At 39.1% G+C, this 62,150-nt stretch overlaps 1 protein-coding gene across 1 annotated transcript; it reads left to right on the top strand.

Annotated features, from left to right (window-relative positions):
* The first annotated feature begins 11,262 nt into the window (after positions 1-11,262).
* On the top strand, positions 11,263-44,294 carry SLC1A2 (solute carrier family 1 member 2). The gene is made up of 10 exons (XM_080344642.1): positions 11,263-11,398; positions 14,520-14,672; positions 17,643-17,893; positions 21,263-21,431; positions 24,397-24,523; positions 27,333-27,566; positions 32,600-32,794; positions 34,537-34,671; positions 40,185-40,416; positions 43,807-44,294. Exons 1-10 carry the CDS (start codon positions 11,269-11,271, stop codon positions 43,879-43,881), a joined length of 1,701 nt encoding a protein of 566 aa, XP_080200768.1. The 5' UTR covers positions 11,263-11,268; the 3' UTR covers positions 43,882-44,294.
* The last annotated feature ends 17,856 nt before the right edge of the window (positions 44,295-62,150 follow it).

Consider the following 62,150-nt stretch of genomic DNA (forward strand, 5'->3'; position numbering starts at 1 on the left):
AAAGAATGACTAGAAGTTTATTAAACAGGATACATTTTGATTTAAAATATGCCATATGGTGAGAGAAAAAGGCTTAAAATCTTTTTTTGTTGTTGTTGGTTTTCAGCTTGTGAGATAACATTATACTGGTGAACAAATATAGTCTGTTATCTGAAGTCTAGTCAAACTTGGATCTATTTGTGCCCTTTGCAGGGTTTAGAGTAAAATATTGAAAATGTGAAGGGTCAGCTGTCTCAGACTTTAGCCACTGGAAGACTGAGAGGAGCTCTGCTTTTTTCTTCTTCAATCTTGAATTTTCTAGTTTTTCTGGTTGAATGTGTATAGCAAAGCTAGCGCTATCCAGTCACTTCTCAGAAAACGTTTACAAACTAAAGGTTTTCTTAGTACTTTGAGAAGCATCTCGTTGGATATACAGTTTATAGCTCATATTGGAAAAGAAAGATGAAGCTTGGGAATAGCAGGAAACTTCTGTTTGCAGGTTAAAGCAGACACAAGAGGGAAATTTTTCACTATGAGAACAGTCAGCTATTGGAATAATCTCCCCAAGGAGGTGGTAGATTCCCCAACACTGGACACTTACAAGATTCAGCTGGACAGGGTGTTGGGCCATCTTGTCTAGGCTGTGCATTTTGCCAAGAAAGGCTGGACCAGATGATCCTTGTGGTCCCTTCCAACCTGGTATTATATGATTCTATCATCTGTGGTCACTATTTTCAGTTGAAAGATACTTTGGAACTGTATTTCTTGAAATCATGTGAAAGTTTACAGCAGTTCTTTACAGCACAACATAAACAAGACTCCTAGTGCATCTGATGGGTACTTCCATGCTGCTATCAAAGCTATAGGAAACTTTCAAAGTTGATACCAAGAGCTATAGTCAGGAGAGTCAAGGAACTTTTTCCTCTTTTTGTATTTTTTTCTGCTCATTGACATGATGTATCATACTTTTGTTAGTAAATGGTTAATACAAAGATTTGGTGAGGAAAAAAAAAGCAATTAAGATTGGGTATTTTTATCCTTAATGATATCTAGATGAATGCTAATAACTGCGTTCAGATTTAAGTAAGTACTTAATTGTAGAGCTCTGATGCACCAATTCAGGCATGGGAATTTATGTGGCCACTAGAAACTTGTTCTGTGTGAGTGGTGTGGTCCAAAATCACTGTGTAGCTGCTTTCATTGACAAACCTGTGAGAATTTACCATGGGAAAAAGTGTTTTGAGAGCCATCACTCAAGAAATAAATGCATTGGAGAACACAAATTTTGCTTTCATTGTCGTGACAAAATTAATTTTTACTGTCTATCTCAATCAGGTCTCCTGGTTCAGTCTGCCGTTGTGTGAACTACTCTGAGTTATATTTCAAAACCTCCACACTTCTACTCCTTGTTGTCCGTATCCAGCATGTCTAGGAGCTGCTACTTTTCTGATCTTCTCACATTCTCACTGGCTTAATCTTTGCTCAGTGCCTTTGAAAACTACATTAATCCTCAATCATTTCATAGCCTTTTTCTTTGTGCAACCTGGCACACCCTGGGTAAAAGCAAATGCAAGATCATTATTTTACTTGTCCCTGAGTTCCTGAGCATATTATGATATTCTTTAGCACACTAATAATATTATTCCTACTTGATTCTATTGCTCTTCGTCTCAGCCTCAGTACATAATTCTGGGCTAATGAAGCATGCAAGTTCACAGGTTGTTGCACCAACGTAAAGGCCTATCAGAAATTTGTCAGTTAAAAAAGATATTCCCTGTGTACATCATTACTTTAATAAATTATCATCTTTATGGTAGGTATTATACTATAAGGTATAAAACACACTGTCTTGCTTTAGATCCTGGATGATGGATACAATACCTGTAGAAAGAAAAGCACCCTGTTTATTCCAAACAAGAAACAAACCAGAAGCCTCCTTACACAAAGAACTGATATCCCTTTAAGGTCTGAAATTTAGAGTAAAACTGAATCTTTACCATGGCGTAATAGGATTTGCTTTTTTAGGTTGATTAGGCTTGAGATTCAGTTTCAGAATAGCAGAGATAGTAAACAGAGCCAGAGGTTCACTTCAGCTGGCATGAAACAGAGAACTTGGCAAATAGGAAGAAGTTTTCTTTGCGAAAATGTGAGCTATATTACAAATCCTGCTTTCCTGCAAGCAACAGCTAATCTTTACCAAGAATTTATTATTTCACCCTGGACATGGTCGCAAGGAAACAAACATAACATTAAGCTTTGTTCACTCACTCTGCTTTGTAGACTAGTCAGTGTGTGCAGACACAAGAAGCACCTTTGGGTCTTTCCATTGTTTCTGCAAGGAGTGACTTTTCAATCACTAAAACTTTTGTCCTAGTAAAGTGCTGGTGATCTTCCTTGCCAGGGACCATAGAAGTTCACAGGACACCTGTCTTGCATGAGGTCTGGATAGCTGCCTTGACTTAGGAACTGTAACTTAATATCTTTCCACCAGGTCTTCTTGTGCCACTAAATTGGAAAGTTAGTTAACTCACTAATATGCCCACACACAGACACTCCGACACACTCTCTTTTCATATGACTAGGTAAGAAATGCCCAAAGGCACTGCTTTATTGGGTCCCACAGACAGCGGGTTCGTGGCTGCCCTCTGGAAAGATACCGGTAAATGTTCCTGTGTCTTCCTACCATCAGACTCACCACTCAGTGGGTAGGCAGTTAGCGTTACAGATCTCCTTTTTACAAATTACTGCAGAAATTTCTTTCTCTCTTCCTTTCAAACACCTAGGTGTTATTCTGATTGCTTTCTCCCCTGCCTACCTGACACTCCCAAAGCATTTCTAGGTATACAGTTACATACCTGTTTGTGTAAAATACAATTATCTTATTTCTAACAAAACTGATGTGATTCAATGTGTCTGTCTAAAGAGATTATTCAAGTCTGTGTATGTGGACATAAACAGGATGTGTGATTGTGCATAGAGAACAGTTTCTTTCTGCCTGGTATATCTATCATCTTTACTTCTCTTTCTTATTGTTCAGATGTATTGCTGCAGTCCAGATAATATATAAGGCAATACATTAGACAAGCAGACATAAAGAAACCCCAGGAAAAAAGAGAAAAAAGAAAAAAATTCTCTGTTCCATGGTGATAAGAATTCATGGAAAGACATGGATGGATATGTAAAAAAGAATGATCTGCTTGTAAAAAAGCCAAGTGAGGTTATACTTCGTTTTCCTTTGTTCCTGCTTTCAAATGGCCTCTAGACTACCCTTTCTCCACAGTACAATTAAGCTTCCTGAGCAGATTCAAAAGCTGGATAAACTGTTAAAGGAATCATTTAGTGAGCAGAAACCTCCTGCCAATCCTAATGAAGTTTTAAAGATGCAAGCCTAAGTTCAAATACGGCAAATTCAGGTGGATGTGTAGAGTTGTTTTCCTAAATGGCCTCATGAAACAATATTAAAAAAAAAAAAAATCAGTAGAAAGAGATATGTATCACTAACTAATTTGGAGATAGGAACGGGTTCATGCAGACAATTCTTCCCTGCAGGTTCAGTAAGGATGCTGCTGGCCACCTATTTACATATAGAATCATAGCACTATATAATCATTTAGGCTGGAAAAGACCCTTAAGATCATCAAGTCCAACTGCAAACCCAACACAGCCAAGTCAAACACTAAACCATGTCCCTAAGCACTATGTCTGCACGTCTATTAAACACCTACAGGGAAGGTGAGTCAACCTCTTCCCTGGACAGCCTGTTCCAATGCCTGACAACCCTTTCAGTGAAGAAATTTTTCCTAATATGCGATCTAGACCTCCCCTGGCTCAACTTGAGGCCATTTCCTCTTGTCCTACCACTTGCTACTTTGGAAGACAGACCAACACTCACCTTGCTACCACCTCCTTTCAGGTAACTGTAGGGAATGATGAGGTCTCCCCTCAGCCTTCTTTTTTCCAGACTATACCAGCCTCAGTTCTCTCAGCCACTCTTCATAAGACTTGTGCTCTAGACCTTTCACAAGTTTTGTTGTTCTTTGGATGCACTCCAGCGCCTCAGTCTCTTTCTTGTAGTGAGGGACCCAAAACTGAACACAGTATTCAAGGTGGGCCCTCACCAGTGCTGAGTATAATGGGACAATAACTTCCCTAGTCTTGCTGGCCACACTGTTTCTGATACAAGCCAAGATGCTCTTGGCCACTTGGCCACACTGCTGGCTCATATCCAGCAAGCTGTCAACTAACACTCCCAGGTCCTTTTCTGCCAGGCAGCTTTTCAGTCAGTTTTCTCCAAGCCTGTAGCTTCACACAGGATTTTTATGACCCAAGTGCAGGACCTGGCACTTGGCCTTGTGGAATGTCATACAATTGGGCTCAGCCCGTTGATCCAGCCTGTCCAGATTCCTCTGTATGGCCATCCTACCCTCCAGCAGATCAACACTCCCACCCAACTTGGTGTTGTCTGCAAATTTACTGAGGTGCACCCGATCCCCTCATCCAGATCACTGATAAAGATATTAAACAGAAGTGTCTCCCAATAGTAAGTACTGGGGAACACCACTCATGACTGGTCACCAACTGCATTTAGCACAACTCTTTGGGCCCAGCCATCCAACCAGTGTTTTACCGAGTAAAGAGTACGCCCATTGAAGCAATGAGCAGCCAGTTTCTCCAGGAGAATGCTGTAGGACATGGTGTCAAAGGCTTTACAAAAGTCCAGGTAAACAACATCCACAACCTTTTCATTCACTAAGTGGGTCACCTTGTCATAGAAGTAGATCAGGTAAATCAAGCAGGACCTGCCATTCATAAACCCATGCTGACTGGGCCTGATCACCTGGTTGTCCTGATATGATTATGATTAAACTCACTCATATGAATATATTAAACTCACAGAATGTATATTAAATGCTAAATCAGAGAAAACAGCATCGTTGTAAAGTGGTTGAGGGAGAAAAGTTCTTCTTCCACTGCAAGAAGCAAGTCATGCTTCAGGGTGTTGCTTGTAATACCAGTCCCTATGCCAAATCAGGCTCCATGGTAAATGACTAAATCTCCACTCATAATTCATTAATGTCTTACAAATAAAAAGAAAAAACCTACATAATGCAGTTAAAATTCAATAACGACTAAGTGGCAGCAAGAGGCTTAATATAAAATCCTTATTAATTGAGACTAAGGCTTGTGTTACTCTTGTAGTGTTAATAGTTTTGTGTGTTTGTTTTTGCCTTTTTTTTTCTTCCCAAAGAGGACAAGACCCGACCAAAATATTTTATTGATGTAAAATACGATGTTAAACAACTGAACATCACATAGCAGGAGTGATGCCAAAGCTAATTTGTACTTTGCACAATATAAGTATTTTAGTTCTGTCCACTTCATGGTCTATCATATTGTGGCTGTATATGATGACCTACATCAATGCTGCTGTGATTTGAAAAATATATCTAATCTACGAAAATAAAACCCCACACTGCAATACATGCTGTGTCACAGTGGAACAGCATAGTCCCAGTCTGTGTCCTAAAAGAAGCTCAGCAGCTGTTGCCTTGATATAATTAAAGCAGCAGATTACTCTATTTCAATTCAAACTAGAAGTTTCTTGGTAAGGTGATGCTTGAGCCCTAAATTCACAAGAGTTGTGGCAGATAGTATGGACTCCTCACATCCAACTAGTGAAATCCCTCTTGTCCTTTTGATGCCCATATGTTTTTCTAGTCACTCATCTTTTGTCTAACAACCAGAGTAGACTCTTTCCTGCATATGGGATAGGAGTAATCTGATCATGTCAGATAGAGCAGATCCATACTCCTTCTACCTGTCATGAACACAGCATGTGATTTTGAATCATTGGTGTTACACTGTCTCTCAAGGGAAGGGGGAAGATAGAACCCTGATCCAACCTTGCTGCTAGCAAATATCCTTCAGGTCAGATTAAGCTCACATTTGCTCCCATGCAATTCCACCAGTTACAAGGACGAGCTCTGTCAGTGAGGATTCACCAAGTTTACAGTGCACCAAACTTCATTATACCATTTTTGCCATGACTTTTCAGCTGTGATTTGAGCCACCTGCCTGAACATTAGGTCGTTGGCAGCTTATCCACTTTTTATTCTGAAGAAATCTAGCTCAGCTTTCACAGAATCACAGAATGGTCAGGGTTGGAAGGGACCTCTGGAGATCATCTAGTCCAACCCATCTACTAAAGCAGGTTAACCTAGAGCAGATTGCACAGGAATGTGTCCAGGCACGTTTCAAATGGCTCCAGAGAAGAAGACTCCACAATCTCTCTGGGGCAGCCTGTTCCAGTGCTCTGGCACTCTCAAAGTAAAGAAGTTTCTCCTCATATTCAGATAGAACCTCCTACATTTCAGTCTGTGCCCATTGCCCCTCATGCTGTTGTTGTGCATCACTGAAGAGTTTGGTCTCATCCTCTTGACACCCACCCTTGAGATATTTATAAGCATAAATAAGATCACATCTCAGCCTTCTTTTGGCTTATGCCAAGCTGGGTAAGTATGTGTGAGATGCACAATTCTTTCTCTGTAACTGACAATATAAAAGGGCATTGTCACTCAATTGAGTAAATTGCTAACCCTTAACTTTGTAAGGAATGGATTTAAATTTGTTAATCTAGGAAAAGAAGCAAACAGTTTTTCCAATCTTTTAAGACTAGAAACTTCAGTGTGAATACAAGAAAGAAAGAAGCAGCCGAAAAAATATAACAGCAGGCTTTCCCATCAGGATGTAAAATAAAACCTAAGAAAAATGCTTGGAGGAAAGAGGAACAAAAAATCCCTTGTGTTTTAATATATTATTTTCCTGCACTTTGACACGCTTGTGCATAGCAACCAGCAACAGAAACAGGTTATAGCTTAAAAATTGCAGATAAATTTATTATCTCATATAGCACTGTATATCTCACATGCAAAACTAACTGTAACTATTTAGATAATCTAAAATCAAATGCTTGCAGACAGATTTTTTTTCTTGTACCTTGTGCATATTGTGGGGATGAGGGACAATGGAATGAGCAAGTACCTAACTTCTTAATGATTCAGGTAGGAGTTAGTTTCTTTGTTTAAAATGCAGTAAAAATGAAGTTTAATTCTGATATTAATTTGTATTAATGCACTTGCATATCACCTTGGTACAGTAGACTATATTTGAAGTCAGTGAAAATACAAATTGTGTTCACTTTGAGAAACTTATGTACTATCTTAAGATTAATAAAAATCAAATCTCCTGGGGTCAAAGGAGTTCCTCTCCTTTTCTAGGGTTAAGTGCTGCCTCAAAAGGGAGTAGAATAGGTGACACTGGGCTAGGCAGAAGATCATACTTAATCATTCAAAAGGCACCACATATATCTAGCTCTTGTTGTGTGCTGTTTCATGTGACTACACATTTTCCAATGTTTGGTCCATTTTTAAATAAGTCCTGTCAGTGTTTTCAAGCACCTGTATTTGGCAGAAAATATCTGCTTTGAAGGTCTCAGTTCTTAAAGTTCTCTATGGACCTATTTTGGAGTTTAGCTGTTTGGCTGCTTGTCACTATAACATATGAAAATTATGAACAGAATTAATTTGTATTATCATGTTCTGGCTTCATTGAAGTTATACTAAAAGAAGTTTCAGTCTGCTGGGTTTCAGATGAGCATTCAGGGTGCCTCATTTGTTTGAATAGCCATAGAAGCTCAGCGCAGTGGAACAATGATTTCTTTAACTGAGGTGATCATTTGCATATTTGAAAGATCACAGCTGCTAAAATGCATTCTGCACTGTTTTGTGGTACTTACCTATGTACAGAGGTACCATTGATATAGAGATTATATTAGCAGTGTTCACTTGCATAGGAGAGGCTCATGTTGTTGGTACACTTTTGGCTTTGCATTTGAGGCCCAGGACTGCCCATGAGTTGGGGTGCAGTCAAGCACCACTCCGTTTTTTCCATCAGTAAGAAAATGTGATGCATAAGAAAGCCTTATACATATTCCCTGCATGCTTTAACATGGCACTTTGGCCTTCATGCTATGGAGAAAGCTGTGCATGTGAGCATGCACTAATATCAGTGACAGACAGCAGAGGAGTAGGACACATTCAGAGAGATCCCATCCATAAGGGCCCAGATTTTGCCCTAAAATACATCTGTATATCTTCCGTTGACTTCAGTAGAAACTTCTTGCAGCTATGTCATTATGTGACTGCAGGTTTTAGGTGCAAAAAGTTCTCTATTCTTCTGGAGCTAAATATTGTTTACAAGATGCACATAGAAGCAAAACCAGAAACAAACATAAAAACAACCAAACAGCACAAGGAGGATTACTTATTCCATAATAATCATTACCATGATTCAGAGGTCAAACAGATTTTCATCTTCTAGTAACTGGATAGAAAATTTCTGGTGTAAAATACTGATTTTGTCATGTGCTTCTTGTGTACAGGAAGCTTCTCTTATCCTTCACATAAGGTATTTATTCCATTATTGTTTCCCTACTTTTTCCCCCCACCCCCTTCCCACTCCCCACCCCTCCATACTCAAAAGCCTGGAACAACACTTCATCACTGGTCTATTCATAAAAAAATCATTGCTAAGAGCATTGCAAATTGCAAAAAAGAACAGTGCAAATGCTTAGATTATCATCCCTCGTATTATCATTTTTCATGTGATTATATTAATTTATCAAAGTTTTTTATTACAGATCTGCATGCTTAGCATATTTTAGTATTGGGTCTTTTTATTTAAAAAACCCATACCCATCAAAATTTCAGTCCATGTTGAAGTTTCACTTGAAGAGCTGGAGAGTGTAAAACACATATTTTGCACTTAAGGGAAGCACACAATACAGTAATATGTTCCTAGAAATTTAGGAATATTCTTATAGAGCTTATTTCCTTCTCTTCTCAGAGGTTATTTGGATATCTACAGTCTATATGACTGAACTTTTGAAGAAGATGGTTGCTATCATGTGAAAGCTCTGCCTTGTTTGACCACCTCAAGCAGGGCTGGCTTGCTTCACTGGGGGCATAATCCTGAAGGACTCACTACAGCTGTGGGAGTAGGTCCACCCTCCCCTCGCTTTATGAATCTTTATTTCTATGCTGACCAGACTTGGAATGGACAGAGGAATCTGGCCAGCAGACACCATGCTGTTGCTTATAAATGGATGGGAATAGAAATAAAGTGTGAACACAACAGCAGGCCTGCTTCTGCTTGGGCAGACTTATTTCAGCAATGGTGTCAGGGGAATGATATGCTCCCATTGTATGTGAATTAGACAAAAGATCCACAGTGGAAGAAGTAGATATTGTGAGGTTGCTTTCCTTTGGATGGTGTGAAGCTATAGGCATGGCATCAGGTGGAAAAGGGTCGAGGAAACCAGACTAAACCTAGCCCAAAGCAAAATCCTAGAAAGGCAAAAACATAATTAAGTGCCTCTGTTTACTGATGCATTCCTGTTCTGCCTAACTATTTCCTAATGGAAAAGCCTCTAAGGTTTTCTTTTGAATTACTTTGAGCTGTCCATATTTCAGAGTTTCAGAGGAATATATATAATCAACCTGTAGTGAATAATAGATCTAAAGAAGTCATACTTCTGTGTTCAGAGTGCAAGTGAAACTAGATGTAGTCCTCAGTTGCAACATTTGGATCCCAAGTTCCTTGATTTTGTGGCACACTTGGACCAATATTTTAATGGCTTTGTGACCCATGTGCATGAAAACTGCAGATACTGTCTCATCTTTCTCATAATTCCTCAAATAACTGCTATGCACTTTGTCCTCTAGCTAATCCTCATCTATCTCTGATACTTGCATTCATAAATCTTCAAGAAGTAGGCATGCTTCACACTTAGGCTGTCAGAATACGCACTGATATTCTTGTTTGTTATTCCACCATCAGCAGTACATTTTGTTGCAAAAACCATTGTAAAATATTTTTAAATGTACAAAATAAAAATTACACCACTTGGAGCATTTTTTCTCCCTCTAAAAAAGTATCCTCTAACACATTTTCTGTTGTGTTACTTTTTTAACAATGAAATGTATTGAAGAAACAAATGTCATTTCACTTTGAAAGGGTAAATCTTGGAACTACTTATATCAAAATTAAGGAATTCTTATTACAGTTCTAATCATAACTTTCTGTTGAGAAACTTCATAAAGACAAAAAGCTGTACTGTTTGTAACAAAACATGTTTTGATTTTCTCAAAATGGCTTAGTACTGACGACATTGAAACTTTATGTGTCTTTTCAGATCTGTTTTAGGTCTATAGACCTCAGTCTACTGTTGTAAAGATTTGGTTTCCTTTTTCTAAAGTCTTGACCGAATCTGGCATAAGACCAGATCTCAAAATACATATTTTCTTGATAATAAAAAAAAATTGTTCTTTATTTATCGTATTTAGGTAGACAGCTGTAACTTTTAGGGAAACTGTATGTTTTATTTGTAGTACTATTTTCAGTATTTTTTGAGTACATTTTAATATTTTCTATATAAAAAGGGAGTTAATTGCTAATGATTTCTCAGGCATTGAGAAAGAGACATGGCTTTCAAAGTCCTGCACTCATGTGCGTATCACTTACTCAAATATAAACCAGACTTAGTAAAAAAAATTTTTCCTCTAAACACTGCCAGTTCAATGAAAACAAAGGCTTTCTTGGGGAATGCATAGTTTTCTGACTAATTTTCAGTGGTAGTTTTTCAAGTCTCATTAGAACCAAGTTAAAAAGATTCTTTTGACCTCAGCATTCTGACTATATTACAATAAAATGTAATGTTGAAATGAAACATTTTGGGAAGATTAAGTAAAGTGTTTTGGAATGCTTTATTTTGCAAGTAAATCTTCATTTTTAAACTCTTTTCATGAATTGGAATTAAATAAGGTATTAAAATCTGCATTTTCCCACTAATAGAAACTTTATTCTTTAGCCGTCTCTCCTAGTTAAGTAGGCAGCCGCGACCTTTGGGGAAACTGAATTTTACAGCTGAAGACCAATAGTTTAGTCCGTGAAACAGTTGGGATGATGTGTCTCAGGAATTAAGTGTGTATGTTTCTCAATCATTTGAGAGATAATCACAAAAAATACCTGGAAGGCTGCAACTTCAGAAGAACAAACAATTGCCATTTCAGAAACTTCTTCAGAGCAGTAAATATACAATGTTTGTGAAATGTGGGAAATGATTGAATATGCATCAGAATCCCCAGGACTAATCCAGATTTTCCTCTCAATTTTGGCACCTTGTGCTATAACTTTTACTTGATTTTCATTTTTTATTCTAGTGCCAACAATATGCCTAAACAAGTAGAAGTGCGGATGCATGAAAGTAATTTAAATCCAGTGGAGCACAGATCCAGGAACATATGTGTGCAATTCTGCCAGTCGCTCCACAGGAATCTGCTCCTGACACTTACTGTATTCGGTAAGCTACATCTGCTGGTCTGGAAATTGTGTGTGTATCTACGTTTGCTCATGTAGTACCACAGACCTGTCTGTGGTCATCAGCTGTTCCAGATGAACAGTCAGAGAGTAAATAGAATGCCCATAGGCATCATCACTTTAGTTCACGTATGCAGTGTATTACTGACACAACACAAAGCAAATCTATACCACTGAACTACATTACAGAATCACAGAATTATTAGGGTTGGAAAGGACCTCTGGATATCATCTAGTCCAACTCATCTGGCGGGTCTTGAACGTCTCCTAAGGAGAAGACTCCACAACCTCTCTGGGCAGCCTATTCCAGTGCTCTGGCACCCTCAAAGTAAATACATTTTTCCTCATATTCAAAGGGAACCCCCTGTGCTTCAGTCTGCTGCCCATTGTCCCTCATCTCATTGTTAGGCACCACTGAAAGATGTCTGGTCCCATCCTCTTGACATCCACATTGAGATATTTATAAACATTTATGAGATCCCCTCTCAGCCTTCTTCAAGCTAAACACACCCAGCTCTCTCAGTCTTTCCTCATAAGAAAAGTGTCCTAGGCCTCTAATCATCTTCATAGCTCTCTGCTGGACTCCTTGCAGTAATTCCTTGTCTTTCTTAAACTGAGAAGCCCAGAAATGGATGCGGTACTCCAGATGCAGCCTCACCAGGGCAGAGCAGAGGGGGAAGATAACCTCCCTCGACCTGCTGGTCACACTCTTCTTAATGCACCACACAATACCATTGGCCTTCTTGGCTAAAAGAGCACATTGTTGACTCACGGTCAGCCTGTTGTCAACCAGGAGTCCAAGGTCCTTCTCTGAAAAGCTGCTTTCCAGCAGGTCCACCCCTAACCCTGGTTCCTGGGATTATTCCTGCCCAGGTGCAGGGCCCTTTGTTGAATTCTATCAGGTTCTTCTCTGCCCAGCCCTCCAGCCTGTCCAGGTCTTGCTGAATGGCAGCACAGCCTTCTGGTGTGTCGACCACTCCTCCTTTGGTATCATCAGCAAAGTTGCTGAGGGTGCACCCAGTCTCTTAATGCAGGTCATTGATGTACAGGTTGCACAGGACTGGACCTAACACTGAACCCTGGGGAACCCCACTGACTACAGGCCTCCAACCAGACTTTACACCATTGATTACAACCCTCTGAGCTCTGCCATCCATCCAGTTCATGATGCATCTCACCATGCATTCATCCAGCCAGCACTTCCTGAACTTGCCTGTGAGGATGTTGTGAGAGCCAGAAGAAGTCAAGGTAGACAACATCCACTGCTCTTCTCTTGTCTACCCAGCCAGTCATACCATCATACTATTAGGTTGGTCAAACAGGATTTCCCTTCGGTGAACCCATGCTGACTACTCCTGATAACCTTCTTTTCCTCCACATGCTTGGAGATGTTGTCCAGAATGAGCTGTTCCATCACCTTTCCAGGGACGGAGGTGAGGCTGACTGGCCTGTAGTTTCCTGGGTCATCTTTCTTGCCCCTTTTTGAAGGCTGGAGAGACATTAGCTTTCCTCCAGTCCTCGGACTTTGAATGGAGTGTGATTTAAATCCCGAGACCAGTCAGATCAACGTCATTCAGTAGAACTAAATGCAACACATATTTTTCTTTCCGTTATTTGGGGGGGAAAAAAAAAAAAAAAAAAAAAAAAAAAAAAAGAAAAGAAAAGATGAAAGCTCTTCAAAATTTCCTTTACTTAATCTTTTGCCTCTCAGGTCATGCTCTGCTGCTTTTAAGGCATGTTCCCCTCTCTGTAGCTGTAAGCCACCACTCCATGATCTCATCCTGAATATTGCCTCTGGCTTTAGCAGATTTCAAATACGGAACAGTTTGACATTTCATTGGAGTTCACTGGCTCTTTGCCTGTTTCTTTTTCACTGAAAGCCTAACAGCCAAATGCAGGAAATTCACAGAAGTTTTGTTTTGTTATTGTTTAAAAGACCAGCTGCAGCTGGTCTTGAGCTGCAAATTTCACATCCATATTTTTCAGCCTTCAAAACCCGTACTGCTGAAGTGTTCAGACAGCATTTTCTTTGAATTGTATTTAGAAGGTGCCTGATGCAGTCCCAGAAAAAGTTTTAAATATACATATATTCTCCATTGTTTCAAACTGATACTTCAGAGAGATGTATTTGCTGCAAATCACAACCTGGGCTTTGCTGTCAAGTTTCATTACACTTGGGACTTGGAATCAGGATGTAAGGCATCTTGGATGTAAACATAAAATAGCCATTCACAAGTACCATATTAGTATAGTAAGCATGGTCTTTTCTTCCCTAGGCCTCTCAGTCCTGAGAGAGGGATTTAGGTGTTATCACTGTACAAATCTAAATAAGTCAGGAAGGGATGTTTGTGGTTTGAGAACATTAGCACAAAGAGAAGATAATGATGCAGACCATCAAAGGGAAGGAATAATAAATGAGTACTAAGAATCAAGTTTTCTTCAATGATATGTGCAATATTGATCAGGCACTCTTTTCCAAAACCCTCCAAATAAAACTTGAATCTGTTTTCCTCACAAGACTGTTCTAGCTTTCATGCAGGGTTTTTCTTAGGCTGTAAATCAGCTACTCATGCTGACCTTGTTTTCAAGTGGTACCATTCTTATATTGTGAGATAGTTCCCATACTCTGAAGAGCTGGGTCCTAAACCCTGCCTCTTCTGTCAGTTCTGTATGGCCTTATATAAATAAGTTCACTTCTTGGTGCCTCAATTTTGACAGCTGTAGAACAATTATATTAATTATATTTTACTATTCCTCAATGTATTGCAAGGCCTACACAGGTAGTAAACCTCAATATGTTAGTAAACCTTAATAACATTGTAGTTTTTGGCAAATCTGTATTTGCAGAAGCAAAGTAGTACAATAGGTGTAATCTCAGCTGGCAGAAGATTCTACATCACGACCACTTCTCTTTAATAATAAAATACATAGTAAGCATGTTACAGCCTCATATTAATCAGAAGGCTAAGCTTTCTAAAATCTGTCTCTGTACCAAAAGTTAGTGGCTTCGTGTAACTGTTTTTTCTGCTAGGCTATTGTGCATAATCAATGTGCATTCAGGTATATTTATGTTACTTATATGCTCTCTTTTATTTTTCTTCCAGGTGTCATCCTGGGTGCTCTATGTGGAGGCTTTCTTCGTCTAGCAACACCTATTGACCCTGACATCATCATGTTGATAGCCTTCCCAGGAGATATACTTATGAGGATGCTAAAAATGCTGATCCTCCCTTTAATTATCTCCAGTTTAATCACAGGTAAAATCTATTAGCCGTAAATATTTTCAGATGCTTACTGCAGATATCACCTGGTTTGCTTTCTGTGATGTAGGAAGAATAATAGTGTGATCCTGTCAGGGATTTTGCAATTGCAGTGTGTATTTTAGAGTTAATTTCCAATTAAATCAGTTTGCTTTAATATGTAGATGCTCAAATGAATTTGTTTTCAAACATAGGCACACATACTACCTTCCTGAACATTAGAAATTTCTTAATATGCTGTTTCACATAAATGCTGGATTGGACCTTGCAAATAAGATGGCATGACACTAATGAGCCTAGCCTTCTTAAAGCTGAGGTGTCAACCAGACCATCACAGCATCACAGTATCACAGTATGTTTGGGAGTGGAAGGGACCTCAAAAGATCATCTAATCCAATCCCCCTGCTGGAGCAGGAACACCTAGGTGAGGTCGCACAGGAACATGTCCAGGTGGGTTTTGAATGTCTGCAACGAAGGAAACTCCACAACTCCCCCGGGCAGCCTGTTCCAGTGCTCTGTCATGCTCACTGAGAAGTTTTTTCTCAAATTTAAGTGGAACCTCTTGTGTTGCAGCTTCACCCCATTACCCCTTGTCCTATCATTGTTTGCCACTGAGAAGAGCCTGGCTCCATCCTCGTGGCACTCACCCCTTATATATTTATAAACATTAATAAGGTCACCCCTCAGTCTCCTCTTCTTCAAACTAAAGAGACCCAGCTTCCTCAGCCTTTCTTCATAAGGGAGGTGCTCCACTCCCTTAATCATCTTAGTTGCCTTATGCTGGACTCTCTCCAACAGTTCCCTTTCCTTCTTGAACTGAGGGGCCCAGAACTGGACACAATATTCCAGATGTGGTCTCACCAGGGCAGAGTAGAGGGGAAGGAGAACCTCTCTTGATCTACTAACCACCTCCCTTCTAATACACCCCAGGATGCCATTGGCATTCCTGGCCACAAGGGCACAGTTCTGGCTCATGGTCATCCTGTTGTCCACCAGGACCCCTAGGTCCCTTTCCCCTACACTGCTCTCTAATATGTAATTTCCCAACCTATGCTGAAATCTAGGGTTGCTCCTGCCCAGATGCAGGACTCTACACTTTCCCTTGTTAAATTTCATCAGGTTATTTCCCGTCCAACTCTCCAGCCTGTCCAGGTCCCGCTGGATGGCAGCACAGCCTTCTGGCGTGTCAGCCACTCCTCCCAGCTTAGTGTCATCAGCAAACTTGCTGATAGTACACTCAATTCCCTCGTCCAAATCATTAATGAATATATTGAATAATACTGGCCCCAGTACTGACCCCTGAGGCACTCCACTAGATACTGGCCTCCAACTAGACTCCGCACCATTGACTACCACTCTCTGGCTTCTCTCCTTAAGCCAGTTTGCAGCCCACCTCACTACTCTATTGTCTAGACCACACCTCCTCAACTTAGCAGCTAGGATGCTGTGGGAGACTGTGTCAAAGGCTTTACTGAAGTCAAGGTAGACCACATCCACCGCTCTGCCATCATCCATCCACCTTGTTACATTCTCATAAAAGGCTATGAGGTTGGTTAAGCATGACTTACCCTTGGTAAAGCCATGCTGACTGCCCCTAATAACCCTCTTATCCTTGATATGCCTTGAGATGGCACCAATGTAATGTTCCATTACTTTCCCAGGGACAGAGGTAAGGCTGACCGGTCTATAATTACCCAGGTCCTCCATCTTGCCCTTTTTGAAGACTGGAGTGACACTTGCTTTCCTCCAATCCTCGGGCACCTCTCCCGTTTCCCAAGACTTGGCAAAGATGATGGAGAGCGGTCTAACAATGACTTTAGCCAGCTCCCTCAGCACCCACGGATGCATCCCATCTGGACCCATGAATTTATGGATGTCCAGACTATTTAATTTCTCCCTAACCCAGTCCTCATTGACTAAAGCAGACTCCTCCATTGACCTGGCTTCATCTGGGGTCTCAGGGGTACAGGGCTCCCCAGGACAACCTCTGGCACAGTAGACAGAGACAAAGAAGGCATTCAGTAATTCTGCCTTCTCTGTATCTTCTGCCACTAGGGCACCCACCCCATTCATCAGTGAGCCTACATTGCCTCTCGTATTAGTTTTATCTGCTATGTATTTGAAAAAGTTCTTTTTGCTGTCCTTGACCCCTCTCGCCAGCTGTAATTCTAAGGAGGCCTTGGCTATCCTAGCTGCCTTCCTACATCCTCTAACAGCATCCTTATATTCCTCCCAAGTGGCCAGCCTCTGCTTCCATGACCTGTAAACTCTCCTCTTCTGCTTGAGCATACCCAATAGATCCCTATTCAACCACTCAGGCCTCCTGGCTCCCTTCCTTGACTTCCTACGTGTGGGGATGCTTTGATCCTGAGCGTGGAAGAAGCAATCTCTGAATGCCATCCAGTTATCTTGGGCCCCTTTTCCTTCAAGCAGTCTTGCCCATGGGATTTCCCCCAGCAATTGCTTGAAAAGGCCAAAGTTAGCCCTGCTAAAGTCCAGGGTTGCAATTCTACTTGCTATTCTGTTCCTGCCACACAAGATGCTGAACTCCACCATCTTGTGGTCACTGCAACCCAGGCAGCCCTCAACCTTTACTGCTTCGACCAGACCCTCCTTGTTAGTGAGGATGAGATCCAGCAGTGCACCTCTCCTGGTCAGCTCCTCCACCATCTGCATGAGGAAGTTATCATCAATGCACTGGAGGAACCATGGCCAGTTTGCAGCAGTCAAGGGCAGAGAATGGTATGATATCTCCTCAAATTAGTAGCAGCAGACATTGTTCACATAAGAACTGGAGGGAGAAGCTTCAGTAATCTATTTAGTGGTGAGAATTTCACAAGGACAAAAGCAGGTGCCTGTAGGCAGTCATTAAACTTAACGAGTTATAAAGGATTTTGTTTGATGATTATTTAGTTGGATATTGAGTCTCAATATATTTGTTTGTTTCTTAAAATAAAACATCTGCAGGACTATCTGGTTTAGATGCTAAAGCAAGTGGCCGATTGGGTACAAGAGCCATGGTTTACTACATGTCCACCACTATTATTGCTGCTGTGCTGGGCGTGATTTTGGTTTTAGCCATTCATCCAGGGAATCCAAAACTCAAGAGACAGCTTGGTCAAGGGAAGAAGAATGATGAAGTATCTAGCCTGGATGCTTTCTTGGATCTGATCCGAAACCTGTTCCCTGAAAATCTGGTCCAAGCGTGCTTTCAGCAGGTAAAACCTTCTACACCTTGTTAATATTTTTTTATATCTTTTACATACCAGGTATGTGTTAATCTAATTGTTTAGGTGAATGACAGAAATTATGATGCAAAGAGAAATAGCCATCTGAAGTCTTGAGCAGGTACATCAAAGAACTGTATTTATAGCTGTTTTGTTTTATGTTGTAGTAATTTGAATTCATAGATTTTTTTTGAGATTATTTTTGGTTTGTTGTTAAGTAAACCTACTTTTTTTTTTATTAAATTTTTATACAATATGTACAGTCATGAGTGCTGCCTTAGAGGTGAATGGTTGATGAATTATGGGGTCTTTCACCCAGGTTGAATTTGATCTTGGTTGTTAATTACAGAGCTGATGATTCTGCAATGCCCTGTTTGTAATATATGGATGATCTTGATTCCAGCTGTTTGCCAGTAGCCATGTACCACAAAGCCCAACATCTCATAAGTTCTATTGCTGTAGTAGAGTCCAGACTAGGTAGAGATAATACAATGAAGTGGCTGACCCACCTACAGGTGTCTCCATCAGGCCAGGTTTGAAGCATGCTGAGGAAGAAGGAATGCTTGCACTCTGTGCTCTGTGTTGCTTGCTCTGTAGGTAGATAATTTTTAATCAAAATTGTTTCACTTTGAGGGGTAAAATAGATAAAATTTGCGTGCTTCCTAATTTCTGCTTAAGCATATTATATTTTTTTGTGTAAGCTACTTTTCCCTACAACTAAATTGTTTGGCAATAATGCAGATTTTTTTTTTTTTTTTAATGGGCTTTTACGGGGTTTGTTGCCAAACGTGTTCTTAAATGTTCCTATGTGAAATGGCATGATAGTTGGAGCTGTGGTTATAGCCAAAGAATAACATGAAGAGGGGGGACGGAGGGAGAAGAGGCCATGTGGACTGGAAGAATGGAGGCCAACCTGAGCTGCCAAAAGGGCTTGGAACGTTCTCAACATTTCCAAATCATCATGGAAATGTCAGTCACGTGATCAAACTGTGGGTGGCTAAACATGACAAGTAATGTGAAATGTATTTTTGCAAAACTGAGTGAGGGGAGAGCAGGGTGCTTAGGATTTTTTCTTACTTTCCCTCATTTGAACTGTGGAAGAGAGAAGAATTAAATTTCTGGTCAGTTGACAGTGGTCAGATTTCTCAACAAAGGACAAAAAGTGGGAGAAAGAAGATAGTTTTCTTGAAACCTTAATATTGCTTTTTCATTGTGTGTAATATCACTGTTTATGTGTGGGGTTTTTTGTTTTTGTTTTTGTTTTTGTTTTTGTTTTTTTAATTTAGTCAAGAAAGATATTGAGCTTTTTGGCTTTCCAGTATTGACTTTTATCAGATTCCAAATTAATTGTCAGTGAAAGCCACTGCCACAAAGCCACCTTTCATTTGCAAAGTAAGTCATTCTCCTTTCCGGATGGAACTTGTGCCTTCTATTAGCCCTTAACTCCTCAGTGAGGAGTTAGACTTTACTTGCCTCTCTATTTATTTAGGTGGAAAATTAACTGCTTTTAATAGTGTCAACATATATTTTCTCTTCCTACATTTATACAGACTCTCTCCATGAGCATCTACTGTTTCCAGGTTGCCTTAGGAGGGAGCAATTTTTTTCAAAAATCCTGTGAAGAAATATTCTGAAGAGTGCACAGCAATGGTACTGTGTAGCCGTAGTCTGTGGGAGGATTTTACATGCCTTCCCTTTTGAACAGGCAGAAAGCAATGAAGGGATCCACTTGCAATGAGATAGTTCACTTGCAAACTAAAATCTGAATCATCCTGGGATTTAAGTATCATCTCTTGATTTTTTGTATGGTGCACAAGAAAGTCATAATTTATAATGAAAACTGCTATTCCAGCAGAGACTTAGGATATTATTGTGCCATGAACTATCATCATCACTAAACACAATTGTGACATTCAAATGGTTTTCTGGCCTGAACTGTTGGCAGAATCTAAACTTAATGTTAAGCTCAGCATTTTTAGTGACACTGACTCTGTGCAAAGAAGGGCTTAGGACCTTTGACTTAAGTGACTGTACTGGAATTTGTGAGTGTGAAGAGCCTTATATTTTAAGTTCAATTTCTGGGACTCTGTTCTTACATTCTGTATGTGTCACATAAAAAAATATTGTGTTGATAAAATTTAGCTATGAAAATAAGGTAAATATGCAGGAATGATGGTTTGGTTTAGGACAACCAAAGAGTTTCTTACACAAATCTCTATGGTTTTTCTGTCTACACCTCCCTCTCTAGATTTAGACAGCAGGTTTTGAAAGGAGAGACCTAAGCTTGTTTAAAACCTGTGGTTTTAAAATATATGGATTGAATCTGGATCATCATCGGTAGTAGTACAATGTCCATCTCAACAGAAACGAGGTGCAAATGTTCTCTGAAAGGCTAATGCACTGTTTCTGATGCCTTGCTCAAACAAGAAACAAAGAAGGGAGGGAGCAGATGGGAACCCATGGCAAACTGGTCATAGCTTCCCAACCATTTTTTTTTTTTCTGTCCCAGAGCCATGAAGAGGCAGGAAAGGCTCAAGGTATAAAGTGGGAGGAAAACATCCCTTCTAAAAGCAGCAAGTCACAAATCTCTTTTCCCACTCCTTCCTTATTTTCCTAGCCATAAACTCAAGCTCATTTGTCCCCCTACCACTTTTTCCAAGCTTTCCCTTGACCATACCATTCACTTGCCAGGAGAGGTCCATATCCATTCAGATGCTCATGTCTTCTCTTTTTGAGGTAGTAAAATTTTATTTAATAGGTATCTGGTAGCTTTGTTATTATTTCTGTTATCTGTCACTCACAGTATTTTGAGAGCTTAGGGGACTGTGGGTATTCCATTTTGAGCAGCCACCAAGTGAAGTGTTGGAAATGTCGTAAGTTTTTAAGTTAATTTAACTATCAACCCATGATAACATGAGCTGGACAGGCCATCCTGTATAACAAGCCTTACTGCAGAGTTGCTGCTGTGACTGGTTTTAGGGGTGCCTGCCTTTTGGTGCTGAACAAATGGTGTCAATATGTAACATGCAGTCTATAAATCACCATTTGTGAACCATCTGGACAAAGGAGCTAACTAGCTGTAAAATGTTATATAATGGTGGTAAGGAACAAGTATTTTCCATGCTTTTCATACTAAAGTCATGAGAAAGACTCACAAGACTTTGTGACTCTTTGAACTATTTGAAAAACAAACTTATTTTTAGAAGAGGGGGTAAGAGGTTGTGGAATGCATGTCTAATCCTTTAAAAATATGGTTCCCTGGAATTTCAAGTGAAGACTCTTTTTATTTTTATTTCCTGATTTCCCGTACGGATTGTATTGTCTGTTTCCATTCTCATCCTCCTTTTTTATTGCTTTCAGATCCAAACTGTCACCAAGAAGGTGCTGGTGCCACCACCCATTGAAGAACCACCTAATGTCACTGACTCTGCTTTTGCTATGATGAATGAGACAGTGCGTGAAGTACCATCAGAATCCCAGCTGGTCATTAAGAAGGGACTTGAATTTAAGGATGGCATGAATGTCCTGGGTAGGAAAAGTTTTTGCCTGTCAAACATGTACATCGTATGTATGACACAGCTTTTGACTGTGACTGGGTAGCCAGTGTTGTCTGATGTGCTCTTCAGTGCAGATTTAGTCTCCCCAAATAATCATCAAATGTTGTCACCTACTGGCTGCCCATTGGTCTCTGAGATGAAAATTTAGTGGTCTTACTCAAAATATGACTGTATCACAGAAACAACAAAGTGAATTATTCTGGATTGGCAGCTTTGTAGATATTAACAGGAATACAGTGGGGAAGCATGTAGGAACTAACCAAAATATCCTTTCATCCTAGAAGTAGCCTACCTATACTAACGCATATTGGCAAAACAGTATGGGGGAGAGCTCTAAGAGCTGGTGCACCCCCTGATGAATTGGAGCTCAGTTGTTTCCAGTAGGTGTCTCAGACATACTGAACTAAAATTTGGCTTGAGGCAGTGCCTGAAGTTAGAGGTGGGGTGTGAACTGCGCCACTCAGAACTGGGCCAGAATAATCCCAAAGAGGCTTGACACATCTCTGAGTCACAACTCCCTCCTTCTTTCATCTTGACTGCTGACCTTTACCAGCTGCAAATTATGAACAACTGCTGTCGTGCTGTTTTGTCCAGACAAGTCAGCAAGTGAGGGTGGTACAAAGGTTTTGCCTGTCTCCCACTCCTTCCTGAACCACCTGTTCAGTCAGAGGCACAGGGGAACAAAGAGCCACCACACCACTTCTATTTTCTTCTCTGTGCCTAGACTCACTGTTTTGTCAGCCCAGAGATGAATGTTCCTCCTTCACCTTCTTACTTTCTGGATGTGGGCCAAGTCAGTCACAAATTAGCCCTCAATTTGTAGCCTCATTGACAGGCCTACACTTGAAGATACACATGCTCTGTGGCAGCATGTCCACAGGGCTAAGACTGACCCCTGTGTTTATAGGTGTTGTCCTCCAAGTGGGACAGTATGTGGCAGTACCTAAACCACTGCTTTATCTCACCACTAGGCCATCACTTTTTAGTGAGAAATGGCCCCTGGCAGTCTCCTTATACCTGATGAGCTGCTCCTGCTGACACAGTGGCTGCTGTGCCTGCAGATCTTCTCCAGGTATTGGTGAGTTGGTTGGCAGAGGCTGCTTTGCTTAGATGTAGGGGAGATTGCATCAGTAAGCTGATCAGAAATTATTTGTTTCTCTGCAAGGCATCCTGCTCTACAAGAGTGAGGAGCCACTGTATTCTGCCTGCCTCTGTGGCTCCTCCTTCCATTCAACACCTGTGGGCAGAGGAGCCGCTTCCTTTCAAAGCTGCAAATTGTCATTTTGCACACCCTGTCTGAAGCAGCAGCTTATTGTTCACACCATTACCCTCACCTGATTTTTTCTCTCCTGGAGCTCTGCTTATGCATTAAAATTAAACAATATTTCTAATGTGAGAGTTGCATTAAATTTAGTGCTGGACTTGTTTTGTACAGGCTCTATCATGGATAAGAAAATAACTAGAAGGCTGAATATGATTCCTACAGAAAAGGAACACACACTTTAGGTGGGGGATTTGCTGTAATATTTTGATCAATGAGTCTCAAATGTTGCAGCTTCTTGGTTTGGTTTGATGTAGTTTGCTTTTGAAAGAAGAAGTGAAAATGTTGGGGAACTGCCATCTAGCTTGCGTAAACTGTACAAGCCAGACAAATTCCTGCAAATATGAACCAACTTGACTCTTGTGACTAATGTAGCAGCTCTTTTGTAATTAACAAAAAAAACCCACCTACTGACATTTTCTGATGCAGAGTCTGAGTTCCAGGAAGCTACTTGGTGTTTGAAAAGCTTTTAATCATTTCTCTGTGTTCTGCAGCACACTTCATACACTTAATTTCCCTATTTAAGTGACTCAACAAAGATAACTTGATGCTAAAGAATGAGTTTATGTCCAGGAGACTGCATTAAAAAAAGAAAAAAAAGCCTGTTTGCTAAACCCAGTGTGAGGGTATGGGACAGCCTATCTTCTCTCAGAGTACTGGTAGCTGAAATTCATTTATCTTGAATGCTTTTGTGTCCAGATGGGTTTTTCCTTAGGAATTTCCCAGATGAGTTCACCCATTTGTTCAAATACTGAACTCATGTAATGACTGAAAGTTTGGCCTCAAAGGGTAGCTGAAGATTCAAACCATCTATCAGTATCAGTTAATAATCCCACTCTGGACACTGAAAATTGCTGGATTGTAAAGGTTAGCATTGAAGACACAGCTCTGAAGTAGTGCATCACAGATCCACTCAGTTTTTCATGGTGATAGTTCAATACTCTGGACTTTCACACCTTAGCATTTAAATTTAGGAGCCAAATATTGTACTGAATTCTATGATTATGTATCTGCTAACAGCTGGTTTCAGTGAGGTTAATCTGTTTAATGGAAGTTCTGTGGTTTAGCTTAAAGTGAAATACCCACCTTTTCCTCGCACCCCCACCTTCTTCATTTAACTGGAATACTGATGGCCTGCAAAAGTTATGTTCTGAGGCTGCTTTTACTTTTCCTTGTACTCCAGGACTGACTAGTCTGTAGACTGAATCTGTCAAGGGACTTTTGTAAAGCTTGAGAAAAATGCTTGTGGTGCCTAGTGACTGTTTTAGCAACAAAGAGTCATGATATGGCACTGTGTTGCCTCTCCCATTTACGAGGGGCGATGAAGCTTCTAACAGTTGCATGACACTGAAAACATTACAGTATAGGTATAGAATCAATAAAGAAAAAAGACATAGTTGGTCTCTGAAATTGGGATTTAGTAAAATATTGAAGAATAAAAGGTGTTTGAATATCATCATGAAAGTTGAGAGTGAGTCCATATTAAAAAGTCCTAAGAGATGTGTAATACACTATAGTTCTGAAAACTGGATTAGCAGGTAGTATCAAGACATTGACTAGGTGCAAAAACTTCCTAAGAACTTGCTTTTTTTTTGTCTTGCCATTTTTTCTAATAGGTTTGATAGGATTCTTTATTGCTTTTGGCATTGCTATGGGGAAAATGGGAGAACAGGCCAAGATGATGGTGGATTTCTTCAACATCCTGAATGAGATTGTAATGAAGTTAGTAACTATGATCATGTGGTAAGTTTAAAGTTCTAACTTCTAGAACAAAAAAATATTTTAAAAAACCCTAGTATAGCATATAGTAACCACAATTTGTTAGTAAACAATGTAATTAAATAGTTCATTTATTAAAGCCTTGACAGGTATGTTAGAACCACAGCAGCATTATTTCTATTTGGTGAGTATTATTTAGGACCCAATGTGAAATATTTCTGAAGGTATTCTGTTTTGTTTACTGAAATCCAATACATTCAGGTACCAGCAAAGGCCTTCAAATGCCACATTGATTATGGAAGATAATTACATAGAAGGATATCTAAGCAAGCAAGAATGCCCTACATAAGAACATCCAAATCTTCCTTAGAGGTCAGCGTAATCCCAGGGTATTAGCTAGGAGGTATAATTACAAAGCAGCCTGGAGACACACTTTACTCACTGTCTTCTGTACTAAAAATACTTTACTACCAAATAAAATTCCAGTGGTTTTCAGTGATGTGTAGTCCCTCCACCCGTATTTGCTGCAGAATCTGTGTCTTACAACCTCGCTGCAATGGGGTCACTGGAAGGTATCTGTCTTGTTTTTAAAGTATAAACATTCATAAGAATGGTGCCTGGCTTGCCTTTAAGGAAGTAACTTTACCTAATTAAGACTGAGCCCTTGTTTATATTTCTGGAAGGGGATTCTCTTTTTTTTTTTTTTTTTTTTGAGATATTTTTTCTGACGGCTTCCCCAAAGCTATTTGTACACAGTGCCAAGTGCAGCCATATCACACAAAACCAGTTTTTGAGAACATAAAAATGCATGGCTCTGTTTGGCATTGTACTACTGTGGTTGATATCTCTTAGGTCATTGAGAGCAGAAATAGCCATTCCAATACATGCATATCATGCTCCGTTGCTGCCCATGATTCCCTAGTGTTCCTGGAAGTGATTTCCTGATTTACACGGCTACAGTATGCCTCTCTCTGAGGCTATAGATGGACACAATTTATAGAAAAGAGAGCAGAGTGCCTGAAGCGCACCTTCAGCATCATCAGTGTTTCAAAGGGAGACTGTAATGCAAGAGTGATGCAGATGATAGCTAACAGTAATGTGCAAATGTGTAGCACAAAAGAAAGAGCTTGAAGTAATGATTTTGTGTTCCTGTTATGCTTCTACTTTTCTGTAAATAATCCTGCTGCATAAAAACACAAAGCCCTGCTGATTTCAACAGTTATCATAACCTGCTTCTCTCAACTCTATAGAGAGACAGTGACTATGCTCTCATTAACACTTCAAGAACAAGAATTTGCTAGTATTTCACTTAACACCAGTCGGTACACTCAAGACATAATACCTCACCTAGAGTATAAGTTTTTTCTAGTAGTCAGTGTTGCAATGGCAGGAAATAACTCAAGTTTCAAGATAGTCACTGTAAATGTTTACTTTTAATGATATGTTTTTCATTTCTCTTTTCATGAGAAAGGAGATTGGTGTTGGGGATTCCACTTGCTCATCTCTCTCTAGAGTTTTTAAAGAACTGTTGTGGCCAGAAGCAGGTTTTTGGGTTTTTTTTAATGTGTGTTTATAAAGACAAATGGACTTCTTTATGCAGAGTTACATTTTATTTGGTTTATTATTTCTCTGCACAGAGAGCTGAAACTCCCATGGCAACTTCAGACTCTCTGGAGCATGGCATTGCTACACAAACCTAAACCAAATCAGACATCTGTCTCTGACACAGTGTAATTCTTTATAAGAAATATGCTTCATCAAGTGTATTGAAACATGGCTTTTAATGATAACTGGTAAAACAACTAGCCTTGCATTTCGAGTGACAGGACTTTCCAGGTTTTGGGCACATTGCTTGAGAGACTGAGATGTTTCTTACAAAAAACATGGAGCACTTTTATTCTGAAAGTCAGTTTCCTTTGTGTTGTCTTTAATTAGACATCCAAATCACTAATCACTTTTGAAATAAACATTACCATTTATTTTCAGAGAGACATTTTGTTCACTGTTTCTCCACATGTTACACATATTACTTTCTCCTAGCTTCAGTTTTGTAAAACAGATAGAGAAAGTGAATGTCTTTTAAAGTTATATAATATGCTAACCTTTACCAGTGCAGTTATAAAGATTTTCTTCTATCCATGCACTTTCAGACACTTTTCACTGTAGCTGATAATTATGTTTTTAAATAATATCTATTATTTTTTTATTATTATTACCAAACTGTGCTACCATTATCATCCTATTTAAAAGTTCCATTTATGCCATCAGGGAATCACATGTCTGAGGTGACAAAAACCCTACCCTAAGTAAGAAAAGCCCATAATTAATGAAGAATCCATAAACGAAAAACAATTTGCCCGAATTATTTAAAGAACATAATGAAAACATTTTCAGCCTCCGAGATAAAAGCAATTAATTTCAACAAATAATTTTACTGAAGGAAATAATACAACTCCCTGAAACCAGATAAGCAACAGGTTGTAAAGTTATGTATTAAGAACAAATACACCACTATTCATAATGATCCACACCTGTGTTACATAATAGTATTATTGTATGATGTTATTCCCGGATCAAGGACTATTCAGGAAATGCATATTCCATTAGATGGGATGGAATAAAATGAAGTAGATAGGGAATTTGCTGGAGATGGCCATTATTTTTTTAAAAAGGTCTGATAGCTATCTGCTGAATTTCCATCAACCCCTGTTCTGCATCTCAGTGTTGATCCTGAAAGCCCCCTACTCTTTCTCCAGTGTGTACTCTGTTGAGCAGAATTGTTGTGACTACGCTGCAAAGCCTAGTTCTCTCTATGCTTTTTCTCTTTCTCCAGGTATTCCCCGTTGGGCATTGCTTGCCTCATCTGTGGAAAAATCATTGCAATCAAGGACTTAGAAGTAGTTGCTAGACAACTTGGCATGTACATGGTCACTGTGATTGTAGGTCTTCTTATCCATGGAGGGATCTTCCTACCTCTGCTCTACTTTGTAATAACAAGGAAAAGCCCATTTTCGTTCCTTGCTGGGATTTTCCAGGCATGGATCACAGCACTAGGCACAGCTTCCAGGTACACTTGAGAAATAACAGCTTGCTTTATTTTTTAGCAGATTATTAGCTACTATTTAGAGATAGTGCATCTGCTGTTCTGACCTTCACTGCAAAATAATTTTGTGCCATTGAATAAAAACTGTTTTTAATCCACCCATGTTGAAATGAATAAAAATAAGTACAAACCTTCAGGATTTTTTAGAAAGGTTATACAGCCAACTGGAGAGAGTTGGGAGACCCTCTTTTTGTTTTTTTTTCTGGCATTGGCCAAATGACTTGTGCAAATTGTGTTACCTCTGTACTTGTTTCCTCAACTAGGAAACAGTGATAAACCATTTATTTTGAAAGTATGTTAAGACCAGTCTAGTTTCATTGGGAAGAAAAAAAAAAAAAAAGAGAAGAGAAGAAGATAAAAAGTGCTAGGTTTCAAGAAATAAGTTGAAAAACCTCTCATTTTATTCTTTCCTGCATTTTGGCAGAGTAAGAGGTCATCACTAAAGAGCTGAGCATTTCAGACTCATTGATAATGCACAGAACAGACTCGATAAAGGCAACTCAGTAATAAATTGATGATTTGCTTTGGGGCAGTCAGTAGATCTTGTATTGAAAATATTTTCCAGTTAAATATCATATTTTTAAATGTTTTTCTTCAATAAATGTTTTACTTCTGAATGAAATGTAATCTTTCATTTCAACTAAAAAGGTGAAAAAAAAAAAAGCCTAGTTCAAAACCGACCATCAGAAAACTGAGCTGTCTTGATTTCAGGAATTTCTTGTAAGAACTATAATTCATCTGCCTCTTTGGATTCACCCAAACTGCTCTGAGGAACAGTTTGAATGGATCTCCCCAATTAACAGGAGGTTCTGGGGTGACCTTACTGATGTGCATAAATGTCTGATGGGACAGTGTACAGAAGCTGAAGCAAGACTCTTCTCAATGGTGCTTAGTGACAGGATGAGAGGCAGTGGGCACAAGAAACACAAGAAATTCCATCTGAACACAAGAAAAATCTTTTTTACTGTGATATACTGTGACAGTGGTTGAATGTTGGCATGGTTTGCCCAGAGGAGTTGTGGAGTCTCCATTCCTGGAGATACACAAAGTCTGTCTGGGCATCGTCCTTGGCAACCTACCCTTGTTGCCTCTGTCTTGAGCAAAGTGGTTGGAAGAGGTGACCTCCAGGAGTGCCTTCCATCCTCAACAATTCTGTGGCTCTGTGATAAAAAATGCTGGATTATAAGAGATATAGTCTGGCCAGGAGTTTCACTAAACCAAAATTTCCGTAAGGCTTTTATTCACTGAAGTGTTTGGGTTTCTACTTAGATTTTCAGTACAAAATTTACAGTATTCATGCACAACTTTTGTGGGGTTTTTTTAGCATAAAGTAATGTTTTTCTGCTGGAGTACTGAAATGTAAAAGTGTAGGGGATTTTAAGTGATTCCACCATATGGGTTTACCTGGCTACTAGCTTTACCACCAGATCTGAATTATAGGCTAAACAGAAGTAGACCAGTTCATAGCACAACAGACAAGTGGCAACATAACAGCAATCACCATCAAATAGTCTAACCTGATACCTCTGGAGGTTGCAAATGCTTCCTATTCAGGGACCTGTTAAAGCTCTTTGGCCAGGCTGAAAAACCATGGAAGGCATCTACATGTTGTACTCTTGTAATAAAGAAACATTGTCTCCATGTCCTGCCCACCTGATATTTGCATACTGCCTGGCTGCTGAGCCCACTGGAGTTCATTGCAACAATGATGGGCCATGGCTGGTACACGCCTTATGCTGATGAACTGATTTGTAACAGTAAAGGTAAGGTGGGACTTCTATTTCTGAAGAGAAAGAACTTCGTCTGAGTTTCGATGTGTGTCAGTGAACTACGTTTTCTATATTGTCTTTCTTTTAATAAGATACAGGAATATCTTTGCTGGAGTAGGCAAAGTGATACTGGAACTGACTTGAAAACTGACTAGTAGTTATTGGTTAATGACTCACTATATATTTTCTACTTTCTGCTATAAATGTAGCTGCTACAGTAATTTTCAAGAGAATATACTACATTGTTTCTAGAAAGTATGAATCCTCTCTGATTTGGCTAAACCCACAGAACACGATTAAAAACATGGTAAAATAAATCATAATTATGAATATATCTGTAAAGATGCTAGAACACAAATGATTGGTACCATGTATCTCATGGCTTATTGACATCTGTTAAAAATCACCTCAGTGAACAAACAATGGTCCAGTCATTTGAGCACAAGATCATGGAATCATTTGGGTTGGAAGAGACCCTCAAGGTCATCGAGTCAAACCGTAACCTAACTCTAGCACTAAACATGCCCCTAAGAACCTCATCTATACATCTTTTAAACCCCTTCAGAGATGGTGACTCAATCACTTCCCTGGGCTGCCTGTTCCAGTGCTTCACAATCCTTTCTGTGAAGAAATTTTTCCTAATATCCAATCTGAACCTTCCCTGGCGCAACTTGAGGCCATTTTCTCTTGTCCTGTCACTCACTACTTGGGAGAAGAGACCAACACCCTCCATGATACAACCTCCTTTCAGATAGTTGTAGAGAGCACTAAGGTCTGCCCTGACCCTCCTTTCCTCCAGGCTAGACAAACCCAGCTCCCTCAGCGGCTCCTCATAAGACTTGCCCTCCAGACCCCTCATCAGCTTTGTCACCCTTCTCTGAACTCTTTCCAGTACCTTTCCTGTAGTGAAAGGCCCAAAACTGAACACAGTATTCAAGGTGGAGCCTCACCAGTGCTGAGCACAATGAGACAATCTCTTCCCTAATCCTGCTGACCACACTATCCTTGATGCACACCAGGATGCTGTTGGCCTTTTTGGCCACCTAGGCACACTGCCAGCTCATGTTCAGCTGGCTATTGATCAACACCTCCAGATCCTTTTCTGCCAAGCAGCTTTCCAAACACTCTTCCCCAAGCCTGTAGCATTGCATGAGGTTCTTGTGACCCAAATGCAGGACCTGGCAGTTGGCCTTGTTGAACTTCATGTGATTGTTCACAGCCCATCAATTCAATCTGTCCAGATCCCTCTGTAGAACCTTCCTACCCTCCAGCAGATCAACAGTCTCAGCCAACTTGGTGTTGTCTGCAAACTTACTGAGGGTGCACTCATCCTGATCATTGATAAAGATGTTAAACAAAACTGGCCTTTATACTGAGCACTGAGGAATACCACTCATGACTGGCCTCCAACTGGATTTGATGCCATTCAATACAACACTTTGTGCCCAGCCATCCAGCCAGTTCTTCACCCAGCAAAGAGTATGCTTGTCCAAACCAAGATGTGGATCTAATTCTTCTAATTCGTGTTTCCATAGATATGAGACTAGAGGAGTCATTTAGGAAGTGAATCAGGCATCCGCCATTCCAGAAGCGTTTGGGTTTTCCATAGATCTCATATAAGATAGATCAGCCTTATGCTTCTTCCAGATAACCTAGAACATTTATTATGACACTATATTTTTATAGTTAGCTGTCTCAGTAATTCCTTAATCTCCCTTTTCCATGTTTTAATTATCTATAAAATGGAAAGAGTACATTTTTTATACCCAATAACATCTCTATGATAGTGGATTAATGAATGAGTTGGAAAAACTCTGAAGTTGCAAGGCACTAGCAAGAACACGCTGCCAGTATTTATCCGAGAAAATTTGGTGAGTCTAGTTCTTTATTCTTCTATGAGCAAATTAATATTTTTATAGGGGAAATGACACCAGAATTAGTGGGATACAATAGCGAAGACCTTTGAGAAATTCTGCCAACTTAGCTGAAGAAAAGTGAATATAATCGTAGAATCATAGAATTGTTTAGGTTGGAAAAGACCTTTAAGATCCTCAAGTCCCTAGGCACCACATCCACATGGTTTTTAAATACCTCCAGAGATGGTAACTCAACTACATCCCTGTCACTAAGCAGAGGGTGCCTGGCAAGGCTCAGGGACTGACTCAGCCCTGTCTCACTCTGGGTGCTTTCAGAATCCAGAACCAAAGATAGTTCCCAGCTCTTTGTATCTGAAATTCCACGATCATGTTTCACAGGTTCGCTGTTTACATAGAAACAGTCTCAGTTTGATATATTCAAATGCCTGGCACAACCACAAATAAAGCACAACAGATGTGCTCCAGCAGCTTCTGTATGTAATACCAATTAAAAGGAATTTCCCCAGGTCAGCTTTCTTTTCAGAACGGCTTCTCAGGCAACAACCAACTTCATTTAGTAGTGGACTTGACTTGACCTCAGAGATAACACAGAAATGTAAGGAACCAAAACATCTTCCTGTGTTGGGTTTCATGTTTGTTGCAGCAAGTCCTTTGCCTGAGGCAGACAAACCTGTCAGGAGAGGGAAGAAGTAGAAGATATTGTGTCTACAGGGGAAAAAAAAAAAGAAAAAAAAAAAAAATGTTCCGTTTTCAGCAGTATTTTTTTAGAAGATGTTTTATTTTGAGCAAGTGAATGTAATAGCCTGAACTACTCCCACAAAAGCAAGGCACCATGGATCTGTGCAAGGAGCTGTTCTCCTCTTCCAGACGTCTTTCGCGTCTTTTCCTATCCTCCAGCCCTATTTCGTATCCTCTTCTGTACTATAGTGTCAGGGAGCTCCATGGTTTGTATCTGTGTCTAGTTTTTTCATTCGTCAGTGTGGCACTGATCTCCATTCAAAGCAAATTCACAATCAAAGAAATTTAGGATTTATCCATACACTGTCCATCAGAAAACAACTGGAACTTATCTTTTTGAACAAAATTCAATAAATAGTTAATAAATTAGTCTGAAAAATTCATCTACAGTTTCTCAACCTCTCATCTCTCCTGCAAGTAGGGTTCATGTCTTGGTCTCAGTCCCACATCCACCTAAATGTAGGCTTAATTTAAAAATTGGCTAAAAAAGGCTTGAATCACAGCAGAAAGTGGAAGTAGAAAATGCAAAAAATTATAACAGAATTTCTGACTTTGCTCCCTTATGTGTATTTATTATATTGTCTTCTCTATTTTTTTGCTTTCTCTCCTTCAGTGCTGGAACATTACCTGTCACATTCCGATGTCTTGAAGAAAATCTAGGCATTGATAAGCGTGTAACAAGATTTGTTCTTCCTGTTGGAGCAACTATTAACATGGATGGAACTGCTCTTTATGAAGCTGTGGCTGCCATCTTCATAGCACAGATGAATGGAATTGAGCTGGATGGGGGCCAGATAGTTACTGTGAGGTCAGTTAAAAATACTTGGTTTCTACAGAGTGTAAAATGTGAAGCATTGGGTAGGATGTCTTCTCAGTAACTGTGAGATTCAGTATGAAATCCATGGATTTCTAATAATGATATGCAAAGAAATGTCATATACATAGGTCCTGGTTTTCTGGTGACATGCATTTTCTATCATTTGCAGCTTTAGTGCATGCTAGTGGTGTTTTACATGATTTTGCAGTTGACAATGCAACGTGAAATACAGCATTCTCAGTCCAATACAATGCCTTTTTTATTATAGAGGGATGCTACAAGTGATATATGGAGCATTAACTTTCTAGAATGTATCTGTTTATATACATTGGAAGAAAAAAACACACCTAGAAAATTTATCAAAGTATTTACATTTGCCTGTGCTTTTTCTGACTTTGATGAAGAGCAAACCAAATAGACTGAGAACAGCCCAGCCTGAGGGTGAGATTGCCTGTGGCATCATCTGGATACTCCTAGACTTTTTATCTTGAACCTAGCAAAAAATAGCTCATATCTTTTCATACCAAATTGTCATATCTAGGACTAAGCTGAATATCTGGATAGACAAAGGAAAGTGCCCATTAAAAATGGATAAGAGTGATTGAATACTCTTTACTGTAATGGAGTTTTAAGACCTATTAGGTAGAGTGGCTAATAAAAAATAACGGCAAAGCTATGACTGCTGCAAGTAAAGTTAATTGACAATGGAAAACTTGATGAAGACATCAGGCCTAACATTTTGAATAGTTAAAATGAAAACCACAAGTGAAGGCTACCAAGTTTGCCTTCTTCCTTTAGTTTTCACCCACCTTTCTTTTATTAAAGCCTTTTAACACTGAAGAAACTCCTGCAAAGGGATGTCTAACTCTATGTGGGTATTTTTTTTTCATTTTTTCTTTTTTTTCCTTTTTCCTTTTTCTTTTTCCTATTTTATTTTTCCTTTCTCCTTTCCAATTTTCTTTTCCCTCCCTCTTCCTTTCTTTCTCTTCCATGTTTTTTGCCCCTTCACTTGTTCTCTGACAAATTTTATTTTTCATGATATTGATATTTGTTATGGTCTGCGTTGTATTTTAGAAATATTTGGAGCACATACATTGTCTGTAGAGGTCTTCATCAAAAAATGAGAGGCAAAAACAAAGACAGGTTTGGATTTATGAAACAATAAGATGAATTTTGTTTTGTCATCTAGGGTGATTTATATATATGGTTGGTACACCACTGTCTTCTGCTCTGGGACTTCTGGATACAAAGACTTACTCTTCTGTAGTTGATAATAACCACTTCCAGCCATTACCTTACAATTCAGTCTTCAAGTAACATAAATAAACATAAATAAACCACCCTTAAAATTCAGCCTGTAGCCACCGAACTTCAGCAAGTCTGGATGATCAAAACTCAGCATTCTGTACCCTTGATGTTTTGGTAGAGCTCAGAAAGCAGCACCAGTCCAAATATTTGAATGTCCTAACCAACTTACAGAGCTTAAATCTCTTAGACAACTCTCTCACAACTCTCGGAACAAATCCACAGATCTTCCCCCTCCCATAATAAATATTTTTGGAGAAACACAAGTGTGAAAACTATGGCCTGAGCTTACCATGATTTATCATATAGTCTTTAGTTTTTTGGGAAGAACTGATTAAAAAATAAGACCTTCCTAATGATCACATGACTATACAGTGAAAGTGTATGTTCCTTTTCCTGCTACTTCCATTTTATTTTTGTTTTTGCAGTCTGACTGCCACTCTTGCAAGTGTTGGAGCTGCCAGTATTCCCAGCGCTGGACTTGTCACTATGCTTCTGATCCTTACCGCAGTGGGTCTCCCTACCCAGGACATCAGTTTGCTTGTCGCTGTTGACTGGCTTTTGTAAGTTGTGCTGACTCTGCTGCTCAGTGCAGAAAAAAAGTAGTGAAGCAAGGTTTATCCTTAGTGCTTTTCAGCAACTAATATTAAAGAACTACAAGACTCTACAGATGAATTAAAGGAGAAAATAGGCTATTTGATGAAGTAGGAGACATCATAAAGCAGCTTCTCAGCTGATTTAAATTGTTATAGAGCTACTGAAATCTGTCTGTATGAGCCAAGGATCTTCTTACATATTTTCTTCTTCCTGATGATGTGTCTCCATCACAGACATAGCTCAAAACAGTTTTCTGATCTTTGTATTTCTGTTTCTTATAGTTCCGATGTAATATTAGGGATGAATGCTGAAAATACTGGTTCCATCAGGATGTTGTCAGCAAGTTACAGGGTGACTTGGGCATTTGTGTTATCAAATTTTTTATGCTCCTAGTGGAGAATTCGATTTCTTTCTATACATAAAGTAAAATACTTTTACAAAAGAAACTGTTCTAGAGCAGGATGTTAGCCAAAGATAAATAAGAAAGCAAACTGAAACAGGGAAGGTCATTCCTTAAGTCATTTTACTGACAGATTCCTCAAACTGGAAGAACTGACTTTCATTTCAAGACCTTGAGCTCCATTGCAGGTCCTCTGACATGAAACAGCTAACCAACAGACTTTACCAAAGCCTTTTTTCTTCAACATTTGAATACAGAAGCTGTAAATATAGACAGAGCATATGACAAGCCATATACTTTATCTTGTTTGATGATATGAATATCATTCTGTCACCTGCACAGAGCTGACAAGGAGTCAGTAGTCCTCTAAGTTGTACTGGCTTCTAGAGGCTTTTATATTGTCCTGTGCTGCTGCAGCACAGTATATTCTGGTCAACAGCCATCTCTCCAGTAATATTAAGTAGTAAAGATATATATTTCTGTTGTGCCAGCAGTAGTCCCCAGAAGGGGAGATGTAGGTACCACTCTACTATTAATATTTGTGTATTTTTCTCCTACATTGGAAGCCTCAACTGCCTGCTTCTGTTAGCTTTCAGTGCCAGATATACTACTAAAATTGTACAAGACAGAGTAGCAGAGTTGAGAATGTGAAGATAAAATAGTAAATTATTATTATTATTATCTTTTGGCTCATTGAGAAGAATTAAAGGACTTGGTCAATCCTCTGACATGCTTTGGATCTACTACTGTACTCTATCTGTTATTACCTATCTTGTCACTAAGAGTTGTGAAGAATAGTGTGCAGTTGCAATTTATGCTTCAGATTAAAATAGGAGAGGAATTTACAGCTTGGGCAGGCAAAGGGAAAAGATGACTTACATATTTTATATGCAACTGAATAACATGATATCATCACTCAGAATGGTGAAATGAAGCAGAATTCAGCAGTCAGACTACAGCTGGCACAGGGAAAAATGTGGTATTCTGTGGGTTTATTATATTTATCAGATCATGGTTGAAAACAGGAAAATTGCATAGGAATCTGAAGCTGGGAGGAGGAGAGCAAAAGAGAGGTGCACACTGATTTTAAATATATGTGTTGACTCGCTCTCAAAGTAAGACAAATAGGTAGGTTTCTGCAGCTGGTAGGAGGATGTGCAAAAGGAGCTTGTCATTTCAGTTTCTTTTTAGGAAAATGTCATTTAAAAATATTCCTGTGGACTGAGAAGCTCTAGCCACACTAGAAAACCTCAGAGCTGTGTTTACCAGCAGTTCTGATCCACTAGTAGGTGGATCATTTCAGGCTTGTCTTCAGCAGCATTGTTACTGCCAGCCCATCCAACCCTGCTTAGGAAATAAAAACATCTGTACTGTGTAGCTGTAGCAGTGAAGAATGTAAGTATAGGAAGGATAATACTTCTGAAAGAAATATTTTTAAGTACCTTTCCAAAATAAATGCCAGGCAAAAGAACCTACCAGCAAAAACAGATGAGTTCGGATTCTTCTGGCCTAACAATCAGTAGTGCAATTGCAGTGTGATTCAGAATTGAAAGGTAGAGGGAAAAGGGAAAAGAAGTCAAAAAGGACATGAAAAGCTCTGTGTAATGCCACTAGTGCTGTGAAGTTGAGACAAAGTTTATTGGTGTGTTGTGCTAATTAACATATGTCAACAGCTAATAGCTTTATTTTCCATCATTTTCCACAGTGGTTATGCTGTGGTAGCCATGATAATGTAATGAGATATGGAAAAGAAAATGCTGCTGACATTGCTAATGTTAAGAAAAGGCACACAAGCCAACTTTGAGCAAGCTTTTGGACACACAAACCAGACCTAAAGAATATCTGATACGAAAGGTCACAAAAGCGTATTTTCTTTACTTACAAACATTGTTTTCTTCCATCTATTTAGATCATAAAGTAACATTATAACAGTATTTCTAACAGAATGTAGAAGAAAAAGTTAATAAAATACTTAAGACCCAGTTCCAGTGTGTAAATGCAACCAGCCACGTAGAAATACTTGAAATAGCTCTTTTATCACATTTCACTTACAGATAATGAAATTTTTAAATAGTATCTTACTCTATGAGCTTTTCAAAATATCAGAACATCAATTTATTTTACAGTATTACCATCATCTGAAACTGTGGTGTTACCAAAACCAGTTTTGCAGTATTTGGCCATGGTGTAACACAAAGCTGACTTTTGATTGTCCTTAAACTTGATGCACTCTCCTTCAAAGTGGAGCAAAAAGGTTTTTCTGTATCAATTTCTTCTCAAGCCTCCTCAATATCTAGTGATTGGGTTACTCAACCTTTCCCTTTCCCATGCATGCATACACAGTGTCAGCTCAGACAAGTTTCCAAAGATTTCACAGTGCTAGTAGTTTCTGAGTTTAGGCACAACACAGCAGTGACATTTACTAGGACAGTAATTATATGCCAGTTTCTTTTACTCTAGACAAAAGCTGGCTGCTTTCTAGATGTGAAACTGACAAGCTTGGCAAATATCATAGCACAACCTCAAATACAGTGGTATTTTGCAGTGAAGAGAGAGGAATTAGAGAAAATGGTCTTGATGTCTTATCCAGTATTTAAACCTTCATTCAGTAACTAAGAAAAAGATTGCCTGAGTTCTGACTCTGTTCATTGGCTTTAGATCTAAATTCAGAATATTCAGACCCAGTTGATGTCTGGATTTTATGAACAGGACCTTATATAAATCAAATTAAACTATAGAAAATGGGAGCTCTTGCCTAAAATGACAAAGAGGTAAGGCAAGTTAAACATGTCACCTGGTCTTCCTACCAGATGTTGAGTGGGCTTTTGAGAGAGAACTTCGACTTTCAGTCCCATTATTCCTCTCGGAAGCTGTCATGGACAAGGCAGAAGTAGCTGTATTGAGGCAAGTCATTCACTAGACTGCAACTTTCCTATGTTGATTTTGTTTACATTTTTCCAGCATAGCTGGAATTGGTTGGTTGTGTTTAATAAAAGAGTAAGTACAGTTGCCTTGGTTCTTCTTAGGGTTTTCTTTGGCCTAAAAGACGTCAAAGGCACTTTGCTGTTGATTCATGATAGCTGAGACTTTGTCCTTTCTATTATGAAGAACTTACTTATTTACTCCAGTTCATGCAGTAAAGAATGTTCTACAGCAGTGTGCAGTTTGTATCACTGAATCTCTTGGCCAGTAGTACATGCACGTGGGCTGAAACATCTCCTCAAACAACCTTTTCAGAATTTGAATTGTGCCTAAATTATGTTTATATACTCTCTCCACCTTGCTTTTTTGGCATACTATACTACCTCTCCATCATCTGGCATCCATGAATCCTTTCAAAATTTAATACTACTCATACAAAATATGCCTCTCACAGGCATGGGATGAGAACTGTATAAAGCATTTCATTTGTGTGAAGCAAAACTGGTAGGATGTTTTCCTCCTATGGGTTGCTGGTTTGTTTGGTTTTGGAGGGGATTATTGGCAGGGTTTTTTCCTTGTAGGTATTCTTTTGATGACAAAAGACTGCTTCAACTAACACAGTATACCACAAGCTCTAAATAAGCCTGATTATGTAGGAAGGGAGAGGAGAAACTTGAAAGGGAATACAGTTCCACAGCTGGGAAAGGCAGATTTACAGATATTTATAGTAAAGATGTTCAAAGGGGCTCAAAAGTTTGTGTGGCCATGAACAGGCTCAAGTAGTGAACATCTGTCAGTTTGAGGTTTTTTTTCTCAGTGTTTGTCAGTTTTATCAGTTTAAGGATTTTTTTCCTCAGTGTTCTATGGGAAAAGGACATGTCACACAAACCTAGTACCAGACATACTAGAAACAGTGTTTTCAAATTAATCACTGGCATGGGAAATGGGGTCTTGCATGCTGGCTTTTCTGTCTCTCGGTAAATGTCCACACTGTTCAACCTGCCCATTTTGTGTAAGTTAGTCTTTGTGGATATACCTCTGAGAATTAATCATTTCTCTGACCTATTTGACAAAGCTAGACTCAGCTGCTGCAGTAGGTTTAAATTGTAAACATCGATCAGAAGATTTTTAGGAGCCTTAGCTTTAGTTCAGATATGAAGAGGCAAATCAGACTGTAAATGATTTCAACATGTGTAATGCAGCCTGCCTGCAGCAGGAAAGATAGCAGGAGCCCATAGTACTTCAGTGTTCTTTAAGACCATCTCACATTTTTGCAGAACTTTGGTCAAGTTTGGGCCAGAACTCTGAAAATCCACAACGAAGAGTTCACTTCTGACAGATAGAGCCACGCTCTAAAAACAAGACAGGAGAAATGTGGTGTGCCTGTCCAATGGCAGCTTGTCCAGGAAGTGCCAACAAGCACATTTATTTGTAATGAAGCATGTGAGCCTCTGTTGGCACCCTCCTACAATGAGGGGCACTTTTTACTGAAATACCATCACAGACTCATCGTTTTGTAGGCCATGACCTATATTTGTCTGGCTCATATGCCAAGCTCTGGCGTACAGTAGTCTGAGTTGGCATGCTGCCATGCTAGCAGATGACCACCTGTAAAGATGGTGCCAGGAGAGGAGCTTCAATGGCCTGAGCTTTATGGAGATATTGCAGGCTTCTTTTCTCCACAGTTTGCTCACTGAGAATAAAAGGGAGAGGCCATTTGTTAATCTGTCCCAGAAGTGAGAACACTTAATCAGATCCAAAATCCTTTTATCTGGCTCCATTAAGTGCTCTGATAAATTCACATTAAACAAAGGGAAATGATGTAAGCCTTTGGCACTGAAACTTCCAGCTCCAGAAGCAGGCACTGGGAAGATCTTAGTCAAGCACAGCTCTGCAGTTTGACTGTATCTCTAGTGCATGTTCTTTGCCAAAATCCATGAGTATGAGCAGCTAGAGTTTGCACATTCTCCCTGTCTGAACAAGTTCCTTGGGAAAGTAAGCTTTTTCAATTTCACTTGAAAGCTCCTATCTTTCTGTTCTAAAGATGCCTTAAATTTTTTGAAATAAATGCAGTAGCTGTAACATTAACAGGACTTCCATGCCCTAGTTTTTCTTCGTCTCATGTCATTCAACCTCTGTCTTTTGCTTCTTTTGTAGGGACCGGATGAGAACGTCAGTCAATGTAGTGGGGGATTCTTTTGGTGCTGGCATTGTCTACCACCTTTCCAAGGCAGAACTTGACACCATTGATTCCCATCATAAAGGGCATGAAGACATTGAAATGACCAAATCTCAGTCAATCTATGATGACATGAAGAATCATAGGGAAAACAACTCAAACCAATGTGTTTTTGCAGCTCACAACTCAGTCATAGTAGATGAGTGCAAGGTACCTTTCACATTTATGGATATCGAGACATGTATATAGCACTGCATGCTTTATTTTGTCTTATTTTTTAACCTGCATGTATTTTTCAAATCACTCTGCAAATAACAATGTGACAAGGTCCGTGAACCCCAGACATTTTGAATGAGTTTGAGCAGTTCAAAATATGTTTTTTTGCACTCTTCTTAAAAGTTGTAATTTGAGGGGAAAAAATCATGTATATTGTTTACATATCAAAAGGCAAGATGGCAGCATATTGTGGAATATGCCAAGACACAGAGAGTATGGCATCCCCTTCTATGGACATTTACTTAATTTCCTATGGCAACACAGAACTTAAATTCCCAACCCAAATGAAGGGTAGATGCAATTCAGATTCAGATGATGTCATTTGCTGACTGCCATCCATTATATGCTGCTTGGTGATGGACATGTTGAATGCACTTTAGCATCAGAATGCTCCTGCACTCATACAGCATGCTTATGCTTTGCTTCTGTCATTTTTCCTAAGTTATTAAGACACAAACATTGTATTGTTTCTCTAATCCTTGCTGTAACTAACATGGATTATTAATAGTAATAATGTCTTGATCAGAGCAAAGTGAGCTTGGGAAACCCCACCAGTTGAATGAGAAAACAGTTGGGGAGGTTAGTGGTTAAAAGTTTAGTAGGCACCTACCACTAGGATGGGGCAGTTAAAAATCAAGAGGGAGTTTTTGAAGAGGAGGAGAAAGAAAGTGAAACAAGCTGGAGCTTTTAATTTCATAGTCCTTTTTGTATTTATTAATACTCTGATGTGATCCTGTACACTGTCTTTGACACAGTGAATTTGCCAGTGAGCCTACCTTAGCCATTTATCCAAATAGATTCTAACTGTGAATTCCTACACTAAGTCCATTGTCAGATCACTGTATTGTAAGTCCTATTCCATCTTTTTCACCTATCTCCAGCCTGGCTGGAAATGTTCTTTAGAATATTTTTTTTTCTAATTCTTACTTCTAGGTAATGTCAGGCCAAAACTGAATTTCCAGGTAATTCAAAGTCATTTCAAGTAATACTGAGTTCAGGAAACAAAAACCTTTCATCTTATCCTCATTTTTTCCTTGAATCTTCCACATATTAAATAGCATTATTTTTAAAAATTAAAACAAACATTTTGTTCTCACATGGCTCTCCCCTTCCTCTTTTGACCCGCTCTTTTTCCATGAGAGAAATTAAAGAAAAATAATTTTGAAAAGGAAAAAGAATACATGCTTACACAAAATTAAAATTTGTCATTAAATTTCTATTTCTTAAAAAAAAAAAAAAAAGGAAAGGACACAGAAGAGATAAAAATTTGAAGGAAAAAGAAGCTTTCTGAAAAGAAAGATCTCACTTGATAGAATATTTTTTTTCATTAAAAATAGTCACGGGTGCACAAACACACTTTTTGGTTAACTCCTTTTAAAAATATTGCAAAACTGTTTTTCACTGAAATAGACTATGCTAATTTCAGTGGGTTTAAGACAAATTTAGCTACTATATATCGGTCTGAAATAGGTTCATGGAATTGAATACTGATAATTTTATCTCCTTCCAGTCTCTTAGATTTGCACAGAGATCCAAGTTAAGCTAGAAAGTATTAGCCCATTGATGCAACACTTGCTGCTCTTTCTTTTCTCCTTCAGTTTCTCATATCATTTCCTTCAGTTGAGGCATTAGCTTACCTCAAACACTTGAATTAATGGTGTGATATGTCATCCTAACCAGACCTTTTAATTAAAATATGGGACCAGTGATTTATGAGACAGAAGTGTTTGTCCATTTTCCTTGTTTTATGTGTGCTCTGCTTGCGATCTCATTTTGCACTTTTAAACTCATGAAAAGAACCAGGGTTTACTGGATTGAGCACAAGACTGAGTCTGAGCAGGTCCTTTGACTTGTCCATGTGCCTGTTGGCAAGCTGTCAAAAGGATGCGATGTTACGATCTTCTTTATAAGCTATGAATATATGCTGACATTTGCAAAGCATTTGGGTCATATGGAAGTCATCTACAGAGTATATGATTTGGGACTTCAAAACAGCCAGCTGTTAAATCTGAAGAGATAACTCTTCATCCAGCCAAATGCACTGTTGGGTTGAAAAGCTCACTGCAACTCTGGTCAGAATTTTGTAAAGCTAATCTACTAGCATGTCCTTTCTATTTACTTTTTGTAATATATTCTATGTATAATGCTAGTAGTTATAACTTTGCATGGTCAATGTATATTTTTAATAAGTAGTTTACCTTTATATGGGGGCAGAGTGGTTGTTAGTGCATGATATTTTTGTATTTTTTTACTATCATGTTTCACATGACTCTATATGATTTTCATTTCTGAATAAGTTGTTCATTCCTGTATTTGCATGTTTCCCCCTTTCACTTATCTAAGAAAAAGTCTGACTTTGTTTCAAAAATCAGTGCATTTTGTCACGTGTCCATGTCCCAATGCTTCCATACATCCAGTTTATCCAGCATGTGGAATTTCAGCTGTCTTTAAGTTTTCATTTGAAGCTGAGAATGTTAACTTACAAGGTAAGTTAGGCAAGAGTGAGCCATCCATTTATAGTTAAATGAAAGGTTCTCTCACAGTTATAAAGATCTAGATCACTTTTTAAAAATCAAATTGACATTTTACATTTTTTAAACTTTTTAAGTAATTTGTCTGGAACTATCTTTCTTGAAGCATGGATTTATTTATATTGATTCCTGGGATGTAATGTACTGGCTAGTATTTACTGTGAGATGGTAGATCACTATACGTCTTCTAACATCCTTAAAAGCTAAAACCTTTAGCACATAGTTTTACAGGCAAGAGTGATGTTTTTCTGTACTTTGTCTGAGACAAACATAGCATTACTTTAAATGTTTGTTCTGACTATAGCCAAAATCTTTCACATCATTAGAAATAGTGGTATGATCAACAATACATCCATAGCATATCTTCTCCTCCATTTGTTTAAATATGGTGTGATTGTAGTTTCTATAGATACACATCTATTTTTATTATGGCCTTGCATATGTTTCATGTCCTTGCATCACGTATTCTGCTTACTAAGGAATTTGACTGAAAAATTATTACTTTCTACATTAAAAAAAAAAAAAAGTAATTTTAAAAATAATTCAGAGAAATCCGTAAGAGATAGAAAGGAACTTTTTCCTACTGCAACTATTTTCTAGTCCATATAATAAATGAACAGGAGTCTCATTATTTGAGAGTGTTGTGAATTCTGAATAAATATGTTTTACATATGTAATAAGACATGGTGTATATAATTCCTGTAAATATCATGACCTTCCATATAAAACTTAGGACCTTTCTTGTCAAAGTGCCTCGACCTTTAAGTCAGTTGTTGATGATAATTACTTGCAGGTAACACTGGCAACCAATGGCAAATCTGCAGACTTCAGTGTTGTTGAAGAAGAGCCTTGGAAACATGAAAACTAAGGGAAGAGATTCCTAGCTCCACCTTTAATAAGCCCTGAAGCTATCTTCTGGCAAAAGATATCACAATTAAAGAAGATTTCTCTTTTCTTTTTTTTTTCTTTTTTTTCCTTTTTTTTTAACATGTACAGTTTCTGCTTACTTAATTTCTTAGCTGAAACTTAGGGAAGATATCATCAAGTCATAGTGTCTTTGCCAAGCAATGTTCCATAACCATCTGTCTCCCTTGTGTTACTGATGATGCAGCTGGAGAATACTCCATTCAGTGCAATGTGCTCTCACCCACCTCTCCTTTCATTCAAGACACAGAGAATGTAAATGCTGCAAAATGGGAAAATCTAAATGCCAGTATGATTCACTACAGGGACTCAGGGTCACAAATACAAGAGAAACATAGCACCACATAAATCTTCAGGTGTTTTGGTGATTTCTGTGGCATGCTTGATCTATTTAGCAGTGTATAGCTAAAAATATATATTTTGAAAATGTCCATAAAGATTTCTATTTGTTTTGATTATAACAAGCACTGTCTTTTTGTGCCTAGTTGTACTTTACACTGAACTTGGATCCAGGGGAAAGATTAATGTATAGAATTCAATAAGTTACACCAGGCATTTGGCTGAATCAGTACAACTAGTACTTAGCATCATGACAAGACTATAGATTTGTATGTGCATATGATGTATTTTTATCAGGTGTCCCAGGGCAGGTGCAGCCTTTATTTTATGATGAGGCTGTGCTGCTTTGTGAGCACAATGCATCATAAAAGTGGTATCATTGCAGGGGTGGTAGTTCCTTCACTAAATCCATGCCTCATGTACAAAATACAGAATACCATTGGCTCAGTTCTGCCATTCTTAATCAAAGCAGGCAGCACCTTACTATTCACCCTGCTCCACTGATGTCAGAGGGATCCCTCATGCAGATGTGACTATTAAAGTAAAGTACTACTAAGACTGATCATGGATGTCATGATTGGGTGCTTGATAGTGAGCTATAAACAAATTCTGAATCCATTGCTCTAAGAAACTGGGAGTTTCTGAATGTGATCATCAGTAGTATTTGGTATGAAGTGAAAGCCATCTTTCAAGTAGATGTCATATTTCAGAGAGTGGCTAAATCCTGAATTCATTGCTAAGCCAAATTCCATATAAGGTTAATAAAATTTTCCAGCGTTACGACTGAATGAAGAATAAACCAGAATTTCAGGATTTAGACCAGTATATTGATTATACATCTCTCTCTCTTTTGCAGAGTAACAATTAATATAACTCTCTAATGTCAGAGAATTGTTTCTTAGAGCACATGGCATTTGAATTAACGAGATGGTGTTTTGTCAACATAGTATAGCAGACTCATCCTGTCAGAAGAAATTACAGTCACAATAATCACCCTGTGAAGTGTTTTTAAAGGTGCTTCTTAATACTCAGCAATTATAAGACACTGGTGAATGACATTATACTATAATATTAGCAATGTTCTATAGTGAAGGTAAACCATGTGGCCTTGGGAGGCTCTACCCACAGAACAAGATTTGTGCAATTTTGGGGTAGCTCTCAGTTCTCAGAATTAATCAGAATATGAGCATGTGGCAAATGTAACAATGGTAGAAAACAGGGCTGAAACATTTATGGAAGTAGGCCATTTAGTGTCTGTGGTCAGACCTGTCATGCCTTTAAACAGGAATAATGTATTTAATGTAGAGTGTTACTTGGCCCTGTAGAAGCTATTAAAATATAAATATAATCTGCTTTTGCTCATCTGCATTCATATAAATATCTCTGAAAATGCACACAGACCTGAGCCAGCCAAGGCTACTTGCATGATTAATGGTTTGCAAGATCAAATCCATTGTCAGAGTAGTCCCCATTTAAACATTTGTTGTCATGCAATATTTTTCTTGCCACTGCATTTTTGTCCTCACTTGCATACCATGGCTACAATCCTAAGCAAAATGGCCTGTATAATTTAACAAATATTGAACCACTGTGAATTCTGTAGGTCTCTAACAAGTATTAGAGGTGGAGACCTTTTTCAGAGGCCCCCTACAGCATCTTAAGGATTTTTGTGTGCGTGTGTGAGGGATAGAATTGCAGGATATTCAGAGAAGAGTTTGGCAGGTGGTCTTCTCTTTTCTTCAGTCATAGGTATTAGCATATCCAGAGTTAACCTATAGATAGCTGCTGTTTCTCTCAGTTTGCATTTGAAGACATTTTTATGACTGGATTACATGCCAGAAATGTGCCTGGGACAGTGTGTAGGTATGCTAAAAAGCCCGCTCCAAGGTTACTGGCTCACATCAAGTGAAATTTGCTGTGACTTGGGTGGTAGTTATATCCAAGAATAACAGACAAGTGTTTATCCATCATTCTTGAGCTGTTTTATGGCACGGCTCACCCATTAATAGGCGACTTTCCATCCTCTGTGGCACTTTCTTAGGAGCAGCCGCACAGATTGCTTGCCTTGAAAGCAGCTTTAGAAAACTGGTCCATACACTTTTCATTGTCATTTGAAACTGCATAGCAACTGGAAACAAATAAGAATGCCAGCAACATGTGACTAGGCAGCTCTACAAAATTAAATATTGAGAAACACTTAGAAAATGCTTACACTTATCCACTTGGGATGTATTGTCCTTTGAAGAGTGCTTCTTTGCATGAAGACTAGCAGAGGAAAGAATGAGATGCTAGAGAAACCTCACCCACATAAGGGGAATAAATTTGGGTCTTCTGATAGGACTAGAATAGCAGACTGTGATTTTGAAGTAATAATTCTGTAGATATAGTTACTCAGGGATGTTTCAAAAGATAATTACAATGGTGTTTCTCTACTTAAATGTGGATGTGAGAGAAGTAAATATATTTGGTTTGGTATACTCCTCTACTTTTAGACTGACTGAATATTTAATATAGTGTTAATCCAGCGCAGCACTGTATTTAACCATCAAAAAGCTTTCAATTTCTCTGGGAAAATGTAACTCGCTCTTGGCTTGCATTTCTTGATTTGGTCATTCCACATGAGGTTGGGTTGCTACTCAACTAAATAAATAGAAAATAAACCAGGAGCTGGCCACATTTCAGCAGGGAGGGCTGGTACTGGCCAGTCTCTTTTTAGTTTCACTAGGAGTGTTGATGCATTAATTCACATCTGGCAAACCTTTTGTGTTTGTAGTGCTGGGGTAGCAACGTTGAAGCACAGTGGAGAGTGATTTATTTTCCGTGTAGTTACTAAACAAATTAACATTTCTTTATACATTCATCTTGTTTGCTGCTCTGTCAGTCCCCCCCTGCCCTTGTCTGTGCAACTGTGATATTCTTTGTCCTTTGAATCACTGACAGCACACTGGCACATGGAAAAGTCTAGACTAGGCAAAGACTCAGTTAATTGCATGCTTAATTATGTGCTTATGCATTTGCTTTATGCATTTACTGCTCAAGCTAGGTCGACATTCTCTTAATATCTGTTCATTGAAACTAAAGCACACATACATTAAAACTACAGAAGACGTGGAGCACTTTGCTACTGAATTTGTTTTTTCATTGCTTCCCTTTGAAGACAAAAAGCAGTATTGTAGGAAACACATGAAGTTTCTTCAAAGAGAATAAGCCATTTGAACCATTTAATGGTATGTGTTCCTTCCATTTGAATCAGTGAGAAGCTCTGTCTGTCTTTGAAAATCTGTGTTTGCTGTAGTAAAACCTGTGCCTGCAGTTCTTTGACTACATGAAAGCCCCACTGAAATCTATGGGAGTCACAAGCTTCCAGGAAAGATCAAGTCCCTTCCTGTCTCTATTAAGTTATATGTCATTTCATAAACCCATCCTAGGGAATAGTCTTTGTCTGCTACTTATGATTACATTGATTCTTATATCTAAAAGATTTCTGCCAAGATACTTCTTTTTTGCCTTATTGTTTCTATGCTACAAGTCCATCAATGAATTTAAAACAGCACAAAAATAAGGATCACTATCATTATGGGTTTTTTTTCCCATTTCTTTCTTGAGAAACAGCTGATCTCCATTTCTTTCTCAAAGCACATGGAATTCCAAACTTTGTGTCATTTTAAAACGTATGACTAATACAGATTTCTGATTTGCCTTCCATCATGCCAGGATCATTAGTTTTCTGGCACTAGATATTCAGAAGAGCAGACTGTTCATCTGAGAAGCTGCAGCAACAGTGTTTGAACAAATTTATTTTGGCAACTGTGTGGCTTTTCTTTGCTTCCTCGCCTTCACTATGTTGTTGCAGCCTTGTTGTAGCAACACAGCAGCAGTTGCACAACCCCCCAAAACCACAGGCAGTATTAAACCTCACCTCTGACTTTCACTTCTGTAATGATCATTAAAAGGGCTTTGAGCTTTAGTACTTGGCTCAGAAGGATCATTTTGTGAAGATACAAAGGTATAACTGTTTCTCATGTCATTAAGTTGCATCTATTTTTATTGCTGCATTTAAATTAATTTACATAAGGATAAATAAGGGCATTTTATAAAAAATGTACTGTAATATTATTCTGTACTATCCTTGATTTTATTACTGTGACTTCTAAGGCCACGATTAAGATATTTTTCACATTTGTGATTGTGATAGGTGTATAGTCCATTGTGACAATTCACCTCAGCTATTGTTCACCATATAAGACTATGTAGAAACTCCTGTTCCCAGCAGAAAAACTCTCAGGAATATGATTTATTTTCTTCTCCCCTGACATATTGATGACTTTGAAGGAAAAATATTTACGCAATTTCCTTTGTCTGAATAATGATATGTAGAGTGTATCTTCAAGTACTGGAAACAAAAAAACAAAAATGGCAAAATGGAATTGCAATGGTGAAGTCTCAAAGGCAGTTCAACTATAAACAAATTGTTCATCTTTGCCATGTTATTTTTGAAAGTGTTATGTTCTTGCTCACAATTTAACCAAAACAATGTGTTTAGTGCATATTCCTTCATTGATCTTTCTTCCTATATACACATTGAGGCTGTCTCTCTTTATGGTCCCCAGACAAAGCACAAACTCTGCAGTTCTGCAATCTGCAGTTCCAAGGCAAGCCTCCTAGTGAAGTCCTCAGCAACAGTGCCTGAGTACAGACAGTACAATGGTTCCCTGCCTCATTTTTTCTTCCTGATCATGTTTGATGTTAAATTGAAATTTGCTGCTATGAATGAGTCAAACTGCTGCTGATGCCCAGGTGCTGTTAATTTCTTTACTTCTTGTATAAGTGGGCTTCCTAGCACAAGGCTCTAAGGAACCTTGCATGTGCCCACCATCCCAGAGACATCTTCCCCTGCTTGAGGGAATCCTAGTGACTTCCCACTACCAGGTTGATACAAGTCCTAATATATCTATTAGGTAGTTGTGCAGTTGCAACTATCAGTCTTGTGGAAAATCCAGTCTCCGAACATTGAAAAAGCCTAAAGCATATGACTGAGCCACTGAGTAGGTCTCCACTACTCCAGGATGGAAATAACCAACAAGCTAATGCAGGATTTGGAGAGGCAATAACATTTGTGAGATTTCTCACTTCACCCAACCTTTGATCACCTTTAACTTCTAACTACATTCTGCTGCAGAGCCAATGCTGTTTGATGCCAGAGTGTCCAATACTTCTAGTCTGATTTTTCAAAATTCAGGAGTCTTGCAATTGTTTTTAATGATGCTCTGTGGTGCACATTATTACGTGAAGGGAAACTCTCATAACAGCATCACAACCTGGATTGTATGGTAGCTGTATACTGCTTTGTACAAAAACAGTGTAGTTTGCAGGGATTTTTGTATAATTTTTTCTGTTGTTGTTGTTTTCTACAGTTTTTCAAAAACTGTATTCAAACTGTGTTTACAAATTGATTTTGTAGTCAGTGTTGTAGATTATAACATTTCTGTTTTGGTGTTTTGTATGGGCTTGTGAGTTCTTATGTACTACAGGTTGTCCTTCCTTCTTTAAGACAATTGCATACACTTCCATCCAACATGTCCTGCCCCTTTCTTATATGCGTCCAATTTCCTATGACTGGATATGAACTCTAGCTTGTAGAATGGATGAAAAAAAGCTGCATAGGTATTTATATTGTTAAATATTATATGCTTAATAACGATTTAGTTATTAATACAGGTTTTAAGGGGTTGTACTTGTTCTCTGGAAACTACAGTATAGACTGAACTAAATTACAGACACTACAGAACTAATTTACAGACACACTAACATTTTCTTATAATGTTTCCTATATGGCTGTATGAGGTAGGGGGGTAATCCTTTAAAGGTGATTTGTACCTTAGAACAAAACCAGTTTTCCTACAACATTTAGGATCAATTAAATATTTTTGTGTTATGTTTAGGAATGAATTATAAATAAAGCACAAAATGCAAGAAGCAAATAGGAATTTCAATATGTCCTTAAATGCTGCAGTTCATTATGGAACAATCTTCTAATGGTCTGAACAATCTTCTAGATTGACTGTCTTTGGCAATTGTCCCTCATTTTTGTAATTTTTTTTCCAGGTGTTACCTTTGCCAGATCTTACAGTTCTTTCTTAGGATCTGATCCTGTATATTGCCTGACTCAGAATACAGTTTATAGAAAACTGGAGATTTGGGTAGGCAAAAAATTATGTTACCGGGTTCCCAGTCCATCTTGCTACAATACAGTGTATTTGAGTCAGCCTGTGAAAAGAGTTCATGATTTGGCCACCTACCTTTGCCTTTTTGAAAAGGGACCAAGAGAACAACCATAGGACCAATGTAATTGGGTAGCATCTGTACAAATACCTCCTGCTTTCTTATGTATTTTAAAGACAACAACCACTATATTTTTTGACCAGGAGAAGTGAGAGTTGCTTCTCTATTATGGTAATCTGTTCCCGTTAGGCAAATGCCTCTTGGCTTTAAGGCTGTGACTAAAATGATTTATTTTAATTAACAAGGAACTGTTTTTAGAGGAATAAAAAATATTTAATATAAATATTCATAACAATTATATTAGGAAAAAATCTTTTATGGTCTACTAGCTTTTTGACTGTGATTCAAAACAAAAACATTGAATAGCAAGTACTGCTGTCCCAGTGTGACTGATTCTGGGTATCTCTTCAACTATTAAGAAATCTATGGAGCCATGTTATTCTGCTGAGGTTTTGTAGACTAAATTTCTAGTAGATATACATGTAGAAAGGGTGTTGATATAGCCTTGTATTTTAGTCTCTTTCTTGTATTTTAAATCAAATGTACCAGGTGTTATGTCAATAGGAAACACAGGTAGAATAGTGCTGAAATACTAATAGCTGTAAAACCTTATTGATACCAGTTTCAACATTTTGTTAAAGCATGATGTCCGGTGCCTCTCTGCACTTAGTGTAGATAATAAACATGTAATTTCAGCATGTAATTTCAGTGAAATTGTGTATACAGTATGTGTAGCAGTGCTTTAATTTAATTGGTATCTGTGTATTGAGACATAGTAGAAAATAAGACTTTTAAAAGTTTTGTTCTGGCTTCTGTTTTCCATTTGTATCTGGGTTTGTTTCCTTTTGGCTGTTCAGCTGATTAGGTTTCACTGCTTAGTGACTGCTTTATCTGTCTATTATGGAGTATCCTGTTATGATAACTTTCAGAAACATGTATGCAAACAGCTTATTGTAAATATGCTATTTTTAGTTTTCAGCTCTCTTAACCACTCTGGTATGTCTTAGTACCTTCATGTGTGTAGTTCCCTGGCAGTGAGTGAAAATGATCCCAGCACAGATTTGCTGCATTGTGAATGCATTTATTATGACATTAAGAATTAATTATTACTTTATTGACAATTATTACTTTCTGTTTTGTTTTCTTCTTGTTTGCTTGAAATGTTGGTGCTCTTTATTCACCAGACGTTCAATAAGTCACTGTTTGAGCTGACACAATGAATAAGGGAAAATCCATCTAATGGCATTCCCACTGGATGCTCCAGCTGCTTGCGACTCCTTCTGCACTGTGCATCATTCAGCCCTTAGTCAGTCACAGCACCACAGGATCCCTCTAAGTCACTTCCAGTTCCTCCTTGACCACAGACACCAGCAAAGCTAGTGCAGCCACATGGCTGTGTCTGGGCAAGGCTGCAGGCAGGAGGTGGCTGGCAGTTCTTTCCAGAGTACCCGAGAAGTTGAAGTAGGAATCCCTGCTTCATCTATTTGTCAGGAATAGTCTCTGAGAAAGACCAATACACTAATGGGTAAAGGTGCACTCTTTCTTTCATTGCTAAAAAAAGATATTAATAGTTATTGGAAATTAAATGCAAAGCTAAATGCTTCTTGAGCTACTGTGGTTGTTGTAGAGGCCTGTTATTTACAAAAAGTATGTCTGATAATAAAACAAACATATGAACTATATACTTGGTGGCAAAAATCCTCTGAAATCAGGGCTACAGTTCAGATCTGTGAGACTTAACACCTTTCTGGGGCAAAAAACTCCCCTTTCTGGGGCTGAAGATGGTTCTGAAAGAGCCTGGGACAGCAAGAAGATCTGGTTCTTTTCTAGATACCCTGGGCATGGATCTCATAAATATAATCATCCACTGTAAGTGGAAAGAGATTAAAATCAGTCCCCTAAGCACAGGAATTATCCTGTTTGGTGAGTCCCATTACGGTGCTTCAGTATGAATTGCACATTACAGTGCTGTACACTGCCTGTTCATCATCTTGTGGCCTCTCTTAAAAGTGACCAGGTATGAGCTGGAAAGTTTTAAGATGTTTCACATAAAAAGGATAGAAAGGAAAAAGGACAAGGTTGGTCTTTTTCTTACACTCAAAAAGTTCCCCAGATTTTGAAATGACATACTGTACAGTAACTATAGCACAGTTTGATTAAAAACTAATGAATGCAGATGATATAATTTCTCCCAACTCTGGGCTCTGTTCTTGTATATTGTAGTTGGAATGCCTCATAGATTGAGTCTATTTTTGTAGTTCAGATCCTTTCCTCCTTAAAATGATTGGTAGTCATTTGCTTTTAGTGCTTTCTTTTGTTGTGAACTGATTTCTGTAACTTTCTTGTATAAAACAAGTTAGACATTCTTTCTATACTGGAAATAGTCGTGAATATAGTATTTCACTAAGTGTTGTATCTCTTATGTACATATCATCAATAAACGTTGATTCATAATTTTCATGGTTTATATCTGTGAGCTTAGTGTCAGCCTGAGCTCAATATGACAATGCTTTGGGTAGGAGTTTAAATAAAGCAGTCTGATGTGAGAGACTGCCACTTCTGAAAACTGGAGGCATGGTAGAAGATGGGCCTCACTTTTCCAAAGTGTTAGAAATCTCACCCTTCACTGTATCCTCCAAATATTTCAGGGTACCAGCTGCAATTGAGGTAATTTGCCATAAAGGACAGGATGTACTAACTACAGCTCTTGGCAATGAAGTCTAGCAAAGTGGGAAGAGATGTTAGAAGAGTAGGAGGATGCAGTACAATGGTTGAAGTTGGTTTAGAAACCTACTTCCCTCCCCCAGCAGCTAAAAAATAAATCGCTTACTCATAGCCTTTCCAAAAAAAAAAAAAAAAAGAAAGAAAGAAAGTCTGTAGCTGAACCTCTGGAGCACTTTGTAAAGAAATCAACTCTATTTAATACATGAATTAAGACATGCTTATGGAATGAACCATGGCAGTTTCTCAGTATGAAGAGAAAGCTCCGACATTTAAGCTCAGAGTAGCACACATTGCGGAAATAGTGTAACTGACATTGTGTGATTAAGACAAACAACTGAAACCCATGTTGTGAGGTTTAACAGTCTGCACAGTCCTGGGCTTACTTCTTCCTAATCTAACCAAGGCCAGCATCAACTTGAGAAGTTTCCAAAGAAAATCCAGGCATGGCAGGAAGTGGCTTTGGCAGTGCTTCAGCTGGCATTCTGCCTTCTGAGTCAGAATGAAACAAGTCCTAATGTGATGCTAGGAAGATCTTTCTGCAAAAGATAAATCTGAGGCCCCTGCTATCTGCTGCCATTTCTGAAACATGTTGCATCTTTCTGCCAGAGGAAGAAACGTGCTGATCCAACTTCATCAACAGATGTTGTTAATAAATGCACGCTGCTGATGTAGAATTCCCCCAAAGTTTGTTGCACTCAGGATTCCCCATCACCCTCATATTTTATGTATGCTGTGTATGTTCAAATTCCTTCCATAAAAGTTGATTATTCTTTTGTTACACATCATACCAAAAACTTCGAACTGAAAGATTCAACTCTGTGACTTATGTTTGTTGCTTTTTTCAAAGAAATGTTTCTGCAAGAATGACCTGAAAAACCCAACCCATGCAGGAGCCAATTCTGCAATTATATGAAGCTGCCAATTTTGAAACAACATATCCCAAAGGCTTGTTCTCTAAGCCCTTGCAAGCCGCTTGTGTGCTCCTCTTTCTCCACGTCCTCAGCCTTAGTGCAAAAGATTATTTCAGGAGTGTCTTTGTACCTGGAATGTATCCCTCTCTACAGGAAAACATCTGCTATAAGGTGCTATAAAAGAGTGACTCATGGATCATTGACCTGTATTAAGAGATATTTCTATATCCCGTCTCAAGCATGAAAGAAAAAATGAGAGGACATGAAAGAAAAAATGAGAGGACATGAAAGAGACAGTCCCAACTTACATTGCATTGCATTACATAGGAGGAAAACAACATTTAAAATGATATTCAGTTGGGCTAGCAAGAGTTTTTTGCAGCAAGCACTTAAACTTTAAGAGTGCACAAATATCCCATGAGGACTTAGTGCCACTGCACTGCCAAAGCTCCCCTGAGCTGTGCAGAGCTCTGTGCAGGCACAAAACTGAGGTGGGTTCATAGCCCCAGCAGATGTCTGTCTGCTATATCATGTGAACAGCATGCAACGAAGTGCTCTTCTGCTACAGCAGGTGCAGGGAGGAAACTAGATTGCATGCAAGATCAGTTCTTGTGGTCATGGGTTAACAAGGCAGGCAGGTTCTGTGGTGATAAGCAAAATGTCTGCGTAGACAGATAAATTTCAAAGCTAACTGCCACCCACAAAAACTCACAGGGATGGAGGAACGAGGCCTCACACTGTTTATGGCACTTCTTTAGTACAAGTATTTCAAAAAGCAACTTAGGGGTCTGTCTTTCACATTGTGCTATTCATTCTCATTCATGACAACTAAAAATACATTTTTCTTTCTTTGTTTGTAAGACTGATCTACCTCCATTTGGCAGTTTTCTTACTGAGGTGCCTGAAGGTACTCCATGGATCACTCTCCCACGATCAACAGACACGACTTGAGAAGTGCTGCTGTGGAGATGTGTGAGAAAAGACAGCTGACTCCCAGGTCTGGGAAGGGGGAAAAGAGAGACCAGGCTAGGAAATTAACTCAAAATTAATTTCACAGTTTCACCTAGGTTACCACTATTAACCTAAATTGCTAGGATCAAATAAATTGTGTTAGTTTACATTTTAGTAAAGATTTTCTGAAGTCACTATTCCATATGAAGGAAGATTGCTCTAAAAAATGGCCCCCTGAGGAAAGCCCACCACCTTTGCCATTAATCAGCAGCAGACTGACTCTTTGAGCCATCTCAGAACCCAATTTCTTCCATTTTTGACTGGCATGTAACTGATGGGTAGGCTTCATACCTGTCCTCTGCATGGGGAAAGGGAATGGGAGTCTTTTGTCTTGAACAAAGTTTGGTTTTTAGGTCACTAGCTGAACAATCAAGTGTCCTTACCTACAGTTAATTTCAGACTTTCTCTTGACGAATGAAAGAAATGGTAACTAGAAAATGAACCACAGAAGAACTGGAGGGAAGCACCCAATAACTATAAACTTGTCTCCATTGGTGAATCTGACGACTGCAAAACAAAACGTGCTTAATTGAGTGAATTATTGTAAACCAGTTTTACAGCACAATAAACCCCATCTACTTGCACACTAGGGTACAAATAGACAGGCACGATGTACACATGCATTGCCAGTGCTTGAACAAAGCCAAAAGAGTGAAACATTTGTATATTTGAAAAGTAAAATTAACCCAACATACTTTTTTCTAGATATGTGCTGTGGGTCTTGTATTGTTGATAGAGCACTCACAGGAAGGCTTTTCTCTCCCTTGTGCTGTTGTCAGCTCAGATCACTGTCTTCGATAAAAGGCTCCGTTATGACAATCTCATCTTAGAAAAACTCATCCTACAGAGTCAGGCTGAAAGCTACTGAAGACAGCCTCTCTGAACTAACTATGGTAAGGGTGTTGCTAGCAATCTGCAGCAGCCAAACTGAATGTGGCACTTGTTATTAAAATGAGTATGCTGATAAAAAGTGGTGAATCTAAATGCAGACTTAACATCAGATCACGAGGCAAAATATACCCAGTTTATTCCTGTTTGGTTTGAGTAAAATGAAAGTGTGAGGTCTAAGTTCATGTGAGGGAAATGTGATCAAACTAGTTTTTTTTTAATTAAGCCAGGAAAAAAAAAGTCTTTTGAGTATGCGGCACCAGAAGCTAGATGTACACAAATGATTGCAAGTAAATTTATATTTAAGGCTAAATGCTGCTTTAACAAAACAATTTATACACTGCAACATAATAAAATTTCTTGAGGCAAGGCTTTCTGATGCCAGATAGAAAACTTACAGCCTCTGGAAAAGAGGTGGAAAATGCTTTATGGCATCCTTCTCTGTCCTGAGTTGCTCTGGAAGTTTGGAGGACTTCAGGACTAACTCAGCAGACCTGGAACCTACTTGATGTATAGAGCCTTCACTGCCTCTGAGTGCAATGCTGATTTCCCACTGCCAGCCTACATGACCCTAACTTCAGCTGCGTCTTTAGCATTGCTTACAAGATGGCCTCTTGCCTCAGATTCAGCACCAGAAGAAAACTGCTGTTGAGTTAAAGTGTGGGTTAGATGAGTATTTCAGAGTGAGACTTTCCCCTAATATTCTAAAAAACGCTTCACGGTTCTCAAATAGATGCACTCAAATTTACATCAGATCCCATTTGACTTGACAAATCCTATTTTACTGTAAATCTACACATTTTTCCAATGAGAAATAAGTTACTTATAAAATTTTCATTTTAATACAAAGAGAAAGCAAAAAAAAGTACTTTTGAACACCTATGTCTTCTACCTGAAATATTAAAACTACATAAAACTATGTCTATTTCTGAAAATGAAAAATAATAATTTGACAGTCATTGTGGGCTTGTTTTGATTTTTGATTTTATTTATTTTTTTTTTTTTTAAGGAAAACACAAAAGTACTGACATTCATATCAGCATTCACTGCATAGATTTGTGTGGCAGAGAATGTGTGAAAACGGGTTTCATCCATTCACTTGTTCATCCAAATCCCTTTGGCTGTAAAGTGAGAAGTTTTAATGAAAAATTTTAGGCTCCTTGAAGATGTCGCTCAGGCAAAACCTTTTTAATGTTTACTGAGACCATCCAAGCAAAATTGAAATTAGGCTGTGTTTAAAGCATTTGTAAAGCTTTCACTGCCTCTACTTTACTTATGCTGCAACAACAATCAGCTCCCTTGAGGTCAGGAGGGCTTCTTTGATGATGGATTTACTTCTACAGTTTCAACTTTAAAAAAAAAAAAAAACAACTGTGCAGCAGCACATTTGACTTATGTAAAGATCCATCTAAATCTGGTAGTTTATAAATTGGAAAATGAGCAAGAGGAATGTTCTCGAAATCTTGCCTTTGCTAACCTTACCCCAAATGGGTGAGACAGGGAAGACAAAAATTAGAGTCTCTGTGCTGTACAAAAGACACTGTTACTCATGTTTGCTAAATTTGCACTTTGCCTCTCATTTCTCATTGTCACAGCTGCTTGCTATCAGTGTAGTGTTGGTGATGCCACACACAGCATGTCATAGTAATAATGAGAAATAAGCTACCAGGGGAAAATTATTCAAAATCAGTTTGAAAATGAGGTAGTAAATGTAGAAAGTGACTTGCAGGTGGGGGGTTCACAGAAAAAGGTCAATTATTTTTTCCTTCTTGTAGCTGTGAAACATACAAGTGACAAAGTCCTGGGGGTGTTGGAAGGACTTTCCCAGCTAGTAGCACAGAAATTTCACTCTCCATTTACGTCCTCTTCCAGCAGCTGTGTCCTTCCTCCATCCCAAATTCGTCAAAGCTCCCACCCCCAAAACACCTTTGCAAAATTCTTGCCCCCCATAAGGAGCAAGACTTTTATCACCCACTCCCACACACCTGAAACTGCACTCCAAAGAACAGCCCGATGCAGTGCTTTTCCTGCACTTTTTTTTTGTCTTTTTCCCCTCCATAGAGGAAAGCTAGTCAGTACCTGTGGTTACCCAAAGGGTTTGTATTAGACTAAGAAAATCTCTTGCAACCAGAGAGATCAGAACCTTGAATTGTTTAATAAGGCTAAAATAATTATTGGTTAGTGGTCTAATATGGCATAACATAAACCCATTAACTGCTGGTTTACAAAATACCCTTGTGTCTGTATGCTGAGGCACAACACAATTGCCAGAGGATTGAATTTCTTTCCTTCATCTACAGAAAGAGCAATTAGAACTAACCCTAACCAGGATGATATATTGATTTCTGTCCCTGTCCAGTATTCTTTCTATGTGCTAAAGAGACACTTAGTAATTGTCTCCTAATAGTATTCCAGGCAACATGCTTCAAACTACTTAGTACAGAAGCTGTTGTTGTTGTTTTCGACAAAGGACATTCCTATCACGTGAAATACATTGTGCAGAAATTTCATTTTAGAATTGATTTTGTGGAAAAGGACATCAATCAGCCCAGCTGAAGTGCATCTATACCAATGCATGCATGGCAACAAACAGGAGGAGATGGAAGACATTCTGCATCAGAAAAGCTATGATATAGTTGCCATCACGGAAACATGGTGGGATGATTCGCACAACTGGAGTGCTGCAATGGATGGCTATAAACTCTTCAGAAGGGATAGGCTAGGAAGGAGAGACAATGGAGTAACCCTGTATGTTAGGGAGAGGTTTGACAGTCTAGAGTGTAATGATGGTGACAACAGGGTTGAGTGCTTATGGGTAAGAATCAGGGGAAAGGCCAACAAGGCAGATATCCTGGTAGGAGTCTGTTACAGATCACCCAACCGGGATGAAGAGGCAGATGAAATCTTCTGCAGTAAGCTGGGAGAAGTCTCATGATCACTAGCTCTTGTTCTTGTGAGGGACATCAACTTAACAGATGTCTGCTGGAAATACAACACAGCAGAGAGGAAACAGTCTGGGAGGCTCCTGGAGTACATGGAAGACAACTTTCTGGTACAGGGGGTCAGCTAGTCAACTAGGCAAAGTGCCCCACTGGGCCTGTTGTATGTGAACAGAGAAGGACTTGAGGGTGATGTGATGGTCAGGCACTGTGATTATGAAATCTTTAGAGTTTTTTGTTCTTGGAGAAGTAAGGAGCGTGGTCAGCAGAACCTTTGATTTCTGAAGTGCAGACTTTGCTCTTTTTAGGAGGCTGGTTGGCAGGGTCACTTGGGAGGTAGTCCTGAAAGACAAAGAAGTCCAGGAAGGCTGGTCACTCTTCAAAAAGGAAGTCTTAAAGGTGCAGGAGTGGGCTCTCCTCATATGCTGAAAGACAAGCCAGAGGGGAAGAAGGCTGGCCTGGCTGAACAGAGAGCTTTAGCTGCAATTTTGAAATAAAAAGAGAAATTATAACCATTGGAAGAAGGGGCAGGCAACTCAGGAGGACTACAAGGATGCCGTGAAGTTATGCAGGTAGAAAATTGGAAGGGCCAAAGCCCAACTGGAGCTGTGCCTAGCTACTGCTGTAAAAGGCAAAAAAAAAAAAAAAGAAAAAAAAGAAAAAAAGTTTCTATAAATACATATTAACAAAAAGAGGGCTAAGTAGAATCTCAGTCCTTTAGAGGATGTAGGGGGAAACATAGTGACAGAGGGCAAGGGAAAGGCTTAGGTAATCAATGCCTTCTTTGCCTCAATCTTTAATAGTAAGATTAGTTGTGCTCCAGGGGGAAATGGTTAGTGACCTGTTATACCATTTAGACATGCACAAGTCTACGGGGCCTGATGAGATCCACCCAAAGGTTCCATCATTTATCAGCAGCCCTGGCTAACCAGGGAGGTTCTAGTTGACTGGAGGTTAGCAAATGTGATACCCACCTGCAAGAAAGGCTGAAAGGAGGATCCAGGGAATTACACACCTATCAGTCCTACCTCAGTGCGGGGGAAGATTATGGAAAAGATCATTCTGAGTGGAATCACACAGCATATACAGGACAATGAAGTGATCGGGTCCAGTCAGCATGGGTTTATGAAAGGCAGGTCCTTCTTGATTAACCTGATCTCCTATGACAAGGTCACCTACTTAATGGATGAGGGAAAGGCTGTAGATGTTCTCTACCTAGACTTTAGTAAAGCCTTTGACATAGTTTTCTGCATCATTCACCTGAGAAACCAGCTGCTCATCGCTTGGATGGGTGTATTCTTCACTCGATAAGGAGCTGGCTGGATGGCTAGGCCCGAAGAGTTGCAGTTAATGGAGTCAAATCCAGTTGGTGGCCAGTCACAAGTAGTGTTCTCCAGTTCTTGGTACTGAGGCTAGTTCTGTTTAATATCTTTATCAGTGATCTGGATGAGGGGATTGAGTGCACTCTCAGTAGGTTTGCAGACAACAGCAGGCTGGGCAGGACTGTTGATCTGCTCGAGTGTAGAAAGGTTCTACAGAGGGGTCTGGACAGGCTAGATCAATGGGCTGAGGCTAATTGCATGAGGTTCAACGAGGCCAAGTGTCAGGTCCTGCACCTGAATCACAACAATCCCATGCAGTGCTACAGACTTGGGGAAGAACAGCTGGAAAGCTGCCTGGTGGAAAAGCACCTGGGAGTGTTGATCAGCAGCTGACTGAATATGAGCCACCAGTGTGTCCAGGTGGCAAAAAGGCCAACAGCATCCTGGCTTGTATCAGAAATAGTGTAGCCTTCAGGACTAGGGAATTGTATATCCCCCTGTACTCGGCCCTAGAGAGGCCATACCTTGAAAGCCAATGGTATTCTGGGGTGCATTAGGAAAAGTGTGACCAGCAGGTCAAAGGAGGTTATCCTGCCCCTATAGTCTGCCCTGGTGAGGTCACATCTGGTGTACATTGTCCAGTTCTGGGCTACCCAGTTTAAGAATGACAGGGAGTTACTGGAGGGACTCCAGTTGAGAGCTACAAAGATAGTTAGAGGTCTGGAGCATCTTTCTTGTGAGGATAGACACTGAGAGCTGGATTTGTTCAGCCTGGAGAAGGCTGATAGGGGATCTTATCAATGCTTATAAATATCTCAAAGGTGGATGTTAAGAGAATGGGACCAGACTCTTTTCAGTGGTGCCCAACAATAGGATGAGGGACAATGGACACAGATTGAAGCATAGGAGGTTCCATCCTAAAATGAGGAGAAACTTATTTACTTTGAGTGTGCCAGAGCTCTGGAACAGTCTGCCCAGAGAGGCTGCAGAGTCTCCTCTGGAGACATTCAAAACCTGCCTGGATGCATTCCTGTGCAGTCTGCTGTAGATCACAGTATCACAGTATCACACAGTATGTTTGGGATTGGAAGGGACCTCAGAAGATCAACTAGTCCGATCCCCCTGCCAGAGCAGGAACGCCTAGATGAGGTCACACAGGAACATGTCCAGATGAACCTGCTTTAGCAGGTGAGTTGGACTAAATGATCTCCAGAGATCCCTTTCAACCCTAACCATTCTGTGATTCCATGATTCTGTGAATCTGTACTACTGTGTTCTGTTTTGGGCCTCTCACTACAAGAAAGACATTGAAGTATTGGACTGAATTCACAAAAGGGCAACAAAGCTGGTGAAGGGTCTAGAGCACAAGTCATATGAAGAGTGGCTGAGGCAACTGGGGTTGCTTAGCCTGGAAAAAGAGAGGCTTAGGGGAGACCTTATCACTCTCTACAACTACCTGAAAGGAGATTGTAACATGAATGGTATTGGTCTCTTCTCCCAAGTAACAAGTGATAGAACGAGAGGAAATGACCTCAGGTTGTACCAGGGGAGATTCAGGTTAGATATTAGGAGGAAATTCCTTCACAGAAAGGGTTGTGCAGCATTGGAACAGGCTGCCCAGGGCAGTGGTTGAGTCACCATCCCTGGAGGTTTTTAAAAGATGCATAGATGAGGTTCTTCGGGACATGGTTTAATGGTGGACTTGGCAGTGTTGGGTTAACTGTTAGACTTGATGATCCTAAAGGTCTTTTCTAACCAAAATAATTCTGTGACATGATGCCCACATGTCTTTTGCCT

This window comes from Nesoenas mayeri (genome assembly GCF_963082525.1).
Source record: "Nesoenas mayeri genome assembly, chromosome: 5".
Lineage (NCBI taxonomy): Eukaryota > Metazoa > Chordata > Aves > Columbiformes > Columbidae > Nesoenas > Nesoenas mayeri.

What these genes read in the sequence shown, in the direction of transcription:
- SLC1A2 (XM_080344642.1), top strand. Translation starts at nt 11,269, where the DNA reads ATGCCTAAACAAGTAGAAGTGCGGATGCATGAAAGTAATTTAAATCCA. An exon ending in GGCCAGATAGTTACTGTGAG is followed by an intron (nt 32,795 to 34,536) that starts GTCAGTTAAAAA and finishes TTGTTTTTGCAG; the next exon opens with TCTGACTGCCACTCTTGCAA. An exon ending in TCATAGTAGATGAGTGCAAG is followed by an intron (nt 40,417 to 43,806) that starts GTACCTTTCACA and finishes AATTACTTGCAG; the next exon opens with GTAACACTGGCAACCAATGG.